Source organism: Haemaphysalis longicornis, unplaced genomic scaffold (genome assembly GCF_048455015.1).
Source record: "Haemaphysalis longicornis isolate Haplotype H1 unplaced genomic scaffold, Haemaphysalis longicornis Haplotype H1 scaffold_6, whole genome shotgun sequence".
Taxonomy (NCBI): domain Eukaryota; kingdom Metazoa; phylum Arthropoda; class Arachnida; order Ixodida; family Ixodidae; genus Haemaphysalis; species Haemaphysalis longicornis.
In genome coordinates this window covers 65,382,116-65,454,204 of record NW_027526407.1, presented here as the reverse complement: position 1 = coordinate 65,454,204, position 72,089 = coordinate 65,382,116, and the positions used below count along the sequence as shown (strand labels likewise).

The window sequence follows — 72,089 nt, the reverse complement described above, 5'->3', positions numbered from 1 at the left end:
AATTACCTCCGGGAAATTCTCACGGCAGTTTCCATAAAGTTGTCTGGCCTAAAATTTGCTGAATAATATTACGTCCCAACGTAACCTAACGTAACATAACCTCATCGAACCTAACGTAACCTAAACGAACGCGTCGTAACCTACACAAATCCAGCCAAACTGCAACAAACCTCTGCTAACTCAGCCCAACGACACAGAACACAACCTATATTAAACATAATTCAACCCATTCTTGAAGCCGTGTGCGTTGATCCCTTGATATCGTAAAAACGAGAGTAAAAAAGCATTAACAAGAAAAAATCACGATGACCGAAAAATTCCGAAAGCTAAAAAAAAAAAAAAAAAACACATCGCACTGTGCAGACTCGAACCTGAGCCGTCTCGTTTGAAACAAAGTACTATACCACAGCGCTACAGCGGCGCCTCCAAACATGGCTTTTTAGGCAATATTTATCCCATAGAATCTCCGGGTAGGGTTCTTAGCCAATGCGAGGCGACTGCCATTGGAAATTTCTGACGGTAATTCTCACGGTTGCTGCGATAATAGACACTACCTTAATTTGGGGTAGCAGTACCATCAATGTTATGACAGGATGTTTCTCTAAACAGCACGAGAAAACATTTCCGCTTCAAGGGTTGGTGCCAGGCGACAATAGGCCCCACACTCCTTCCCGCGGTTGCAAACCAAACCAGATTGCGGCTACTACATCGCTTGGCAGTAGCCCCAGTTAAAAGCCTAAGAAGCTTAGGAAGTATCGCCTACAGCTGTAGCCTAGCCGAGGCAATAGTGAAACAAGCGGCAACTTACACAGAACAAGAGGAACCCAGCCTTCAAGAAATGGCGCCGTCACAATTTTGGGTAGTGGAAATCGGCTGAGAAGACGTTGGAGGCTAGGCGATGCAGCGAATTTCGCAGCCCAGCCAGTCTGACCGTTCCAGAAATAACGAGCTGATCATGACGATGATGGCTACGAAGAAGGAGCCGGGTGTAAAATTTCCCATTAGCCTAAAAAGGAATCAGGCTCGAACGAAACCACGGGGCTACCTTGCGCAGCCGCTGACATTGACTTCAATTCGTACTAAATGTTTTGTCGTTTCTCGGAATAAAACAAGCCAATTTATCTATTTCTGGACTGTGGGACTCAACTGTGTACAAACCTAGAAAGCAGACAGTGTTTGTTGAAGCAGCTATAACTGCGGTTATTTCGGTACTCTGAATGTCCAGAATAGTTTCGTCGAGAATTCTCCAGCAATAAAAGCTGATGGAGTCAAAGCAGGCAAAAATAGAAAAAGGAAAAGACCCGTTATATGCAGGTTCTTTTACTCATTTGCTGTTTCACTGCCGAAATTTCAGTGTACAGAGCTGGTTAATGGTTATCAAAAGTTTTGGAATCAGACAGTCGTGTGGATGAAGTAGATCAGAAAGATGCCAACCAAAAATATATTCATTTTAGTTTCATGGGGATTGGCCAACAGGTTCAATTTCGCTGGTTTAAATCAAAAGGGGCCATTCTTGTGACACTAATACCTCACAGCACCGCAATTTTGTGGTCCCTGCAGTAGCGGTATCCAACGTCTTGTTATTTACCGACGAAAGTCAATGTTTATGTCACAATAGCAAAAAAAAGTGAAATGTCGTGTTTGCACGCGTGGAACGTCATCCGTGAGGGTATGTTTTCCTTGTGATTTTACGTTTGCTCAGCTTTACGACGGAGCGAAAACAATATTGCTCAGCAAGCGAGGGACACCGCAAGGATCAGTGGTGTCTCTGCCACTATTCAACCTAGCGACGCGAGAGTTGCCACCATTACTTAGAGCAATCCCCACGGTCAATCATGCTCTGTATGCTGACGACCTTACACTGTGGGTTGCACAGGGCTCCACCGCCCAGCAGCAGGATTCGCTCCAAGCTGCTATTGATGTCATTCAGGAATACATATACCCTATACTATCTTGTATGGGAATGCCAACAATCCCCGTCTTTATCTCCAATCCCCAACCCTACTTACGAGCAGTGGGTGGACCGGCTGACCAGCTCGGACCTTGCGGCACAAAAAGAAGTCATCGCTAGAGCCCGGGCAGCCAGCCAGGACCAGGGCATCCCGGACTAAGGATGCCCCCCCCAGGGCTGCTGCCCCTGCCATCTAGCACCAAATTTGCTCGTTTTATTAAACGTTTATTTCTCTCTGTCTCTCTCAGCAAGCGACCTAATAACTGTCGCCACATTTCTTATGCAGTATAAATTGGACTGGTTGGGCAGTTTACAAATCATACTCTCATCTACCTCGGTAATTTCCTTCTCACCCTCCACACGCATTCCCACTCTAGTTCTCCTCCTCCTCCCTTCCTTACACTCAGGTGTGGACACACGTCAACACTTTGGCGAGGTCCGCCGAACCACAACCGGTGAACTCTGAACTGCTTCACGGATAGCCTACGATTACCTTAATCCTGATGTAAGGAACTGTGACCGGCCATGCAAGCAAATAATTATATATGTGCGCAATGGCAAGGAGTAGGAGGTGACTGACGCCTAGTGGATGCGGATTGCGACGGTGAATGTTGGATAGCTTCTTGGCAAACGTGCAGAAATAACGTGTTGAGACTCGCTGTAAAAGAGATTCAGAGCGCTCTGTCAGTGTACCCCAGTCTGTCTTCCCGTGTTTCTCGGGCTTTTTTAGGCTGGGGTGTACTTGGAGTCATCAGGCTATTCTATCGGCCTAAACTATTTGAATATACATTTATTTGTGCATTTTTGCCCGCTCTACTAATAGGGTGTGTTTCGTTTTTCGGTTGTCGCTCTCGAACGCCCACGAAGAAAATTTTATTGCATTTTTTGTTCGTTTACGTCAGCTAATTCCCTACAAGAATAACAATAAGACCTTAGCAAAACTTCTGGGGAAGAACCCACAATGAGGAAACGAATTTCATCATCTGCACAGAAGTTGTTACCGGTGGAAGCTGTTGCTGAGGGAAATAAGTTGTAGTGAGTGACGTATTGATAACTGAGTTACGTGGATTTTTGAAACGTTGACTGCTAGAAATTAATTGACTGCAGTCATAAAAAGTTGAGTAGCCTTTGAATCATAATATTCCCGTGGTCTGCAGGATTATAAAAAAAGTGAGCCCCGATTTACAAAATTAAATATTAAAGCCGTTCCACTCAATGTGAAAGCTGTCGGAAGTGCAGAGCAGTGATTCGCCAAAGTGGGCTGTACCCACTTTGGCCCGGGCTGGCCTGGGCCGTCGTCTGTAAAGACCTGGAGGGCCGCACCCTGGCGTACTCGGATGGCTCTGTGCGGCAGCGGCAGGGCTCCGCTACAGCGGCCGCCGTGCTGGTGGAGGCCACCCGGCAGGCCCGGCTGCACTACGCCGCATCCTCGGCCACGGCAGAGCTTGTTGGGGTCCAGCTGGGCCTGGACCTGCTGCTGGAGCTGGAGCCCGCACCCGAGCGCTGCGCCCTGCTGTGCGACTCCCGGGTGGCTCTGCTGCGCATCCGGGAGGGCGACTCGCACTCCCCACTGGTTCGAGGAGTGCGCGAGAAGGCGGAGCGGCTGGCAGGCAGGGGTGCCCGGCTGCGGCTGCAGTGGGTGCCCCTCCACATCAGGCTCGAGGGCAACGAGCGGGCGGACGAGCTGGCCGCCGAGGCCCACGAGCTGACGCCCGCGGCCACGGATGCCCAGGCAGCGGCGGACGACTCACGCCTGCTTATACAGCGGCACGTGCGGGCACAGCACCCGGACCCACGGCTGGCTGCTGGAGAGGCCCCACCACCTGTGCGGGCTGCACGGCTGCCCCGACAGCAGCGTTCGGCAATCCTGCGCCTCCGCGTGGGGGCGGTGTGGACGGCGGAACGAAAACACCACCTGGGGCTGGCCGACAGCCCTGCCTGCCGGCACTGCCGCGCACCTGTCCAGTCCCTGCTGCACCTGCTCTTCGAGTGCCCTGAGTATGCGGCAGGGAGGCCGGAACTGCTGGCCGCCCTGGGAGGAAGGGCTCGGCCGCTAGACGAGCTACTATGGCCGCCGGGCAACACCAGGGAGAGGGACAGCGTCCACGAGGCACTGGGCGGCTACCTGGATGCCTCAGGGCTCCGCCTGGCACTTGACGCTCTGTCACAGTGACTGTGTGAACTTTTACGAGTTTTCTTTTTTTTTTTGTCCTTGCTCCAGACTTTGTGTGAGTGTGGGAGTGTTTGTTAACTTGTAAATATGCCCCTCTCTCCCCTGTGTTCTGTAAACATGTCACCTCTATCATCTGTCTCTCCTCTCTATGAATCTGTCATCCTCTGCCCCAACCCCCACACCAGCAGGCGTTCCGGTGGTCCACCCCTAGGTGTGACAATTTACGCCTGCTGGTTGTCTTTCCTTTCCTTTTTCTTGACAATAAATTCATTCATTCATTCATTGTACCGCCGTTATCCGCTTACTGCTACCACCCCATGCAATTCAAATTTCCCGCCTTAGCAGTGCTCGCCCCGCCCTCCCCCCCTCCTGCCTGAAACTGCACCAGCGTAAGTCCTGTTCTCTTTGTGCTTTTCTCCCCGCACCTGCCGCCATTGCACTGCCACATTTTGCGTTTAGTATCGTAAAAACCAACCCAACGGGCGTCCTTAACTAAAGGAACGCGGGCGCTGCCGGTTAATTCAGTATATTTTCCCTCAAATGTACCTATAGTTTTCTTCGCGCTAAACAACGGGAAGATGTATGAAAAGCGCCAGCGTTTCCCGAGTTTCGAACGCTTATGACAATATAGACCGCTTGGCCTTCGAAGGCTCTGGGGTACGCCGCGAACAACAGCGTTACCCCGGGACGCCGCCGTGGTGCTCTATATAGTTGGGTTGAACGAGCGAGCTAGGACGACAAGGCGAGCGCCTAAAGTGCTCTGCACTTAAAAAACTGGGGATGCTGAGAGCTTCTCAAGAATGTGAAGGCGAAAGCCAAGTTGTACCATCCGCTGTTAGCACTTTCTGTTGATCTTTCATATTATTCCTTCGGGCCGCTTCGGAGCTTCATCCATAGCCGCTTCAGCACGACGGCGGCTATGATGAACGGCATTGTAAAACCACGGGGAATCATTCATACGCTACATAGATTTTTAAAACAAAAAAGACCATCCTGAGGAAGCCTTTTTACAAATCAGTGGTCAAAATCCACCTTTTCTAAGTTTTCCGCATTACAATAATGCAATAATCGACATTTTCAGCGTCATTTATTTTCCAAAAGGTTAACTTTTAAGCGTTTTACACGCCCAAATCTTAAGTACTGTTATTTTGATGTGAACCCGATCGTTCACGTGAATAACGCGTTGGCGAAGCATGCAGGTGTGCAGGTAGAAGATATTCGGAGCGCTGAAAATGACAACCCAACACATAGCTAAGTGATAACTTATACAGCCATCTTTTCGCGTGTGCCGAATCTAAAGGCACACATTTATCGCATGTTCCGACGGCGATTAGTCGTGCGGGAACCAGTGAATTACAACAGGCGGATCATGAAGTTCCTTCGACACATGACAGCTTAATGTGTCTTGTGAATCCACTAAGGACGCCGCGAATCTTCGATATTGGTTCCATCGACATCTTCACACAATACGACAGCTACGACGCGTGTGGGTGTCTTGTTCCGTTGCAAACGGTTTGTTTACGCTTTCCCATTACCCTGTAATCTCCGATTGCAGTCATTATTGCTGTTGGTTCTGTTAGCTTAGTTTGTTTCAGCTTAGTTGGTTGGTGTTATTACCCCGGACGTTACATATTTTGGTTCATTTATTGAGTTTTTTTATTTTGATGAATACAAATGTTTAGTAGGATGGGGTTTGAGCTTCTCAGGAGAAAGCGACAGCGTAAAACCAATTAGCATGAAAGAGTTTGCTGCGTAAAAAAAAATTTGTGCACTTCACAGCAATTTCGTCACAAAGGCACTGTAAAGCGTTATGAGTTGTGCCTTGCGTTGCAAATATCTGTAAAGAGAGCATGATAAATTTTCTCTACATTCACAAACTCTCGATGCCGAATTACTGACTGTGTCAAAAAACCAGACAACGTCGCTGGCAGAGGTTTGAACTCGCACTGGGGAATCTTTCGACACACTTCAGCCCACTTATTCGTAGACTAAAGACTCCCGCGACTATGAAATGGCCCAAGCTATGGTGCCCCAGCTTGCCGCCGTGAAAAAAGAACTTGAAATGGTTCTAACTAATCGTTGCACACTACAAATGACCAGTCCTCAACTATATCTTGTGCAAGGCTTGCATGGTTAGCTAAGTTTACGCGGTAATATTTGTACGTGGCAGTTCATTTTCTAATCTAACACAGTCGCTTGATTGCATTCACTTTTGCGTACAAGCCCGGAACTTTTGAAGGACCCGAGCGTCATCTACTTGTTCGCTTTGACCAGTCCTTCAATTGTTTTGAATAACTGCCAAAAGAACCCCACACTTCTTTGGCTTTTGTATCCTAGGAAATAAAACTGCGTATTTTGGTGCGAACGACCTGGGTTCGATCCCCAGAAGAGCCTAACTGTTTGCAAAGACCCGTGATTTTCTTTGTGAATTGTTATTTTGAATCAATTATACGACATTATACTCAATTATATTATTTTGACTTAATTAATTAAATAAGGGTAGTTTGGTATCTTTAAGCTCGGTTTACGGGAAGAGCGCCGCATATCAACACGTTTAATTAACGTTGTGAATCGCACCGGAAGTACAGGGCTTGTACCTATCACGGAACAAAATATCGCTACATAGACAGTAAACTCTGCTTTCCTGCATACTAAACATTCACTGCTTAAAAATTGACCTTCGTTCACCCAGTACCCATGCGTTCACCCAACAGGATAGCCTGGTTGTTTCCATTCGCATTGCGTGAGCGATATATGAGTCGTGCGGGGAAACAATTTTCGCCTTTGATGCGTGGACATTGCGACGGAAGAAAGGAGAACGAGAGAGCGCGTGCGCAGAGGGGTGACGACAAGCCGGCAGCAGCCGTGGCTGTGGTCGCGTTGCGTTCGCTGCCCGACGTCACATCCGTCCGGCTTCCAGACGCATCCCGCCACCGCTTGCGCTGGTGTTAAAACGCAGTTTGAAGCGGATGCAGTGCCGAATAGGCGTAAGAAAAGATAGCATAGGGAATGAACGCCCCGAAATCCCAATACTAGGCAGCAACGGAAGGAGCAACCAGCAGCCAGTGCCACTGCTAAAGCGGGGAAACTTTATCACTCAGACTGATAAAGCGCAAGAGAGAGAGAGAGAGAGAGAAAGAGAGAGAGAGAACAGACTTTATTGTAATCCCTTTTAAAGACGAATGCAATGTGCGGGAATGTCCGGTGTCTTAGTCTCATCAGATGGCGGTCAGGAAGCCGTGGTCCCGGACGGCGTCCTCTGTCGATGACAGCAGCTTGTACCTCGTGAAGAGAGCTGAGCTGCGCAGTCTCCCGCTGCTCATGACTTCTTATATGTATGCCTTGTTCAAAGGCCAGTGGTTTATTGGGACATTGACAGGCCGTGTTTTGAAGTGTGGCTGATGCAATGTTGCATCACTTGCCTCTTTCCGTGTACCTATCGGCATGACTGCGGGTACGCAGGGCGGGGTTAGGGAATGTATTTGATTGCAACAGGCACCATGCAAATGTTTGCCATTGGGTTAGTGCAGTGTGGGCAACAGGAAATTTTAGCTGGCTCAGCCTATAGTACTGGGTAATCTCCTGGTAAGTTGCAAAGTTCGTGACAGAAACACCATGTTGAGGGCTTCTAATCCGGAGTGAGTCGCTTGCACCGCATTTTCCCCCAATGTGCGAGGGAAAGGGATAAGATGTTCACGTATTCTTAAAGATCTATCAAAGAATTTCTTGCTATATTTTCTGATCTAACGAAACGTGCGACACGCATACTTAAAATGGACGCAATTTCAGAGCGACTTTTAGGAGGGGTTCTATACTAGATTTTACAAATTGTCAATTTTTTTGCGGGGAGTCAACTCAAACATATCTAAGAAAATGCAACACAACTTATGCGCTCTGCAAGATTTCAAACCGCCCTTTCCACCCACAAAATTGCAGACACATACGCACTCCTAGTGTGTAGTCAGCGCTCAATCGTCGAACTTGTCCAATGATTACAATCCTCATCCTTTTTTTACGGCCTTTTCTTCTTCCCTCAGTTACTATGACTCGGCCTAAACTTGCCATGCCATCGCCAAGCAAAGATGACTTTTAGGATTAACATACTTTTTTACACCCATAATTTCTACTGCTGGATTTAGTATGCTCAAATTACACATGGAGGTCTCAGCACGCGTCTCTAGCGCACGTTTTGAAGTCTAAGACAACAACGCGTTTCTAATTTCTAATATCCACCTTCAATCAGCTATAGTTCCCTACATTTCAGGGTTTTGGGGGTGCGTGATCGTCTGGCACTCCGGAGACCCCTGGTTTGAGTGCCACCCAGACTCAAATTTAGCTAATTTTGTTTGCAACTAAAATGCTAACACTTGTCGACAAAAACTTCCCTGAAATACTTTTCGTCAATCTGAGCGTTTTTTAGCTGTTCTATATTCTTTAGGCCATCAGAAATTTTCATGAAACAACTGTGAGCCATTTTACGTGCGATCTGTATGCCAATATCGCCAGATGTTTTCATCTGATAAGCTAACTAACGTTTTCGCATTAAAAGACCTGCTGCAACAACTTATAAAAGTAAGATGAAAAATTGCAAACGTATTTGTGACTACATGGCTCAAATATTAAGCGAAACGACGGCAACATATTATATGCAGGGCTCTATAACTAATCTTAAACACGGCTCATTGAAAGGCAAGAAATACGCGGAAAGTGTATAGGATTCACGGGTTGCTTGTAAAGCGTTAACTTTCAAGCCTTGATAACTTTTATCACCAGTGGGGTTGCAACGCAAGCGCGTGAGCAAACTATACCCTTCTCTGTATCTTCATGGTTGTCTTCTATACCTTTCATTCTGTGTTCACGTGACAAATCATTCGTTTTGTCACAGCTCTTTGCTGGCAAACTGTGTGTGTCCAAATGGGCCAACCAAAAGAGGGAGCATTTCTTATCCGTAATGCACATGCACCGTTTTAAAGGAGTTAGGGCAGCAATGCTTGTAACTTCGATTCTGGAAACCTACTTTATTTTAGGCACATTCACGTGACAATACAAATACCGGTTTAGTCTTTTTACTGTTTAGTAGGCTATAAACTTAGGTCTACAAAACGAGTATCAGAACAAATGCTATTCCGTAACGCTGGGATCTTTTTTTGCTTTAAAATGTCCAAGCAAAGCTTGTATCTTCTCAGTGGTCATTGGGGTTTCTCTTTAGCTTATCATCATCATCATCATCATCATCATCATCATTGTAACCACCACAACCACCACCAGCCTACTCAGGTCCACTGCAGGATGAAGGCCTCTCCCATTGACCTCCAACCACTCCTCTCCTGCGCTGGTCGAGTCCACAGTTTACCCCTGAATTTCTTCATTTCATCCTCCATCCGGTTAATGGTCTTCCCCTTCTCATAGACCCATCTCTTGGTATCCACTCTGTTACCCTAATTGTCCACCGGTTGTCGGTTCGTCTCACCACGTGGCCAGCCCAAGTCCTTTTTTTTCTTGATTTGAACTATTATATCTTCTACTCTAGCTTGCCCTCTGATCCAGGTACCTTGTTTCCTATCTCTGAGTATTACTCCTAACATTATTCGTTTGATGGCTCGTTGAGCCAACCTGACGTTAGCTTATAGGTCTTGAATAAAAATCCCCGGCCATCTCCACTAACGGGAAACCTGGGGAGGCGCGAAGCATGCGGTGTATAAGTGTATTCTTGGCGCCTTGGCGTTTTTGCCAACGTAAATAAAACCATTTACGGGTAGAGGTATACAGCTTTGCTGTAAAAGTCTCTTGTCTTTGAAGCACAAAGCTCTCTAGCTTTCTAGCGAGACGCAAACGAGTGTTCCGGTGTTTTTTTTTTTTTTTTTGAGGACGCCTTACGAAGCGATCCAGCGTGACGCGTAAACATGTATCCTGGTGTTTTTTTAGTACGCTTTATGAAGCGCTCAAGCGCGAGGCGTAAACGGGTGTCCCGGTGATTTTTTTATAACGTGTTTCGTTCGAGAGCGAGGCGTAAACGAGTTTCCCGGCGTTGTAGTACTGTGACTACATGAGCCGATAATTATGACGACGAGAGAATACGTCAAAAGCCCCAGCCGGTAAGACGGCATGATCCTGATTTCGGTGCCAATCTGCTTTACTACTATAGCGAATGCAGCTTTTGTGAAGTTAATTTCAGCCTGAGACCTGCTCCACGAATTATGTGTTCAAAGGGTACTTCTACTGATAATAGAAATGAAGACCTTTGCTGGGAAAACACTCATCTGGTTTTCTCGCGCGTTTAGTGCGCGTCAGCAAGCTTATATTTTCGCAGCCTTAAAATAAGAAGGCTGAAAGTGCGAAAGTATGTTCATGCTATGACATACGAGAAGCTAGTGCATCGTCACAAAAGTTTTGACCAACGGTTTGTTTGTTGCGTTTTAAATCGCCGTAAGCAAATTGCCATAAATAGACGCAGTCAGCCAGCGAAACGTCCCTACGAAGGACCAAAAACAACATTGGTTACTCAAATAACTGAAGTTTTAGTTTCGTGCGTAGTCAGTTTAAGCCCATGCTCTGGCACAAAAACATGGTTATTGCAGGCTTTTGCCAAGTCAGAAACTTGCATTTTCCAGGCTGTGCTCTGTAAAGGCTTTTATAAGGCAGCTTTAGCATTTGGTGTTTTGCATCTAAATATCATTACATCGGCCTTTTTTTGTTGCTTGATGAAAATTTGAGGGTTATAACAAGTCGCCCTTTCAGGCAGGCGTCAACTGTAGGTGGTACAACTAGCTCGCACAGCATAAAAAACTTGTGCGATTTCACTAATACCGCAAGAAACCGAGCTCATACAACCTTTCGCCGTGGCGTTTCTCTAGCCTTCCACAACCATGACACACCGGTTGGTCTTCGCAGAATGACGGTGAAATGTCTGCAATTTTTGTATGCAAATAATAATTTCTGCAGTATACTGTTGAAACAGACACGTGTCACTTATCGATGCGCTGTCGACACCAGTCTTCTAACCATGGGCAGCAGATATAATAAAATATAACAATGATGCAATGCAAAATTACGGGAACGCTGAGAACTCCACAAGAACATGAAGGCGAAAGCCTAGTTGCAGCTTCAGTTGATCGACTGCCCAACTTTCTGTCGAACTGTGCGGCCTCCCCACCGCCACTTAACCAGCCCTCTGGATAGCTCCCACGAAGATCTTTCTGCTCTCTCGCCATCGCTAGGAGCCCGTTTGGGTCCATCGGTATTTCATCTTTCAAGGGGGATGGTATCGCGAGTGCAGCATGGCCCTCCCTCCTCCAGTGCTGGTGTTTCCGTTTCCCGCTGCGCGCTTCGTCGCACATTTTTCAAACCTTTCTCTGACCCTTTTCCGGCGTTGCTGTTTTCCTTTCCTGTGGCGTCATCTCCGGCTTACGCCCCGATTTTCTGTACTGTGCTGTGAATATGACAAAGATATTTTGCGCCTTATGCGTTTCATGAAACGTAAATGTCTAGGGTTTTTGCATTAATATTGTCACGAGGAGGAGACGAAGAAGTGGACAATTTCACGTGCCGCCATGTTTGCCTCCTTCGAAGAAGATGAAGCACATCAAGTGACATAGCCGTGCTCGCGCCAAGATGGCGGACGCGTAATAAAATCATCGCCTCGCCAATCATGGTTCGTCTCATCGTTATTCCGCCATGTAAAAATATTGCCCGCATAATAACATCGAGAGACCAAACGGCCCTCACGTTGAGTTAGTGATGCATCAAAGGCACTTCTTCTGAGCCCTAAATATTTGAGGCGGTCTGTGCAGATACGTAATAAGAGCGCAAGCACGGATGTGTCACGTTGTCGTTCGCCTTCAACGTTGCTGCTGAGCCCACGTGCCTAATATTGGTGCTCTGTTTCCGTTGACGATACCGGTTCGTCCATGCCGGTGCAGACCACTCCGTGAACAGCACGCTTCGTTACTGGCCTCGTTGCACAACGCGTCATGCCGCTTGCCCCAACGACCCAGCCGTCTTTTAAAGTGAAGGTTGCAGCATCTCACCGATGATGTCCGTGCGCGAACCCGAACTGCAGGAAACCCAACTTTCTATCACTATGGTTTTAATAATGGGTGAAATATAGCAAAATTGAAACGCTTCCCTGCGAAGCTTGACGACAGCTCCGTTAAGCCCCATACGCTGAAGTTTGGCGTGCTATGAGAGAGCAGTTGACGCAGGCGTGTGATGGCTCGACGTATCTGGGCGTAAAGTGATGTTTTGAGGGGAAAGTCAGTAGCCGTTACCGACAGCTAGATGTACGATGAGAATGGCGTTACTCTGCATGTCGTAAAGCTGTTAACCACAGCACGTTAGGTCTAACATCGCATTTTGAAGCTTAGGACGTTAGGCCTAACCTCACCATTCTAGATTTAATATGTTGAACCGGGACCCACTCGAAAAAGTGCTCACTGTACGCCAAGCACCTGGTACCACTTCACGCCACAGACTCCAAATCTAAACGTTGGCCGTACGGAGTGCTTGCTCCAGAGTTGCTGCGGTTATTCTAGATAAGCGATGCATTCCTCCAGAGTAGCAACTACTCCCAGTGTGGGATTGGACAACAAAAGAACTCATCACAAGAAAACTTCGAGTTCAATCATCGTCGTCGGAGGGGTGCATGGTTTTCCTTTTTCACACGGCGTGCTTCTGAGCCACGGTACCGGCACGAGGAATGCTTTGCGTCACGGAACATCCCACTTTCGCACACTTAACTCATCTGATCTTTGGTTCCCCAGCCTTAGCACCGGTGATCCACTGTTGATATCTTCCCTACATTGCAAGATGGTTCGGTAGGCTACCGCATCCCATCCAGGGGTAGCCCTTCAGGACCGAACGAGTTGGTTTGAACCTTTGTGCTTACGCATTCATTCATTCCTTCATTCATTCATTCATTCGTAAAGAACGAATACGAAGCCTGCTTAAGTAAAACGGCAGCATCATCTGACTTGGACTCTACCCCAGCAGTTGAACAAGCGTGCGGGTAATGTCGCAAATACAATTGAAATAAAAAATTTTGCGCCCGTGAGCAGAATCTGTATATCACATAATGTTATAACACAAATGTTTCTAATACATGAATATCCAGAAAATCTGTAGCAACAATACAGATATTCATGACGCTTCACACTATAAATTTAGACAAAACGATTTCAATTGGTTACGTGGGGCAACAGCAAAAACCGAAACGCTAAAGTAATAATAGTAATAGGATATACTTAACGTGAAAAATAATTTTAGTTCCTCCGTTTTTGCAGATAAAGAACTTCGACGGAAAGCTTTAAGGGCAGCCCTTTTTGTCGTTTTCTTTGCTACGTTCTAATTGAAGAAACTCGTAACATGCAACCCAGAAAGACGTGCGTATTGACCAGGAATTCATTTCACCTTAGCTCTGTAAGCGAACTCTTATATATAACTTTGTAGATTTTACTCCACACTGTCTGTGCGGGCTACGTACAGAGCGCAATAACGAAATATCTAAACGTGCTTTTGCTAGTGGACATAGCGCTCCTAGAGATTATTATGGATGGTTGACCTTTCAGTAAATTCGGGGACGCTTTCAAAAGAGTGGAATTTATAACAACAAATCCTTTAATGGCTGCCGTGTGGTGTTCTTCTTGCCTTGCTATCAAAGAGGATAGTTGATTGCCGGATAGCTAGTTCTTATAATGGAGGTACTATGCATGCCTGGCTCGCGGCCACTCAACAAGAAACTCGCAATTGCAACAAAATTGTTGCAGGTTTCCGCAACTTTCAAACAAATTTGCAGGGAATAATTGTGATACCATACATTCTTTAATTTAAAACGTATAAAGCACAGGTCTGATGCTAGCATTCTGACTTGATGCGTTTCGGCTACCGATAGGCTGCGTGTGCAAAAAAAGCCAATACAGTCATGTCTCTTTAATAATTACGCCTCCGTTCCCCACAAAATTGTCCGCAATTACAGTCGTCCGAAATGATAAATCAAGGCCAACAATAATAACGTTGAGGAATAATCGTTCTACTAAAGAACACGGTTTATTTCGCCGAATACAAGGAGTTGTTTGCTCGCACTGATGCCTTCGATCCTACTGTACTGTCCAGAAAGTGCACCGTATATACTATTTGAAGAGCGCGTTCTGCATGTCCCTCCTTCCTCAAGCTACGGCGAGCTTCACGTCGAGTAACGCTTGGTCTGTGTTCTTAATCTGCTGCTTCAGTCTGCTCAGAGATATCTTCGAGTTAACAGCAGCCTAACACCAGCCACTGCCTCTGCTCAACTGACGAGTGAAGCCTGCAGCCTTGCCTTATATGCTCAGCGAATATTAGCGCGAATGATTGTCGGCATGTTATCTTGTCCTGAGCCTCTGGACTTGCCCGGCGTATGCCGTGCCGGGCGATCTTGTTTAATGGAAAAGGGTTTCCTCTGTCTTCAATGCCCTAGAATGGGAGAGCTTTCCGAGATAAATGCTTGCTTCGGCTTTGTACGCTCTGACGAACCGGGAATGCCTGATGTGCGATGGGGCAGCTGGGTATCACCAGTCATTTTTTATATTTTTTTGCTTTGTGGTCCAGATTCCGTAATAACGAGACAAAAATGCCTGTATTTACCCGTTTCACCCCCGAAATGGCCGAGCATAATCCGGATTGCGGGTTTCTAAAATAACGGGGCAGAATTGCAGGGCCAGAGACCGGTCGTCGAAAATTTCGTCCATATTGCGAAGCGTCCATAATAACGGCATCCTTAGTAACGAGACTCACTCGCCAGAATATTAGACTCCCCGAAACGATTTCCCGATAACCGCGACAGTATTCTGAAAGGTGTTGAATGTGTTAGTTGTTTGCCGCACATCGGAGCATCTGGGTCCTTGCGATTGCCTTGTACTGATTCCTTACGAAAATTGTATTTCCTTTTAATTCCTTTCTCCCATGATTTCCCCACTGTACAACCCTGCCTTTGAATGCGTTATACTCTGTATAATACTTCATAGCCTCTACAGTTTGTATAATGCTGAAGTATGTGTAGTACTCATTATAGTTTCTTTGTATTTATTGTATAGGCACTTAGTTTAGTTAATTTTCTTTTGTTCTCCTATTAGATGCGACGCTGAGAGCATCTCTTGTCGGCCGCCCTGTCCTTCCTGCGTGCGTCCGTCGTCGTCGGCGTCCGCATTGTATTCCGCTCACCCCCTCTCCTGTCCGATAGCGAACACTCTCGCGAGGGGCATTGGATTGGATTCGATTGGCTTGGCTTGGCTTGGATTGAATTGGATTAAAGTGGATTGTGTTGGATTGTGTTGCGTCATAGCCGCGGCAGACGCACTGGCGCCGGCGCGTGCCCAGGTGAGAGCGAACACCCTCTCTCAACATTTGCGGGTGCGCGGCCCAGCGCGCTCTCACTCCGCCAGTGGGCGGCGCTGCGCGCGGTGCTGCGCATGTGCAGTACTGTCTCTCTCCGCGGTCTCCTCTCCTTCGGGCGCGCTGCGCATATAACCGGTGTGCCGCTCTCCGGCGACCTTTCGGTAGACGGTTGCTCTCCGCTTGCGCTTGAACCCCCTCAGCGTCGCATCATACCAGGGTTCCCGCGAGGGGAGATGGGCGTAATTTTTTTCAAAATGCAAGTTGTATTTGATGTTGCTTTAATGCTGTCCAGTGTTTGGGGGCTTACAGCTCTGTGAAGCAATCGATTTTTGTCAGCTTTTACTGCTCGCCCCCAGCGTCACGTGCTTTGTGCAAAATGCGAATAAAGACAAACAAACAAACAAATAAACAAACATGGCTGTAATGTGCCCAAAACATTTTCTATTTTCTCTTCTATATTTGTTCTGCAGATATGTATTCGCTTTTATGGCTTGTGTTTACTGCTGCTTTGAAAGCACAACCAGTTCCTCATACAAGCATTTTGAAAGTGTAAATGTCATTGTGCTGTATTTCGGTTCGGCTATTCCATGAGTCAGGGTAGATACTGCGTCATAGGATTCCTTTGTCTAAAGAATGTTTCTTGCTCATTGTTGCAGCTACCACTGTAGGAACTGAGCGTTGAGAAGCTCCTTGAAGCAGCGGGTTTTAAGAGTAACATCAAGTTAGTCTGACTCGGTTAAATAATCTCCGAATTTAGATATATCAATGCATGATAATAAGAGAGCTTCTTTAATGAGAGACTCCAAGAAATGGCGGCAGTAAAATGAACATTATTTTTTCTCGCGAAATCCGGCAACAGCTTCTTGAATTGCAAATGCATTTCGCAGAACATGGTGGTTGTCACGATTCTTTCCAAACAACACGTGTTTGTCTAGATGTCTTATAATAAGTAAGAACTATATAATGGCAGGGTAATCTGTGCCCGTGTGTAAGGTTTAAACTGCAGGTGGCTTTTGGTTGGTTAACGCGCCGACGCGACGCAGGCGAGAGAGGCGCGCCGTAGTGTAGGGCTCCGGATGAATTTTGACCGCCTGGGGATCTTTAACATGCACCGAAATCTCGTTAACACGGCCGTTTTTCTTTTCGCCTCCATCCAGCGTTGGGCCGTCCAAAGGGCCGAAGACGACGCTAGGAGCCAAGACATCCTGGCTGTCGTCTGAAGCACACCGGCGATAACTAGGCCTTTCCTCTGGACACAATAATGTTACTTCCTCCTCCTCCATCAGAAAAGCAGCCGCCGCGGCCGGGAATCGAAGCCGCGAACTCGCTGCAAGATTTCGGCGTTTGAAATGGGTATTGGGAAACAAAATAAAAATAAATGTTTTCAGAAGGGTGCTAAAGGGTGTTATTTGCTAAAGGCGTATTTGCTAAGGGTGCTAAAGGCGTATTTGCTAATGTAATAAAATGAAAGCAGAATGTCTTGTTTTACTAGAGTTCTGAAAAGCTTAATAAAATTCATGAGCCATAAGTCAGCCAGTATTCGTAATGCATGGGACTGGTCTCTAGTTGGTACAGTTTAAAACAACAAAAATCAACCTCCATTCGGTCTTCCTAAAAAGTTTATTTCAGCGTAGAATTATTAAAACACAATGCACGCCAAATTTAACCTTTATTAGAATGGCGACGGATTTTTGTAAATTATTGGCAGTTTATAAATACGGGGACGCTTAATATTTACATCAGGTTAACGGTGTGAAAGTGACTATATAGTCTACGAGTACAAAATGAATGGGTTGAAAAACAAAGAAAACGAACGAGACGCGTTTTAATCATCGTTGTCGTTTTGCTCCTAGAGAGCCGTTCAAGCCGAACGTTTTAGTCATGCTCCTTTAAATGAGGCTGCTTCAGCTGCTCCAAACAGTATAATATTTTACGCAGACAATGCGAATACGCGTCTCGTGGTACTGTTTCTGCAACGAGTAATATGACTGCCTTAAAAGACTGTTTATTCGAAATTCCTTAAAAACTGATTCCCCGAAAGTGAGCTACCCGTTAATTAGGAAGGTGCATTTTATTATGGTCTTCACTATTTTAGTTTGCACTTAGCAAATTTTCTTTGCAGAGAAATGTATATCACTAATTTTCATAGACATTTAGCTTGTCCGTTTCTCCAGGCTCTCAGAAGCAGTGTCTTTTTTTTTTGGAGTGACAAGAATCATGCGAATAGCGCACTGGTCGACCAGAACGCCCTGCCATTGCAGTGTCTACGGTTTGTCATTGGGGCGCTTTCAGAAAATAAATAATTGGTTTTGTGGCTTAATTCTTGTTCTGCTTTGTTATTTCGTCTGAAAATTTGCATATTAAAAAATGGAAACAATGGTGTGCTCACAGAAGAAAGCAGGTGAGCACTACGACCAGCAGCATACCATAGACGACCCTGCAACCAAACATCACGGTAGCCACCATACTCACTACTGATACAACCACGGCGGGGGAGGTGGCCATATTGCCCTTGCGCTTGCCCAGCACCCCACCTTTGAATTCGACTCTCAGCAGGCGATTCGCAACTTTATTGGCGGTGATATCAATGCCATGACCTGAAAATTTCTCCAAAAATCCTCCATTCGACATCGTGACCTGGTTGTGGACACTATCCCACACAGGCGTAGGCGCTGTTGAGCTAGTGCACGTCCGGTCTCGTGAACTTATTGACCGAGCCGCCATTTGAACTACCCCTACACCCGATGCCCATGAAGTGACAGACCAAACTCAGACGACCGCAAACGAATCCTCCAATAAAGCTGAGCGCCTCTCCACCCATCGTCTTCTATAAAGGTAAAGCGTTCAAATTCGCTTTAAAATCTAAGCTATTCCGACCGTGTAGGAACGTAGAAACCGGATAGACGTCGGCTACATAACGCGAGGGCCCCAGGTGCGATTACTACCACGGGAAGCGTTTTTTTAACAGCGAAGCTATTGAGCAAATTTTGTGTATGGTGTTCGCAATTAAAGGAGACATGAGAGAAAATACAACTTCGTTTAATTTGAAAGAACTAGGATTCAGTACCTCACTCAGCTCCATTACAGCCACAAGGGATGATTGTTAACAAAAAAGCAAGAAGTATTTAAAAACTTTGAAATTTTGCGCCACAGTGACGTGTTATGAGCAAGAATGACGTCACACGTGCCAACAATAAAACATAATTTTGAGTGCGTCAACTGCACGTTAGCATTCAAGTGATGCGGTCAAATGGAACTAGAGGCCCCATTACAGACGTCCAGTCATGTGTGGTCACGGCAGGTCAGTTAGGAGGCCCCCCATCGCACAAACAAGGTTCCGTGACGTCATAGAAAAGTTGCGGGAAATTGGCTAGGGGGTCGCGACTGCTTTACACGTTTTCTTTAATATCTCCGTTATTTCTTCGAAGATTGCGATGATATTGGTGTCATTGATATCGGGACTAAGCAGTATTTCTAATAAACCCAACTTGTATTTTGTCTTCATGTCTCCTTTAAACATGTTAGAGAAGTGCCGAGGGCTCGTGCACGCGTGCCTCTAGCGCACGTTCATCAAGCTAAGCATACGCACTTAGGGAAATTGGAGTACATTGGCCGCAAAAAAACTCCACCATTAACCGTATCATGCAAAAGGCTGAAACTTCGAAGACCAAGACGGCACAGAGTCAGACTCCAATAACGGCAAGGGCGTCAGAATCGGTTTGGCAGAGTCAGTCGTCTTACCCAATCGGCCATGACTGTAAGTTAATAGACGAGTGTCAAACGGCTTACTCACTCGGCTGCGACTGTGGGGAGAGGAATCATGTCACCTGCTGGAGCCAGAACACGGGATAGTGTACACGTTGCGCCTGCGGCGCCTTGTTTAAGTGTGCATGCTCCGTACATTCGTTCGTGAAAGAAAACTCCTCCTCGCGTCGTCCACAGTTGCAGCCGATTTGCTTTTTGTTCGCCGTTATAGCAACTGAGACGGAGTAAAGGTCGTTGCGGTAGCGAAGAAGCAAATCGGCTGCAATCGTTGACTAAACCGTCGTGATGGTCGGGAAGTTTGCTTACAGCTTCGCTACCTTCACATCTTAGGCGTTAGTGGGAGCTTCTAGCATTTTCCGTTTCTTATGCCACCATTATCATCATCCCGTGCTCTCCTATTGCGTGGAGTTGGATTTCCTGCAGTGCGTGTGAGATAATGCCACGGACATCAGCGAGGTCAAGAAAGCTTCGCTTCAAAAATCAAAACAAGGCAAAACAAAACAAAATAGAAAGTCATTCAATCTGGCTATTCTCAGAACATCTGGCTATTATTGCCTGTGGCGGGGAAATGAAAAACCAAAGAAGACAAACAAAAAAGCGAAAATGAACAGCCTCACAAAAGTCAGCATAATGTACTGTCCTGTCGCGATTGACTTAAATAATAAAAACACAACAAAAATTATAAGCCGAGCAAGCAAAATTACAAAGGTCTATCCAATGCACCGCAGTGCCGCAACTATCTATAAAGAAGAAAGAACAAAGAAAAATACGCTGTCTGTCTTTCCGTGTTTTGAAAACGCGACAGAAGAAATGTAAAGGAGGTGAAACGGAAAAACGGGTGAGAATGCTTACGCATTAGTGAACATTTCTCAAATTTTAGTATATCTTCGCTTTGAAATTCCACGAAACCTTTATTCAAGCAAAACGTCAGAAGACAATTATCTGGGTTAAAATAAATCAACAAAACAGATACTAAATTCTCAAGAAAGCAGGTGACATCTACGCTTGTGTGGCTTGAGATGTGGCCACGGGAGCATGCAGCTGATAGCCGTTGATGAGTTCGTGCAAGAATGCAACGATTTTGGTGTTTCAAAGGGTGTATTATGTAAAAGTAAATTTTTGCCACCCTTGGTCGTCAGGGGAGCAATGTTGGCGCCGGCCTCAGTTCCGGCCGGAGAGGCGCTGTGGTGCGATGGCGTCAGTTGGTGTCATGGGTGGGGACCGCATCACCAGAGCACCGTGCGACCACAGAAGGGGAGAGAACAAACAACTGCTCAGGGGAGGGAGGAATAACAGTATACCTGTAACCAGCCAAGGACATTTTCGTGTCTGCGTCAGCAGAAATCTCCCAGGCAACTACTGGCTACAGAAACATCCCAGGATACTAGTGGCTACAACCAGGCTACACAAACAAACTACTGGTACCACCAGGGATCGAACATGGGCACGAAGAAAAGCGAAGCGCGAGCCTGTCGTCTTGCCGACTAGGCTACGCTCACACGTCGAGATGGACAATGGTTTGGATTCAGCGTTTGGGGAGGGGGTGGGCGCTTTTGGACGCGACACATGAATCAATAGCGAAGGGGGAGGCAGTGAGAGAGATGACGCCATAGCCGCGCGCGCGGCCCTCATCCTCACCCTTCGAAAGACTGTCCTGTCCGTTTTCTTTGTTCCGACGCTGCTGCATTTGGGACGCCGCCCCCGCGAATCCGAGGGAACGGCTGGCAGAGTCTCTGGTTTCAGGCTTTTTAGATCCACTTGTGTGAATTGAAATGATGCCGCATGGGCAATCGTTGTGGGTGTCATTTACAGCTTCGCAGTCCAACCACCTTCCCAGCGTGGATTGGAGCCATTTTTTGCAGTATGCAGTTTAAGGGCGGCTGGTGACCACAGGGCGCAGCCCAGCAGGGAGTGCAGGTTTAATCACGCGTCCTTTCTTTTGACTTTCTTTCTTTTTGTTACCCCTTATCCACACTAAAGTTGCCACTGCTCCTAATTCCGGCTTTAAACGGTCATATCTTTTTTTAATGGCAGTGTCTACCTTCCGGTTCGGGACGCTGACGTGATACTGTGGACACTTGTTGAGGACAGCTGATAACGGACAACAAGCACTAAAAAAAAACTCCCTCAAAAAAACCAACAAATCTCTTGCGTTAAAAAATGCCCTACTGGCAATCTGAGCGAGTGTAGTGGGAGGGCGCTACAGTCGACTGGTGTGTTGTTCTGCCGATGATTTTATTTCGTGTCACGACACACCGTTGGTTAGGAAAGCTATACCGGACGGCTGACGTGCTGTATTTATACGAGCCATAAAATAAAACGACGGCGTTTGCTTACGTGGTAACACAAAATCCAGGCAACTTTATCAAAATTTTCTCGTAAAGATGTCCTGAACCTGTTGGAGTGAAACAGAACTTGAAGGGCCGATGTTCACGTCTAAGTCATCTGCACACTGAGAATTCCACGCTAATGCTCTTTTGGTTTTCTCGGGACCTCCGCCACCAGAAAGAACTTAGGCTATAAAAATACGGGAAAGCCTAACGCCTATTTTGAATCCAGAGAGAAGTTTGGGGCTAGATTCATTGAACATGCACCGACCTATTTTTCTGCGAGTAATACTTTAAATATTTTTAACGTATACACAGCGGAGGTACAGTGGTATCAAAAGAAATAGGAACAACAGAGCAGACAGCTTCCGGTGCATGCTGCACAGTCTGGCTAAAGTCAGCAAACTACGCACACGCGTATTTTTTTTAGAGTGTTTAAGAGTGTGCCGTACTAGCACGGGAAACGCTTGATAAAGAAGCGACGCCGGCCATTTTTATGCTCTGTCGCCACTGAGCAGAATGGCAGTGCTTGTTACTTACTATATTCGGGAGCAAAGCGCGCAAGAGGTTGATTGTAGCTAGCATGATGCCCCTGAACGATCACCCTGTGCAATGGCGATGCAGCGTGAAAAGGTGCCCCAAAATAAATGGCCGGCGTCGCTTCTTGATCACCCATTTCCCATAAACGTAGGGTGCACATTCCTATGCTCTCGAAGAAGTGCGCATACGCACAGTTTGCTGACTTTGCAGCCAGGTGGTGCAGCATGCATTGAAAACCATTCGCTCCATTGCTCATGTTTCTTTTAATCCTCGGAGGCGACAGTCACAGGCGACAGTCTTCCTGTGTACATCCTTCGCAGTGGCAGGTCAGACAGAGTTCGTGTGGGGTGAGCGAGATCACACTCACCGCTCGGTGCATTTCATTAAGATTAGACTGATCCTCAAAGGTTTGTCGTAAAGATATATATTCTAATTTTCAATGATTGATCCCGCACATTATATCAAAGTTACGCTGTGGACAACGTCATCTGCGTACAGTTTGCACCAAAGCGTGTCCTTTATTTATTTCGAAATCACGTCATCAAATGGTATAATTTGGCTCACCTCTGCAGATAGATCGATTCATGAATAAATAAGGGTTGGAATAGAAATCTTGTGCCTGGATTATTCATTCGTTTCAGGTTACGGTTGAACGATGGATTTTCTCTATCTTCGTTATGCTGAAGGATATTTGCCGGTAGTTACTGTTGCTGTTTTTTATCAACTGCAATTTGTTATTCGCACAGGCCCTGTACACCCTTCAAACGCTACACTGCTACTTATGGCACGACCACAATACGTCAAGAGTATCTAAAATTGTTTTTCCCATTCTCATTGGCCCAGATTTGTTCTTCCAGATTTGGCTGTTGGACGGCTTTTTTTTTAGTCTATGTGGATATATGTCTAACACGTCAGCGTTTTTTTAAAAGCCAGTTGTCTAGTCGAAGGTTGTCAGCGCATTGAAGTATACATGAATGCACTATACATAATCAATCAGCGGCACCTGTGTAGAGCCCATCTTGGAATCTGGCCGTGTGACAGGAACATTGGGTAGCGCCGTGCACTTGTCTCTGGGCATTGAAGGCAGGCATTTTGAACAACTTATTCAAGAGGACTCATTTACAGTTCAGGTGAGCTGTGAAACCGACTGTCTCTTCAATGGGGCGTGTAGAGAGCCGTACAACGCTGGGCATTTTGCTGCTTCACGTTTTTGCGTGGTACCCTTAGTCGCACCCCAGCTTATGCGTCACTGCTTTACGCGTAACAACATCTGTCTTCACGTGCCTCAGGAGCAAGCTTTCGCTAATGAATTAACACCTAAACTTGGATAATCGTTCTTCGGTGAGATTTGAGTTCTGAGCTTAGGACGTTTGAATATTTTTGGTTCATAACAACACTTAATGCTTAAAGAAATGACGTGCATGCCCAAAACTGTTGAATTACTGTGCTGTTTTGCTGGTTTTAAACGCTACCCATTGCTTTCACAGGGAGTGTTAGAAATGAGCTTCCATACCTAAGTGAAGCCACTACATAACCAAACGATTCCCGCTCACAAAAAAGACTCGTTATGACAAATTAAAAAAAATTCAAAGTCAAAAAGTTTAATGTTGCCGAATTATAAGAGCCAAGCTCAAACCGTGGCTTTTGTTTATCATAAAAATTTGATAAGCCGGGAATGTTTGCCGTAGAAAAATTTGAATGATGTATATAACATAACTATCCAACATAAGAACTATCCAAGTTACGTTTCTCAGAGTTTCTCTGAATTAAGGGACGTGTATGTCGGGCGCGCGTCAACAGCTTGTTGGTCTTGGATGAGTTTTTTAGGCCGTGACATACAAAACGGGAACGCAACGCAAAAGCGGATGCTGCAGCAAATTCGGTTTTCTCGTTGTTTAAAATTACAGCTTCGGCAATTCTGATGTTTACACATGACATTGTCTGAACTACACAGCTGTTGTCACACGGCCGTGTTCGCAGCGGTTTTTCTAATCGTGGTTTAGAAAATCTGTGTACGAACTGCTACATGGCAAAGAAACCTCGGTTACTACCCTGACCATTGGTAAACCTTACCCTGGTTTACCAACCTGGCCTTGTTCACGCCAAAGGCTCCACAATTCTGCAAAATGGCGGCGACCGCTTAAAGTAAGCCCGGGCAGTGCCGCGCAAATGGCTATTCAAGAAGAGTCTGTGTAAATTAGTCCCTAAAAGCTGCAATGGCCTAAATACACATTTGGAAAGATATCACACAAATTTACGCTGCAGTTACAAACTAGTTGAATGCGTTCCTTGCGGACCGGTAGTGATGTAACCCTTCAGGCACTATATGCAGTACTGGGCAAGTTACGCAGCCTTGTGGTAGTATACAGAGTGGGACGCGAAATGCGGCCTTGTTATGCGCAGAACTATCATGGCTGGTGCTGGAAGACAAATTCTAGGTTAAGGTAGGCTTTTAGTGATTAGAAGGAATAATGGGTTGGGAGAGCAAGTGCATGCACCTGCAGTTACAAGTTGTAAGCATTTTATCGCTTATCATTCGAGTTTAGCTATACTTAGCGCACAGACGCATGGTGGTACCTGCAAAAAAAAAACGCCTTACTACAATTTCAGCGAGAAATAAGCTGGGTAGTTCGCGTGTGACACTATGGCAGCGCACTTTCCGTGATTGCGTTTACCATGTGGTAACCAAGATTTTTTAACCGGAATAACGCTGCCGTGCGAAAAGGGTAATAATGCACAATTTCTTACACCGAAATTGGCATGCTTAAGAAAACCTACAAATAAATTTGTACTTTCCGTCTTTGTTATTTGTTCGCACATTTTATTTTGATTTCGAAAACTAGACGTTTCCCATAATGAACTTTACCTTTTCGCAGAAATTGCCTGAATTGCAGGACTGATTAAATTTTAATGAAGCTACATATTCGTGAAAGAGGCTTTTCTGGACCTAGCAAACACAGTAGAAATAAAACATGCATGTAAGGCTGAAAAGTGCAACTTGTTTACAATGACAATCTTGTTCTGTGATATGTGTAAACAGACTAAGCTGACATGATGTTCTAAAAAAGTCTAGGCTGGGTAAACACAAAAGGGTAATCGACAAGTTGTTTTTCTTAACATACCTAAAATATTTATGACAAGCATTTCTCCAAAGAACACTGCAATTTCGCAAGCGTAGTAGAAGTTATTTGCGGTTCCCTCATGAGGAGGCGACTTGACTGTTTGCCCTAAAACTACTGCTACCACTGCAGCAATAAGTAACTGACTCAAGCTATAGAATGGCTAAAGATGAATCAGAACGATGCAAATAAGATCCGTTAGGTTTTTATTTCTCTCCTTTAGTGATTGCTGATCGTTCGAATGTGTTGCTGATTGAATGTGTTTTTGTTTCATTGCAGTTTCTTATTCTCGTACCTTGGTTTGTAATAAGGTCAGCATGGGTAGTGCAAAGCGTGGCCTATTGTCAAAATAGCTTGACAGACATGAATGTTTACATCTTTGTAAAAAGAAAAGGGAGAGCGTTCATAAACGTAAGCATGCTCGAATTCGGACTGCTTTGCTGCCGCAGTGCTTTTAGGGAATTGAATAAACCACGAACCTTAACCTGTGCTTCTCTTTTGCTTGCGTAAACTACCTTCATAGGCTCCGATGAAGCGACTTTATTTAAGCGTGCTCTTGGGATTGCTCACGCTTTTTTAACGCACTATGGTTACAACAATGTTACACCCGGCGCTAGATATTCAGTAAAATATTTTTTTCTTGCAGGGTTGATATTTTGCAATTATCGACTTCTTTGCTTTCGCAGAAGGTATAGTGTTTTGAGGATATTCCTTCGTGTGAAATTGTCTTCTCTGCTACGACACTGCTACCAGACGTACTATATATTATCGGGGAAGTGGGAATAACAATATTTATAACTTTCAAGTTAAGAAGGATATATATTAAGTGGATAAGTACATGGAAAGATATTTCATAGTCACAGACCGCATGGAGGCCTCATGGCCAGAAATGTACAAAATTCTCGGCAAATAAAATCAGACATAAGGAAACTATTATGACAATCACAAGAATGAAAAATCCAGCGAAGGGAGCCCAAGATTAGGAATAACTTCAATTAGTGTGAAGCTCACAATTACAGTAAAAATGCATATTATCTATATAAGGGAAGGTGGAAAGCACACGATTAAACAAATACAAAAGGGTAGTGACGAGACCTGAAAGAAATTTTGAGCTTTTTAAGGTCGAAATTTCCTATTTTTAAATAACGGCGGGTAGAAAGAGTGTTAAAATGGTACTACGGATAGCAAATAATATACGCTTATCGCTTATTTAGCGCGTACGTAGATAGAATGTAATCTTAGGAAAACTCAAGCTTGGCTCAGCTATAACGGTTCTCTGCAGTTGACACTGATGGTTGCTACAGGCGCCGAAAATGAGATAGAAAAGTTGTTTTCATTTGTTTAAATTAAATGCACCCCCTTTTGGGCAGAAGCACACTTTGCGGTTGAAACATCTGTTTCTTTTCTTCACGGTGACTCCGTCAGCGTAGTACGATGCAAGAGTGTCCTTTGCCAGAGTGCACCATGCTTGGATAAAGTCGCAGGGTTTTAAAGTCGGAAGAAAAACGCGGGCAATAGAGGAGAAAACAAGCAAGACAAACGAAGCGCCATTTCCAACTAAACTTTATTAAAGAAACATCCAGCATTTATATGTTATCCAAACATAACGTCACCACTGTGTTCGCTTATTAGGAATTCAGTCTCTGTTGTTGAAAGGGCAACAGATGGCTTGCTGATGCGCTCTTCACCCGCTTTTTCGATTAAAAACGCTTCGATAATTTCCCTTTCAACCTTATCACTAGCACTGTGCATAAATCTTGTCTGCTCTAGCCTTGGTACACACTTGTATTGCATACAGTGGTCAACTATGTGCCCATCATCTTTGTATTTCACAGCCAAATTGTGCTCACGCGCTCGTTCATTGAAACAGCGACCGGTCTGCCCGATGTAAACTTTCGAGCAACTCATTGGGACTTCGTACACAACATTCTTTGTGCACTCAGTGTACTGCATCTCGTGCTTCTTTGTGCAGAGCGGGGCCTTCTTCTTTGACATCATGGGGCAAATCTGAGAGCTTGCCAGGCACGTTAAAAACAACATTAACACCGTATCTCTGCGCCATCTTCTTTATGCCGTGTGACACACGATGCCAGTAAGGATGGACGTGCACCTTCTTCTTGTCGATTTTTTGCTGCTCGCCCTCCTTTTTTCCTCGCTGCTTCACTTCCTGAAAAAGTGACTCGCAAACACCAGAAAAAACAAAAGAGGGTAATTCTGCTTCGTTTAGCCATTTAATCTGACATTCAAAGCTAGATTGTACCCCGTGGTAACAGGATTTGTTAAAGGCGGCTCTTGGACAAGTCATGGCTACAGCTCTTTTTAGCAGTTTTGAGGGAATGAGTTGCTTGTTGGCACACGGGTGATACTGCCAGCACACGTGGGAGTCCTCGAACGCAAGTTGCAAATGGAGAAAACGCATTTTGTTTTCGACAGGTACCTCCCACGTAAACTTCAGCTTATCAAACGATCCCCTAAACAAGTCAACGACTTTCCTCACAGTGCCTTCTGCACCTTCTATATACCGCAACACCATTCACAATAACAAGAAAATCATCCACATATCTCATAATTGTGTAGTCCCTTTCATCACCCAGCCTGCCGCTTACACGCTGATCGAAGGCACTCAGATACATGTCCTCTAGTGTCCGCGTTTTTCTTGCGCCTTTAAAACCCTGTGACCATGTCGAACCAACTGGCCCACATCAAGGTATTGCTTGGATGAAGATCGAGATTTAGAAATTTCGGCGCACGTTAAAGATACCCAGGTGGTCAAAATTAATCCGGAGCCCTCCACTACGGCGCGCCTCATCGCCTGCGTTGCGTCGGCGCGTTAAACCCTACAATCAATGAATTGGATAAAGATCAGTAGAAAATGCTGGTTTTGCTTCGGTGGATTTTGAAAAGAAAATTTGCACAGCAACCGCTCTCGTGGTGTCCGCGTTGACATCTAACACCACTTAAATGAAGATCTCTGGAGTACGGGTGTTTTAAATTCATTATTCGATTTTTGAAAAGTAAATTTTCACTGTAGTTTATTTTGCGGTGTTGACGTTATTATTCAACATTTTCGTAATGTGTTTTCATGAACAACTGCGAAGTTAACAATTACTGTAACTCAAATGCTTTTCTTAACTTTAAAATACCTTTCAAGGTCTCTGTAGCGTCTCAAATATTCCTTTTTTGCAGGCAGAAAATAAAGCCGCTTTTGCTAAAAGCCCAGCTGAAGTTAGTAGGGCACTCAATATCTCTCTCGCTATCTGTCTTTCTGTTTCAAATACAAACACATCATTCCCATACACACGCTAGCACGTACGCACACACACAGAGCGCCACATGTGTTGACAATGGCCAATTCAACGAATAAACAGATGAGCCCCGCAACTACATGTTTGCTTGGTCCATGAATGCGTCATATATCAGAACTGTTTGTTAGCGGGAAATCTCTACTTTTTAAATTCTAGTAATATATGTTGCCTTTAGCCTGCTTTCTAGGAGGCAAGACAAAAAGGTCGGCGTGTTTGAGAGTTTGATGGGTAATAAATCCAAATCATCTAAATTAATATCTAGCCATACTCTACGACATTCATAATAGCGCAGGTAGACCGTCAATTCAGAGAATTCGAATGCGGAATACTTTGAACTGGCTACTGTTTCCTTCAGGTGGAATATCAGCAACCGAACGCAATTAGAAGAAACGAACATGCAAGGACGTCGAACGGACAGTCAATTTTGAGAATGTGATTAGCCCAATTTGTTCTTGTGGCAGTCGTCTTAAGATGTGGTTCCGGTTCTTTGATTGATTGATTGTAGGGTTTAACGCGCCGACGCAACGCAGGCGATGAGGCGCGCCGTAGTGGAGGGCTCCGGATTAATTTTTACCACCTGGGGATCTTTAACGTGCGCCGAAATCTCGTACACACGGGCGTTTTTGCTTTTCGCCTCCATCAGAAAAGCGGCCGCCGCGGCCGGGAGTCGAACCCGCGACCTCGTGCTCAGCAGCGCAACGCCTTAGCCACTAAGCAACCGCGGCGGGTGTGGTTCCGGTTCTTTCGGTTTTGGGCTATGTAAGGCTGCGAACTGCTTCAGTAGATAGCGTGGGTTAGTATGAAATGGTCCGCATTAAAAGTACTTCTTCAAGCATTGGTAGACATGGTATCCTAACTGCACATCCGTCCTTATTTAGGTCTGCGCTGTTATCCCGCAACAGTCTGGGAGTTTTCCAACTATTAATGGGCAGCACTGCACCTGTCAAAGTTTGCAGATGTGCTGGAGGTGAGAAAAAGTAGGCTTGTACTCTGAAAGATCAAGCGGCCTCAGAACCGATGCTCTCACCGTTTACCTCAAAATCCTAAAATCGTCACAATACGTTTTCGTCAAAAGCTTAACAAGCAACACTTACGTACTGAACGGAGGTTTTGCGTGTAGTTTCGCTTTCTGAAATAAACAAAACATAAGATTCCGACTTGTGGGTCGGCAAACACTGAATTATGAATTATAGGAAGATTTCGAAAGGCAATTAAAGTCCGAGTGCGGTCTACGTAGACGTAATTCTGTTATAAAAAGCGCAGGCCCATCTCGCTTCCATGTTGCTGTGTCTCTGAATTCAAATACTTTGCAGGATGCAATTGGCGTATACCCTCTTCTTCATCACATTGCTCTGTGGCGTGGGTAAGTACACCCGCTGCATTCGTACTCTCATTCCTTAACCAGCAACAACAAAAAAACTAACCAGTTAGCACCATCCCATGTCTGGTGGTTACGTGCTGTTAAAGTGTACCAAATAACGGTCATCACGATTATTTAGACAACTTGATACTGTTTTCGTCCGCCCCAAATTTCATGCAGGCTCGATAAATTTGTTGTTCAAACCATCGATGACACTGACGCCGCTGTCCGGCACTATGACCAAGCACACATGCACTTCATAAATTGTCTTTCTGTATTAGCCGTGGCAAGCGTTTAAGCCGAGATGAAGTGATATGGTGCCTGAAGTGTTACACTGCCTTACTTTGCATGTACAAAGAAAATGCGATACAACTACAGGAGCTGCTGTAGAGAGATGATTTTGTGGACGAAAAGGATTCCCAATCTATCCCGGAAAGTATGACGTGAAATGTAACCGCTTCAAGTGCTAATATTGCTTGTCCTCAACTAATCATATTATAGTCCTCTGCGCTCCCTGTGGTCCTAAAGTAACAGCACACCTCACTTAGTCCTGTGGACTGCAAGGATCCGAGTAGGAGATGAGACACCTCTCTTCGCACAATACAGTGGTCTCTAGGAAAAATAATGTTCTTCGATGTAGCATGGGGCCCTCCTAACTCCTGTAGATCATGAAAAAAGTTCTTCCGCTCCGGGTTGGTGAGGTATGATGACATTGAGAGTCTCTGATATGGTATTGGGGATGATTAGGCGGAGCAATTGCCGGCAGCTATGCAAGGCTAAGTCCGCCTGATTCAACAATACTTACGCACTGTGGTCACTCAACCAATGCCACGGTGTGTGTGCAGTTGCTAGTCCAGCACTTGGTGCGTGTAACTAGGCAAAATTGATCCAGGTGTCAGGCTTTGTTCTCTGGTACAGCATGGGAGCAAGCAAGACCGTGACCTCTGTGTAGAAATCACAGGTATGCTGCGCTTTCCAGGAGACCATTAGACAGGGGAGAGAGAACATGACTACTAGCAGAGCATTTCCGCCTGCAGATACAATTGCGAATCGACCAAAAAGGGAATATGTACCAAGCAGACAATGCTTTTTCAAGGAGCAGGCCCTTGCTTGCTACCCTGAGCTACTCTAAATAGTTTTATGCCGTTCCCACAAAAATGCGATGTCACACTGTTAGTTCGGTCATCTAGACCCTATTGCTATTTGTCGCGGGAATCTATCAGTAATAATTGTAGTGTATTCTTTTTACACGCTCGTATATTATGGTAGTAATGACCGCGCTATGCAGTCATTACGCAGCTAACTTTTTTTCAGCAAGGAGAAACTGACCTTTGGCTAATCAACCATCAGGAGCGATAAGGCCTAATCCTGCAGAGCAACTCCTCGGTATACTAAACAGTACTGCACCGATTCAATCTCTCGCGATTCTCCTTGCCGAATCGGCTATTTGTGACACGTGATCCTTGCTGCCCCCACCACGTGAGCTGACCTCAAAATATTTTCCCACCCGCGGTCAATGAATAGAAGGAATAGGGAGCGCAGGGCTGCTCAGACACAGAGATTAAGAGGAAGAGTCAACTTTATTATGAAAAGTACCCAAATACAGGTCCTATCGTAGTTGTGGTATAAAGTCCCAGCGGGATCGCGTAGTGTTAAAATATGGTGGCGCGGATCCAGCGTACGCGTAACATAGCGCTTCTTGGGCAGTCTCGACGTTCACTGTCGGTAGGGCAGACATTTAGTGCTCTCTGAATATGAGAAATCGGGCAGCAGACTCGCGCTGGTAATATCACCACCGGTCTGACCACCCCAATTTCGTAAACTCACTTGGGACGCAATAAAAGGATCTCTTTCTCTTGGTATCCGGGTGTCTACAAACATTTAAATAATACCTTAAATCTGGCTCAGGCTTTTATTACAGTCCCGATTTTAGTCCGGACAAATGTTTAGGATCTGTCTGTCTCTCTACATGCCTCTTTCTGAAAATGTGGGTAGCTTGTAACATTTAGCGCTAGTGTGCCTTATGGTGTCATTACTCGCCAGGTGAAATTGCTATCCTATATTTTTCAATATTTAAGGTGAGTGCTTAGAGACATCAGCACTTTTCGCGACATAATATGCTTTTGTACCCCCTCAGTTTAGTCATCGTACAGGTTTCGAGAGGTTAACGTACAATAATAGTATGACTTCATCACAACACATACAAATGTAATATATAGAAATGATCACACGCAGTTCATGTGACCCTGACGTCAAACGTATTTCGTAGCATTAAAATGTTTACTTAATAACAGATCTTACTGCTCCCAGTTTAGGACCTAACTCGCACCAGTTTCTCCATCAGTCAGACATTGTTGTATAAGTAGCATGCTGTTATAGCGGCACGAACCACCTAATACTGAGTTTTCTGTAATAAATGTTGAATCCTTTCAGGGCGAAGTAATAATTTCAAGTTTCGTTAGCTGTGTCATTGCATGCGTGACTGATTAGCGTTTAATAATAAAAAGTACGCCTCCTTCAAGCTAATGTGGTTACGGTGTAGGACAGGCGCTCTTTTCTTTTTTTTTTGGGGGGGGGGGGTTCTCGTGCTTGTAGAAAAAGTTTTAACAACTTTTGTGTTTAAGTTTTTATTATATTTTACAGTGCTGCGTTTTCGTATCCGTCTTTGTTTTTCTTTTCACCCTTCAATGAATGTGCATAAACATTTGCCACAGCGTCTATATTAGTACGAACTAAGTACTGTGGGTATGAATACAGTTTATAGCTCTTTCATATAACCCTATATAACACCAGTTTGCGGCGTACAATAATAAATGAGTAATAAACGGACACAAAGCTAAGACTTTCCTCCCTGAGTACATCCAGCCCTAATGCATACCCATCTCTCCGGTCAAACCTTTCAAACGAACGTTTGCTACTATCGAAGCCGAATGGTTGCCGTTACGTGAAAACAAGCCAAACGGGCCCCAAGGGGCAAAAGAGCAATTAAGGAGGCGTATGATGTACAGCGAAGAACAAAAGCACGAGGCGATCGACAGAGCTTATCCCTGTATAATTTCTCATTAAAGCAGCGCCATTTGAGATAAAGTTTCTACGTTAACAACGCTGCAAAGGAGGCCAGTTAGTATTTCATCTTTGACAAAAAATGAAGCGCTATTGAACCCCAATCAAGCCGGGTCGAAACACAACGACGCGTGTACTTGACAATTTGTAACCACTTTGTGTTCAGTAGCGCTCGCTTTTCTGTCTAAAAAGGTGGTTTATTTCAGTTTTAGATGCCCCGGGTACGTTCGTACACATCCGGGGTCTTGTACAAACGGAGCACGACCTATGTGGAAGAAGCGGTTTTGATGTAGCATTAGAATAAATCTGAAACGAGCGCAGTTGTTCGCGAGGTACTCCCTGAAGAAATTATTTGAGGACTGCGTTTTGCAGCGCTTTCTGTGAAATCGTGTCAACTGCAGGTATTGGACAGCATTATGTTTACAGCCCAGTGTAATTTCCTGGGATGGGCCACGAATTACGTTTTAGCTACTACACACTTCATGCCCTTGACCGACAGCTCAATACTTCTAAATTTCACGAAATGTCTTTTTGCTGCAAACATTATTTGGGTTCGGCTTTACCTAATAAATACGTGCTTCACTGTTTTCTCTGCAGTGCCCTTTGCCGACGCCGTGTTAAAAAAATTTCTTTGCCCAGACAAATGCCCGGACCGCCATGTAAGTGCAAAATCAGAAGACCATACTTCACTCCCACTGAATGCGGGTTAAGTTGCCTGGCACCATCGTTATGATATCACGTCCATCTATGCAGCCTGTCCTCGATGTTGCTGTTCTCATGTGTCTCACAATTGAATCTTTCAATGCTGCTTTCAGCACTCTTCATATCACAAAAAATGGAACTTCATATTTCATCTATGTGTTCCCAAATACTCTGATCATTCATAAACACCAAAGAAATGCAGCCGTGATCCCAAAAATAATTTAATTTTGTTCGATGAAATGCTAGAGCAACAATACGTTTCTTTCACGCTGACGGACCAGGTAGTTTATGGGTATTTTGCTTGCCGGTGAATATTTTCTGTCGTAAGAAACCGAAAATTGCAACTATCATATGTATCTGCTGTATACGATTCCCTTTTTTGGGAAGCAAAGGGAAACGTCAGAAAAAAATGAAGGCATGCCGAAGGTGTAGGTGCACACAACTGTTTAGCATGGCGTGTGCTACTTCAAAAACTCACGAAGTCACCTGCTGCAATGACCCTGCTGTTTATTCCTGGTGGTCGTGGATATCGCTGACAGTAAGAAGTACTTACAGGTGGAACGTTCCCACTTATATTTTAAAAGGGGAAGTGCACGCGAAAGCTTCAATTTATGATAAGAATCCGGTCAAAATATATACCATCGGCCGGCACTGGAACTAGTGGGAGCACGTGTGCTTCAGCAACTCGTTGTTTTTTAGTTTGCGAGCTTTCCCACTCTTTTCAAAATTAACAAAGGTTACCATACAACTTTATTTAAAACCCACGCGGAGATCATATATTCTTAAAATTTAAACAGTTTTTAAACATCACCAACACTTTTTATGAATTGTTACGCAGAACAAATTAAAAACATAACATCCCGGTGGGACTCACGATTTTGCGTGGTTTTCACTTCAGAAGTTCCTTTGAAATCAACAGTTGGGCTTGAAAATAATGTAAATGTACTCTTCAGAATGCAGGATATCAGAAAGACAAACTTTTTTTTCTAATTTATGTGCCTGGTGAGATTTTTGGAGCACCCACTTGAAAGATGCGCGCAAGACCTGAGTGATTTGCCCGTGGGATGCTTAAAATAACAAATATATAATTTATCATTGCGCAGATGACTGGCATATTTTAACTTTCTGAATTCTAGATATCTCCTCGTCGGCTCCCCCTGTTGTTGAAGTCCAAAAAAAGGAACATTATCTACGTGCACGCTTATTATGATGTAATAACAGCACAGCTACTGCGTGTTTATATGTTTTGTAGTGGTGGCTTGACATGGAGTGCCCAGCTCATCTAATATGCACCGTGTAATACGCCACGAAGGTTGCACAGTATACTATAACGCTGCGTCCGGAGTAACTCGACGTTTTAGCCGAAAGATACTTCAGCCGCAAACTGGAGTACATGGTGCGTCGTGTACTTGCAAATTGTGCACCATTTCTAAGATTACATAAATTCTCAAAAAAGTAGCCCTACATATTTTAGATTTTTGTTCGACCTAACTGGCCTTGCTGGTTTTGTATTCTCGTCCCAATCTCCATGAATGTGAATGCGGATAATCTGCTCAATTACGGCTTCTTTTTCTGACAAAGTAAATATTAGTTCTGTAAGCCACATTTCCTTTTGAGGCGATGTTGTAGCATCTCATCTGAGAATCATCAGCATTTTTGTTTTAATTGCCAAAACGTATTCGAAGTGAAACAGCAATCTATGGCTGATGCATGCACCATTACGAGATGCAACCAGCCGGCAGGTGGCTCTTATCGATTTGGTGGCATATACTAGTCGTGTTAGGCCTGTGCTGGGAACTTTTTGTCGCCCTGACTACGTCAATATTTCGCAGGAATATTCTGCCGGTTGTTTCATGGGCAGAAATTGAATACGTTACATTCTCTTCTGTAAACGTATGGAGCACTGACCGTGTATCTTAAGATTTGTTGAAAACCCTTCACTGCTGCCAAGTCTGACGTAGTATAAGACATAGTGTTATGTTTGCTAGAGTTAACAGCGATTTCATGAATACCCATAAATATCGGCCAGAAGCACAAATTATTGTTTTTGACTTTCACATGGGAGGTAATTCTGTTTAAGAATGCCCTCCCCGCTTGGATCCATGTTTTTATGAGTACTAAGCTTTTTTTTTTAAATTTTTGTGTGGCAGAACCCTATCGTGAACCAATGCGTCTATTTGTGCCAGAAACCACCATTTTACGGACACTACTACGACGGAACTCCCTGCTACGTAACGTACTTTTTTACTGTATTCTTTTACACTCGATTGCCCTTAAAATCGCACGTATCACAGGATGGCCAACGCTACTCACAAGAATGATATAATAACGAATTTTACATTTTTGGAAAAATCATTGATTACGTGCGTACGATCTGGCTTGTCCGTACCTTCACCTACCTCTCAATGTGTCTTATGCCCGTAAAGTTGCCAAGTTCACTTCCCAGTTTGAGGATTAATCGTTTTAGCCGTAATCCTCAACCAAACAACCAACCAGGCCATTTGTGGTTGTTTGAAATGTTAGAAGCTTTTAGAAGGAATATAAAGGCAGGAGCACAGTTTGAAAACGTTTATGGATTGACAACACGATAATTGTACCGGTAGGTGTGGCATAAAAAACTATGTGCAACTACGGTTTCTGGGTGCAGTTTATTAAAGGTGTCAGGCAGACAGGGTTGGTTCATTCGGAAGATTGCCTCATTAGAATTATATTTAAACACTTCAACGTAAACTTCGTTCAAATAAAGTACATAATTAGGAAAAATGATTTGTAGTACGTAGGAGTAGACAATGTAAGTTACGAAAGTACACGTAAACATACAAGTACCAATGTGTACTATTGTTGGTTCTGCGCGCACTATGATTGTTAAAGCTGCACAGCAGTCTGGCGCTTTGGGTTTTCTCGCACGACACTGGCCGATTGGCGTAAGCGTTATTGTCGTATGCAACCCTGTTTGTCTAGCATACCCAATCTTTCGCGAAACGATTATTACGAGCCTTAACAAAATCAAGCCAGAAACAAATATGCTCAAAAACAAAGCGCGCGGACAGCACTCCTGAGTGGCATGGTGGTGCCTTCTAGAGGGACGGAACGTAACTAAGGCATTCCGCAGTCCGCCGCAGAATTTACGGCGCACTAACTTTCTCTTGAAGACCGGTCCTGGTTACATCATCGCAGCCGTCATAGAACACACGATAGGGCGAGAGAATCGATATTTCAACTGATATTGATTAATTTCTCAGCGAATGAAGCGTCGTTTGATGCCAGACAAGCGCTCTGGGAACAACAAACCAACAAATCTTTCGAGTGAAGCAAACTTTTATTTTGCCTGCGTGGTCCCATTAAGATAACCTTTTTCTCTTATTGTGATGAAGGTGTGACAACACTTTGTTTTCACTTCGTTATCATCTTTCGTTTTCAGTATTTGTCGCTTGTGGGCAAGACGTTGAAATGGACGGGGCAGTGTCTGCACGGCTTATGTTTGAAATATTTGAGGAAGCCTTCGCCCTACGAACAACATTGCCTCAACGATACAACAACAACGTCTGCAGTGAAGGGGTAACAAGATGTGCTTTTGGTGAGAGCCATAAATGTAAGAAAACGTAGGTATCCTGCCCACAGCTTGGACTCCTACAAGCGCTAAACAAAAATTTTCCAGGCATAAAATGCTTTGCGTCAGAATTGCGGGTGGGGACGTCCTGTTGCATAGATGCCATGACTTGTGTAGCACTTGCAATTAAATACTTTATGGCATGCTTTTTTTCCCGACGGTTTTTTTTTGCCTGATCTAAACAGTTTAAACCGTTGGAAAGCTGGCGCATGTTTTGTTTTTGTTGTTTTCAGCACCTCTGCGGCATCACGAGGCAGAATATTTTATTAGCTTTTGTGTTCACCCTACTGTTATCTTGTGTCTCTTCGATGCATTTTCTACGCAGGCAACGTTGATTCTGTATGTTTGCTTTGCCTGAGCTCAGCGTCGCTCGATACAGCGCACGGCAGAATCTCTGTATCTTTTGTTTTTGTCGTATGTTTATATGGGCTGTAGTCCACGTCGTCGTTACAAAGGCTGCTTATTTGTTTTCGTAGAAACACAGCTGATGAAAATTTTAAATTCCTCTTGGGCACTTGCGTTTTTTCTTGGACGTGCTTAGGGTGAACTGTGCGCCATGCAATGTTCATATGAACCGTGGCACCAATGGTAGTAGTTTGGAATGGTATTGCCTGTGGATACTTAACTACCCGTGCTAGTATAAAGGACACATAAAGAGCCCCAACTATTTCGGACACCTAAAATCGCGGAGCGAAACTTTGTGAGTTGTTATATGCCCAGGAATGCTAAGCGTAATACGTTTGCGTGCGTAAATGCGCGAGTGGACGCTTTTATTCAGCACACACAAAATGCGCCCGTGCACTCCGTACAGATGGTTAGTCAGTGAAGCTGTAATGCGTGGCGGTTTTTTACCCGTGGGCTACTCCATACGGTTCAATAGGGTATTTTAGGTGCGGAGCACCTTAGGACGGCACAATGTCCGTCCGCGTCTGTGCGCATAGCACTTGCAATCGCGAAAAATCATATCAGGCACCGGCAGGATTCGAGCCTGTGTCTGGTAGACCGGACAGGGCTAGTGTCAGTCGTCTTACCCATTGGGCTACGACCGTGAGATAGTACCCGAGAGTCAAACGGCTTACTCCCTCACCTGTAACGGTGCAAGAGTACCTTAGAACCTCCCAATTTCCGTCCGAGTCCATCCGTGCGCACAACACCATCTCGCGAAAATCCAACAAAATTCGATTTGAGCCGTGAGTTGCAGTTTTATTTATGGAATTATCAAGGTGCAACTCACGGCTCAAATCGAATGACGGTCGGGGCACAAATCGGATGTCACGCTGGCCGCAACTTGGATGTCATTTCGAGTCCGCATACTCCGCACCCTCGCCATGATCCGCAGAGTGGAGATGCTGCAATTTGTTTCTGTATACGTTGCGCCGCTGTGGTATCGCGTTATCGTTCCTGCTATCAGCGTAACTAACCCTAAGCCGCCTGCTCCTCGGAAGTATATATGCCGCGTGGCTTTCCCATTTCGAAGTAACATGCAACCGGCGTTGTCACATTAACACTTCTCCGCCCATCGTTATCAATTTATGTTGTTGACACATTATGTCACTGTACGCCACTCTGCAGCCACAGATAAAGCCAGCCAATCTCTCCCCTTCCTTCGAACTCCCCTCCGATCTGTATTTTTTCAGGGCAGCTTAGCGGGCACGCCGGAGGGGTTTTCTGCCTACACAGGACCAGCTAGCGGATTTTTCTTGCACCTAGCCACAGAAAACTTCGCTTTAAAATATATTACACATATTACCAGAGATGAAATCTACGCCAGACGGGTTCCTCAGTGAGAATCAGAGCAACTGGATCACAATTGTTCTGCCGATAAGAACAAACCGTCGGGGTTTATACACAGGAATACGCTTGTGAAGTACTGCAGCAGGAAGCATAATGTTTTGCTATTCATATACTGCTCCTATATAGAGCTAGAAACAGCAAAATTGCAGCCATTTGTAGAGAAATGGGCTATGTAAACAGTTCCAAAACAAGAAAAGATAACTCATAGGGGGCACCAATGGCACGGATTGACTTATGGCACGTGCGCATGTAGGGTATTGGCGACAATATTTGCAAATGCCATTCAATTACTACACAGATTTGGAGTGTCATCAGGTGTAGGTAGCATAGCGCGATTTGGCTTACATTATGGAAGGCATAATCCGGAGCATAATTTGGCTAGCCACCTGGGGTTTTGATGGCTTGTCCCAAATTTTTATGCAAGATAGTTTGTGCGGAGAAAAACCACTGGGGCCCTGTTTATACTTTCAACAAAAAAACAGCCTGAAGGCGAAGCACGGATAACGTTTTCCAAACCTCTACCCCTTGCTGCACGGTTAATACATGTCGACATTGCGGAACGCATGGTAGCCGCAAAATACAAGTGAGTAATCGAGCATCACAGTGTCCCTTTTTATCAAAATTTACATTTAATCGGCTGTTATGAAAGTAGGTCCGACAGCGATGGAAGTAGGAGATAAGCTAACTAAAAAATGAAAGTAAAACACGTTAGTGCAGTGACTTTAGGAGCCCCATCACAAAAAAAGAGAAACAGAACACACTAACACCCCCACGTCTAAAGGAGTCGTTTAAGTACCACTTCTCATTCGTAGAAAATATTTAGTGGATATTTTCGTGTTCTGTGTTCTGCTGGAGCTGTCCAGAGGAGCAGCAAAATCCTGCGAAAAAAAAAAAACACGGCGAAAATGGTGCAGCATTCAATGCTACTCACTGCATGGCAATCCCCAAATAGGAAGTTAGGCCCCAATTTTTCGCAGTATCCTCGTAGCGTACCCAAGGCGCGAAATTCAGTGGAAGCTCACACATCAGGGAGAGCCTAGATGACTATTCTGCACCCCCACAAGATTAAATGAAGAGGGAGAGAAAGAGAGATGAGTCCTATACGCCTCGAGATTCGCAATCGCTGGGCCGCCTGCTTCCGCTTTTCCGCGGCGTTTACGGGATGAGCGCTCCGTGGCTGATAGGGCCTCATGCAGTTTTTTGGTTCTCTTTTGCTTCCCTTTGCCTTTCCGCTCCCTAAAAAGCTTGTTATGGTGACGTTTGTAAGCAAAGAGTACGCCTAAGGCACTTCAAAAAACAACTTCGTCTTGGTAGAGGGCTCGAAGGCCAACAAGAGCTATCCGGGGACGCGGATCTGTGCACTTCTTGGCGGCTCTTACGGGCGTCGGCGACGGCAGCAACATATCACCACTGTCATCTCCGAATACGCCTGCACAAGGGAATTCTTTTTGCCGCTCTGTTTAGACCTGATAATGGTACAGTGAGGGGTTCGATTCGTTTTGCAGCGCGGGCAACGAGTGCGGCTTTGTTTCGAGTATATACGTGGTAAAAAATACGATTCAGGGATGTAATTGCCCAATGCCTGACAAGAACTTCTGCTTTTTATGGTAATATAAGCCACGCGAAAATGTTAAGTATACTTTAATGCTGCGCGTCGTCAAATATGTGCCCACTCACGCCTTAGAGCAAGGACCGATGAAAGTTAATGAAACCACGGGAAAATAAACGGTTTCGAACTGCATAAGAAAGACAATAGCTCGTACGGGAATGAAAAAAGCCGATGCAGCTTTTGAAATGCTAAAGATGTTCGTCTGGTAGGGCTAAGTAGACCGACTATATGCGAAATGCACTGGTTTTTCGCAAGAAATGGGGGAGGGGGGAGGACGCCTAACTGTCGTTGTGCACAAATGCGGATCGAAATCGAGGAATGAACGTTTTAGTAATCACACCTACGCAAGTTGCGCATTCACTTTCCTTTAGTTTTTTGAATTCAACGAACAGTTAATCCCACGGGGAGCGCATTGTCAAAGTATACAGGTTAGGCAGTTCACAAGCTATTAAAGGGGTCTTTGGAAGAGAGTGGTATCAGATAAGGCCCTCTGATTTCAGTATGTGCTAGATTCTGCAGGCTCCCTGTATGGTATGATGATGTTTCGGAGAAGCGTTTAGTCGCGGCCGCGGATTACTCTGTAAACCCGTCTCCGCACTGCTCGCGGATGATATACGAATTCTTGCGAGCGCTCACCTCGCGACAAGACGACCTAGCAATGAATTTTTTTTCTTGTGCTGATTCCAGAGTAAAATTTTGCATTATTCGCTGTACTTCTTTCTTAAAATTTCGTAAAATTTATGACCGATTGGCTTATTCAGAATAGTGATCAATATTTGACGCATGATATCGGCAAGCATAGCCGGTGTGCTGCCAGTTATGAGTGCTCCGCTGGATTATGTACGCACACAAAACCGATTTAAACCGTAGTGTATAGGTGTAGCGTGACCATCTGAGGAAACGCTGCTTACGGAGACAGTAGATTTCAGAGCAGCTGAATGAGAATAAGTTTTTTGCATAAACCAGTTTCGCGACGTTGGCCTGTGACACACACCTGGCGCTTATAGAGACCGAATGTACCCCAATAAGCTCGCGCCAGATAGATACATTTACAGTCTCGTAAATACGCCACATTTGCGAACAGAGTGCCTGCTCCACATAAATATGAATTTACAACACATAAAAACGGTAAGTCCCAGTCGTGAACGTGCAGAAAAAGCAGCGGCGACAGCGACAAGTGGGCGGGTCAGTGTCTCCCGCGGCTGCTTTCGAAACGGGACGCTGAGGTGATTTTAGTGAGGAGGCGCTTGAGGCGTATATTTCGAAGTAACTTTTATATGCAGTCTCCTTGGTTTTCGGCTTCCAAAGAGAATTAAAACGCATGTAAAATCTTTCAGAGGCTGTTCAGTGTGAAGTCTGCACTTAAAGCATCATTTGTGGAAAGAAGATGAGTTCGATAAGAGTGAAAATATTGAAGTGAGGGTAGTTACAAATTTAACACATGAAAGAAAAACCCGTGCTCCGCTCGGTGAGGCAATGCCTGAAGATTTGAGCTGAGTTGCAGAAATGTTGTGCAAAAAAGCAAGGTACGGAAGAAACGTTTACAGCTCAGAACCAGAAATAATAATAAAAAAAGAAGGTGCAGCACTCGTGTTGTTAATCCTTGTTCTGCGCTGTAAATTTTGTCACGTATAACAAGGCCAACTGGGTCTTAGCATCAAGGTACTTGTTAGTGATATAAAGTTTATTTTATTTCTCTCTCCCTCTCCCCCTCCCTCTCTCAGATATCTTGCTTTCACGAGGATAATGTGCTACAAAAGAGTTCTTTGTTAATCTTAGCTTGAAATAGGGGCAGTTGGTTTTTGAATTGAAACATTGCTGGCGCTAAGCGGGACAAGGAGAAAGAATTACACAAACGATAGAAGCGCACCTTTAATGCTTGCCGTTAAATACAAGCAGGAAGGAGAGTTAATTAGAAACTGAAAGTGTTCAAGGAAACCCATCTGGGAGAACGCAAGGGATAACAGAGGGTAGGCTGCGAGGTCGAGTGGAAGTCGTTCAGAAAGGGTAGGCTTAGCTGCATCTTAACCACAAAAAAACAAACGTCGCTGGGCCCAATACATAAAGAATGTAGCTCAGCAAAGCAAGTTGTAAGGCTAGTTGGTTCATATTCATACTTCAACCTGCGCATTCGGACGGGACAAGGAAAAGAAGACACACGACGGGCGCAGACTCACAACTAGTTTATTGAAAAATGGAGCATGCTAATATACCCACACCAGCACATGCGCACACATGTCACCACCTTTATCACATGAAATAACGATTTAGAAAGTCATATGCATATTCAAATTCATATCTTTGTATGGAAATGAATATGAATTTCTAAACCGTTATATCATATGATAAAGGTGGTGACATATGTGCGCATGTGCTGGTGTGGGTATATTAGCATGCTCCATTTTTCAATAAACTAGTTGTGAGTCTGCGCCCGTCGTGTGTCTTCTTTTCCTTGTTCCGTCCGAATGCACAGTTTTAAGTATAAAGAATGTAGCATTTTAGCTACAAAAATGTGTTCAGAGACGAGTACTTGCGTATTCCCTTGCAACTGCCAACCATCCACTGGCTCAAAGCGAACTAATGAATAATTTGAGGGGCGCGATCGCTTTGTGAGATGTTTGTACGTGCTAACATAATCAATTTCTCAAAAGTGTGGGTAACTATTTTGGTAGGGTGCTTACTGGTACATGAAATGCATGGTCATTTACTGAAGATGGGTGCCGCACTGGACATTCGCAAATAACGTTGTATCGCGACGAAATTGAAATAAATACTAATGGTAGCAATTATGTTTAAAGGTTACAGAATAGTAGTTTGTTTGCTCTGGATACATTCTGTCGACAAAAAAAAAAAAGAAAATCGGCACTTGGCGGCTTCTTTAAAAGTTGAGATGGGGGTTTGTTGGGAGCGTTTCACGTCGATTGGATTCTGACTATTTACACGAGACAAATAAAATACACACGTGTCATTCACAAAACAAGCGCTAGTGTTGTCTTGGGAATGTCTCCTGTCTATTTTATTCGTCTTGTGTAAGCAGTCTGAATCGTAGTGCGGGCGGCTGGAACCTCTGCCTCAAATTTCATGCGTAAATATTTTTGAATCTTTCGTAATAGATTATGAATTTTACGAGTGCGTATGGACAACCATGTTGTCCTCGACTGGCATATGCCATGTCTTATCTGATTTCAATGAGACATTGTTGGCAGCTATAGTACGTGAGTGCTATCTACAGCTCGGCCTATTCGCACAAATATGATGGCTTTAAAGCCTTCCCACGACGAATCTCATGTTGTACTCTTGGCGACTTTTGTTGTAGAATTTGTGGTTTAGTACTCCAGAGCTCTTTGCTTCCCTATCACAGGGAAAACGACGGCGTTTGCCTTCTGTACTTATTTACTACCGTCCCTTTAAAGGAGCCATGAAGACAAAATACAAGTTGGGTTTATTAGAAAGACTGCTTAGTCCCGATAACAATCATACCAATATCATCGCAATCTTCGAACAAATAACGGAGATATTAAAGAAAACGTGTGAGGCCGTGGCGACCCCCTAGCCAATTTCCCGCAACTTTTCTATGACGTCACGGAACCTTGTTTGTGCGATTGGCGGCCGCCTAACTGACCTGTCGCGACGACACATGACTGGACGTATGTAATGGGGCCTCTAGTTCCATTTGACCGCATCACTTGAATGCTAACATGCAGTTAACGCACTGAAAATTATGTTTTATTGTTGGTCCGTATGACGTCATTCTTGCTCATAACACGTCACTTGGGCGCAAAATTTGAAAGTTTTTAAATACTTCTTGCTTTTTTTTCGTTAAAAAAACATCTTTTGTGGCTCTAATGGAGCTGGGTGAGATGCTGAATTCTAGTTCTTTCAAATTAAACAAAGTTGTATTTTCTCTTCATGGCTCCTTTAACGACCTCATGCCACTGTCCGTGGAAACCAACTTTGGAAAACGTTTTATACTTTCAGTTTCGACAACGCAATTGATTTCTCGCACAATATACAGGAAAGTTACCTGCTCCGTAGCCATGCGGCTCGCGTCACGTCCAGTAACAAGGCTAGTTGACAGTTTCTGCTGCCAGAACTAGCAGCTATCGATTGATTTCTGATAAGCGGTTTCCAAATTGCACATTTCGATAGTATAAACAATATGCAAGGCTTTCCTTGATTTCTACTGGATACATTCTTATATATGCCGTTGTTACATCGTTAGGCTCGACATTAATAATGACTTTTACAATTTAGACTAATTTTTTCTCTAATGTTACAATACTACAAAATTGATATGAGTTACAAAATAAATACTAGGGGCAAGTACCGAATAGCAATAAATATAAAATTTGAGTACTTCGTGAAAAAAACTCCCTTCGTGTCAAATAGCTAGCAGTGATTATTTTCCTCGCTTCAGTGCAAATGCCTACGTTCATGTTGACTATTTCTTGCTGTTATGTCTAGACATCTGGCTACCTACTGTTTTTGTGTACGCACACCTTGTGCTAATGCTCAACGTTCACAAAGTTCTATTGCAATCTCCTAGGACGGAACGCAACACAAAAGAGGATTTCCCAATATCTATACCTGACAAGTGAGCCAAGCCTTTCCAAGAAATAAAACGAAGCCTGCAAACATTGCGCCTGCAAACAAAATCACACTAGCTGAACACTAGAAAAGAAATATCAAAAGAGTACTTAAACCTTGAAGCCTACAATTCTTAGACATTAAACATCCTTCTAGCCTGTGCTCAATAAAATCTTGTGTTCAACTTGTAGTGCAAAAAGGATGCCTGTTTTTTTATGTACAACACACTTTTGAGTGCATTACTACAGTTAGTCTACTGGTTATCCCAAAGGCCAGAAGGTGAACCGAGAAACTCTGGGCCATAAAAAAAGACGACCAGCTCATAGATTTTAAATGAAATATTTTCCAAATAGTAACAATGTCCTTTTGCGCACCGCAATAACGAGTAGCTGTAGTGAATTTCCCCAAATTCTACTTTCCAGTTTTATCGCCAATATTTTGTTGATAAGTGGCCTTTCTGTCATGGGGACCTGGAATGCTTTGGTGGTGATATCAATAAAACTAAGCTTGCATTTTTTAATTTTTGATACAGACTTCACGCAAACTGGCAATGTTTAAAAGTGGTGCACGAGACGAGGAACTAAAACATAAATTAGAAATACAGTGCGCTAATTTCCAACATTGTTATCCCGAAACCCGACCACCAAATCTGTACCATACTAATTAAGCAACAAACTAATTTCGACCAACAAGGAACTAGTCATTATATAGCGAACGACATCGATAAAACCACATTTAAGCTCAGCAAAATAACAATTTGAAGGATAGCAACAAGATAGTCTATATCCTCGTGAGACCCGACGAACAACATGCCGCGTGTAGTAGAAGAAAACGTGTACTTAAGGCCATTGGACACAGGAAATTAAAGTAACAAAAGTTTTATTGATGTAAAATGTGACGTTGGCCTACCATGGTATGTGCAATATATTGCACACCGGGATTCAGTGCACGAAAAAAAAACAATTTTACATATTGCGCCTAATAAAAGAAAAGAGTTCTCCAGCTGGAAATTCTAGCTATGAAACTGCTTCAAGCAGTTTCTTGAGGAAGTTAAACAAAAAAATTGCGTCTCAGCGAGTGCACCGAAAATTCGAGCGTTGTGATCATCCGGGGTTACGGCACCTTGATGGTGACTTTGGTTCAGAAAGCTCAGGCATGTGTCTGGCGGCCGCTGTCCTGAAAGAGACAGGAGGCAATGGTGCTATCGTGGTCGAAGAGGAAGCATCTGGGAGGGGTGTTTGTTGTTATTGTTGTTCCTTAACATTATTGGCGCATACCCAATCAGGGGATCGGCCAAACAACAGTCGTGAAACACAAAGGGATAACTGCCTAGGTGGATGATTCCAGGAAAATTTTAAAAATTTGGAAGCTTTTTTCTTCTTGTGTCTGAGGAATCGGGTTTGGAAATTAGTCAATATTAAAATAAACAACAAAAGGAATGAAATAAACAAATAAATACACAAGGAGAAGAATAAGAAGAAGAAGAAGAAGGAGGAGGAGGAGGAGGAGGAGAAGATGGAGGGGCAGGAGAGGGAGGACGACGAGGATGAGAACGAGCCGGAGTAGGAAAGGGAGAAGAATAATAAAAAATATTCAGTAGAACAGTCGTGTCCTCTTCGTCCTCTGACAAGTCGAGATCCGATGTGTTCTGAGAAGCAATGGCTTCCAAAATCGGCACGGCAGTTTTTAGCCGCAGACCTAGCACAATCCAGAAAATCCGAAATTGATAACATTGTATTATAAACTAAAAAAAGCTTATTTGGTAGAGATAAATATCAATTTACTGCCTGGTCATCGTAACAGTACATACAGCGCACACGTACACTCGAAAATACCTAATACAATGTGCCTCGATCCCAGTGTGCAATACATTGTACACAAAATATTTCAGCTCGACAACAAACAAAATACACGTTTGCGCGAAATAAAATTTAGTTCTAGATGATCCCTACACATTCAAGAATCCATCCAACACAAATTTCAAACCATTTCGTAAAGCGGTAAGCAAATATGAGCATCTTACTGGGCCGGGCCGAGTAGAACGATTCCACGGGAACGAAGGCCATCTTCAAAATGGCGCGCAAAAAGAACCGCGCAGTAGACTTCTCCCACTCTGCGCTAGGTGGCAGCACATGTCTGTGCAATTCTTTGTACAGGTGGTCTTAGCTTCTACGGCTGTTGGAAAACCGCTACAGCGCTGAGAACGAGTGTGCTATATATTGTACACTGGGTATCACGAGGATATAGTCCGATTAACGTTTCTACACCGTATGAATGAAACTGTTGTTGAAAAGGAGATGAAATCCCCGGGCTAGCGTGAATAGCCATCTTGTAAATAGAGGCCACGGCTGTCACCGAGACGTCGCTTCTCTTCGTCTCTCCCCCCATTTGGCATGTTCATGCCAGGAACCCAGGACGGAAGCCTTCCTATGTATCAGGGTCGGCCGACCTTCGGCGTCTTAGGGGGAGGGTTTCTACGACGCTTACGGCGGACCGTTGCGCCGTAAGCGTCCCAGAATCGCCCGTACGCAATGGAGAGACGAGATTGCGACGACGATGCATCATTACATCCGAAGGGTGCTCCCGATGAGTAGAGGTGATACCGTACCGCTAGGGTTGCCACCTGCCCGGTTTTTGACCGGCCCGACCGGTTTTTTAGACAGCGGGCCGGTTGCCGGTCCATACTTAAAACCGGTCGTCACTAGCCGGTATTTCGCCATCGTGCCACGATTGTTTATTTTTTGGCATTTTATAAGTGTTAATTCAGCAACTACGACGATAAATAGGTGTCAGCAAGCTGCGCAAAGACACGCGAGCAGAGGAAATATGCGGGCGAGCGCGGGCGAAATGCAAAGGAGAGCTTTTAATGGACGAAGTATGTGTGGTTACTTTCCAGTGCAGCACATTCAGAGCAATAACCAAAATTTCAGTAACTTTCAGTACAAACGTTATGTTGATTCCCCTCTAGGAAAACGCTGCAATGCATATGGCATTGCCTGTCATAAAACATGGATTTCTTTCACCACAAATTCAACCTTCTAACCCCCCCCCCCCCCCCCCACTTATCTGAAGGGCCGGTCGGTTTTTTTTTTCGGGGCAAGGTGGCAATCCTATTACGTAAATTTAATGCCTCATCTCATCGTGCAATAGAAGCCGCACTACTTGTGCAGCAAATAGCTTTACTCTGCCTAGGGGGCGCCTTTATGAACCAGAGATGTTTCGTCTTCTCTTTAGCTGTGTCCCTGTCTTAATGTTCGCTAGTATGATGAATTCCTTAGTATACAGAGATCAGGAGTGCAAAAAAAAAAAAAAAGCAGATAACTGCTCGATGACTGTGCAGCGGCGTGAAAGCAGCCCTAGGCTTTACCAGTGAACAGTGATGTATGCGATGTGCTGAAAAGTCATCCGCACCTGTTACGAAACACCGAAGTTGATTTGCCGTTAATAAACTAGGAAATTGAACACTTTACAGACACCAGTAATTTAGAAAAGAAATTTTCTGACAACGTGGAACATGTAAAAGAAATTTTTAAAGTTAAGATCCGATTGCCCTTATCACATCATATACAAATACAGGGTGTTGCGACGATAATTGGAACAATTTGAAAAAATTTCCTGAGCGAACCGCCACTCTTTTCGCGCTCAAACGTGCCACGAAGGTCGCATTTTGTGGTCTATTTTGTTTGATACCGGGAACAACGATGGTACGTACCTGTTTATCCTGAAAATAAATAAAAACAATTTCCGCCTATGGGAAAATGGCGGCTGATTTGGACGTGCAGCAAGGCTCAAAATTCCCCAACCTCCCCGGTTGATCTAATTTGGACCTCGGCTCATGCCGGCCTCGGTGGAAATGTGGCAGCCCACGTCGTCGCTCGAGGACTTACAATCTGAGCGGGCCCCAGCCTCGTTCCCTACCATGGGGCCAGATCCGTCAGGGACAGACTGAAAACTTACCACGGCGTTGTCAGTCATTACAGCCACAGCCTCGCCCACCGCAAATGCCCCCCTGCCCATTCTCAGCTCACCCACGCGCAGGAATGCACATGGCGACTCCTCCAGATTCACGCTCTCCCTTGCCGAGCGGTACTTCACCACATCCACCCCTCCCTTTACCCCTCCCCCAATTGTCCTGCCAATGACACACGCTCCACTGTACCCCACTCCATGTAGGGCTGTCCTGATGAACCTTTCCCTCTAATTTACTCCGACGAGCAGTTTGAGGGGGCGCTGGGTAGCTCTGACCTATGGACACAACTCTCCCTCGTGGACAGGGCTACGATAGTCGCCGCGAGGCTGGAGCCTGCGGCCACCCCGACCCATTATCATCATCATCACCAGCTTATCTACGCCCACTGCAGGGCAAAGGCCTCTCCCATTATTCTCCAATTGCCTCGGTCCTGTGCCAACTGTGACCAATTTATCCCCGCAAACTTCTTTATCTCATCTGCCCATCTAACTTTCTGCCGCCCCCTGCAACGCTTGCCTTCTCTAGGGATCCACTCTGTTACCCTTAATGACGAGCGGTTATCTTGCCTTCGCATTACATGTCCTGCCCACGTCCATTTCTTCTTCTTGATTTCTAGTAATATGTCTTTAACACCAGTTTGCTCCCTGACCCACTGCCGACCCATTAAACCTACTGCAAATAATAAAGTTTTTTTTACACACTCTCTCTCTCTCTCTCTCTCTCTCTCTCTCTCTCCAGCTTAGTGCATTGAGCGTCGTCAGCTATTTGTAATTACTGAGTATGGGCAAAAATCATACATATGACATACCTCGTAAAGGTCACCTTTCTTTCAAGACTTACCGATCTGAAAAAAAAGTCCTTGTGGGTATTTACGCTTTGGAAACAGCACCGCAGCAGAACGTACCGCCACCGGCATTCCACTGACAAGCGGTTCGCCACAGGGCGGCGCTGTTGGCTGAAGCGACGGTCGTGCCATACAACGGCCGCACGGTCCCAATACTAGGTAAACACCGACCTTCGAATTGCCAGTGTAAAGTCAAATTTTCTGTTAATGTTATCGTACAGAGCATGTCACTTGTGGCTAAAAAATCAGCGTGTTTTAAGAACTTTAATATGGCTTTGTCACAAACTCGAGCGTACGACGTCTAAAAGTATCGTATAAATTTTTCATTTTATTGTACAGCGCCTAACTCTTCTTCAGTCGTCCGATTCATCCAGTTGGGTTCTATTCGGCCCGAGAAAGGGCTGGAACTTTCTCGAACGAAGCGACAGTAACGCGATCACCCGCCGGCTCGCCGGCGAGAAAACAACAAAAATAAAACCTCCGTCGCTCCAGTTTCCTCGAAGCTTCCAGTACTTTCGAGGAGGTGCGCGTGGCCTTGCCAGCTCTAAAGAGCGTCGAAGATTCTAGAAGGGAGAAGAGTGAAGTTATTCGCTGACGGCGGCGGGCGCGTGGTGTGTTGTGCTCTCCCTCTCCGCGCCGGCGCGCCTATAAAAAGAGAAGCCGCACCTAAACCCACCAGCTACGTTTGGACGTCGTGATTGACAACTGCACCTGCCAGTTTGTACATCACACCATCGGCGACCCGCGCCCTGGAGGACTCCAACGTGCTCCCGGGCCTCGAATGACCGTGATCGTCTCGGACGGCCTGGCCTACAGCGAAGCCACGCTTCCCAGGTAGCCGACTCGCCTCCGACAGCGGTGCATCATCCGGCCCGGTCGGTGAATATGCTGGGACTCTGTCTCTCATATGCATCGAACTGTTCGTTTCTTTTTTAGTTAACTGCTCCGATTCGTAATATTCATTTGTTAACGCTCCTGTTTGTATCATCTTGTCTAATTGGACTGTTTCTTGTATTTGAATTCCATCTAAGTTGCCTGTAATTATTGATCTGCTACCTCGTGCTTGTATTTGTAACTTGCCTGTCTCAATATAAGTATTTGTGCTGTTTTTCGTTCAAGGCTCTTGTTCATTCTTGCCGCTCTAGTCGGCGAAAGCCGCACATCAGACGGCCACCCCCTTTGTCACCTGTGCCCTGTAGATTGGGTGGGGTTTGTTGGCTCTCTTGAGTCGACTCCCCATATCTTCTGGCAGTGACAATTTCGGGTGACAAACGGGTGACAATTTCTGGCGTCCGCGACAGGACGTCTGATGTGAGCGGTGAGGAGGAGAAAGAGCATGGAACCTTTTTTTTTTGGCATAGGTTGCTACTACCTTTATAAGCGGGTGCTCTTGTTCACTTGCTCTGTGTAGATATACCTAGCTAGAGGCTAGAGTATTGTGGCTAGATTGCGATCCATTTGCAATCATGGATTTAGAGAAAATCGTAGCGTTGGGCTGTCAGCTGGGCCTGTCAGGGGCCGAACTACGAAAGTGGGTTGCGCAGAAAGAAAAAGAGGAAAACGAGAAAGCTGAGAGAGCAAGACAGGCAGCACGAGAAGAGGCTGAGAGGGCAAGACAGGCAGCACAAGAAGAGGCTGAGAGAGCAAGACAGGCAGCACGAGAAGAGGCTGAGAGGGCTGAAAGAGAAAGAGAGAAAGAATTGCGGAGACAACTTCGGTTGGAACTAGAGGAGAAAGCAAGCAAAGAGGAGCTAACAGGAGCAAATGTTGATGCTCAACGTTTGAACTCGACTGCTCATCAGTGGATCGGAGCATGAGAGGAGAGAATAGGCGCCTGTGTCTCAGTACCAACCTTGAAAAGGTTAAGGTAAATTTCGGAAACGCGCTAGCGGACCGAAGTAGGACCAGCCAAAAACCCCCGCTGAAATGTTACTCTTGTAACAAGTTTGGGCACATTGCCAAGGACTGCTGGAGCAGCTTTAAGAGAAGTAGTGCTTCCAGATGTTTTAAGTGCGGGCGGGCTGGACATCAGGCTGCGACATGCAGGAGCAGCAACGATGAAAGGCGCCAAGATTTGCGCAAATGCGCACCTCCCAAGGCATCCAGACAGTACGATGTTACTGATGGCTCTGAGGAGCGTAAAAGGGGCACGAAAATTCACGTCGTCGGTGCCATTACGGCATTCGGGTCGAAGACAGTGCCGGTGGCTGAGGGAAAATTGTCAGGCAAAACCATTACCGTTTTGCGCTCCACCGGCACCAGCACAGTTATTGTGCGAACGGACTTAGTCCGAGAGCAGGAGTTCACTGGGGAAACAAACCCAGTGTTCTTTATGGATGGCTCAATGCGAGAGTTGCCGGTAGCTCAGATCGAGGTGGAGACTCCCTACTACACGGGAAGCGTAACCGCCCTTTGCATGGAGAGGTCCATGTACGACCTCATCCTCGGCAACATCGACGGAGCCAGAGATCCCGAAGACCCGATAACTTTACCTGCCCCAGAAGAACCGCCACCCGTGGAGGTGGAAGAGTCACTTATTGAGGAGCCACACCCCGATAAGTCGGCTAGAGAGGCAGCTGTGGCTGCCGTGTCTCAAGACATGAATAAGAGCACAGAGATTGTGCGAAATGAGTTCCATCGAAAAGATGAACTCAATGATGAAAATTCGAGAGATGAGAATAGTGGCCAAAGTACTAACCGTGAGAAGGCAAAGGAATGCCAGGATAGCTCTAGAAGCAAAGAGGCGGATTCATCCGCGATCCGCAAGGAGGAAATACCTCCAGATATGTGCGAAAGCGCACCACTTCAGACCTGGAAGGACGATGATCCTAAAGGTGATGCGGAGCTTGAGGATGGAGATAACATCCCGGTTGTGGATGCCATCACGACGTCGGGGCCGAACCCTCTAGACGAAGGGGTACCCGATATTGCGGGGAGAGTGCCCGAGGGAACCGTCGTCTTTCCAAAAGACACGGATGGAAGCACACTTATTGTGCAGGAAGACCCAGTTCGAGAAAGCGAACTCTCTGGGCAGACTAGGGCCGCGTGCGTAACTGACAGCTCGAGGAGTAACGAGACTGACTCTAAGGTCAAGTTTGAAACCCCCGTGCGAAGCGGAGCCGCACTCCGCGGAGGGAACTCGCCGTACATAAGCGTCGGCGATGATCCTATGACTTCAGCGGTGGGAGAGAAACCACCCGCTGTTTCGAAAGAAGAACCCCGATTCGATGCCTCGGATCGAGTTGAAGCCGTGCCCGTCGCAACTCGAGCACCGGCAAAAGCGGAGCCAGCACGGTTCCGGCTCTCAAAATCTGCGGCCGCTGCGACTGTGCCGCTTAGAAGAGAAAGGAGTGCCGAAGGGCCTGTAATAAGCAAGTCAATAAAAACCGGCCTCCCAAAATTGTGCAAGCAGCTGAGCTGCCGAAACAAAGAGTGCAGGTTTGGGCTCAAGAGTAAGAGAAAACATCTCTACTGCCATTTGTCCCGACGGACAGGTGGGAAGAAGCGCCAATCCGTTATTAGCCACTCGGTCGTTCACCAGGTGAAGGCCCAGGCAGTGAAACATTTTCGCGAGACCGCTATCACGGCGGTCACGAAAGAGTTTGTCGCTTCGCGCGACATTTGGCAAGGATCTTCTCTGAAGAGAAGAATTCAGCAGGCGCAGTTATGCAAGCGCCCGATAGACACGGGCTAAACATGAAGAATGCAAATTTAGGTATGCACGTGGGATATCAGTGGAATTGTGAAAGACAGAGTTGTATTTTCACGTCGAGTACTGTATACTCGAACTTTGTATTCATTGTTTCTGTGTCGTACTGTACGCGAAACTTGTACTTATTTTGTCACTCTGGCTGTACAGTGTGTATTCACGTACTAGTTGCGTTCTGCGTAAATTTTATTTTCACTGTTCTACAGTACACATGCCGTGTATTGTTGGCGTTACTAGTAGTGACATTTGTGAACGTTGCGGTAGCATGTTATTGTTTGTGAACAACATATTAGTTATGTTTCTTATCAGTTTCATGGTACCAGTGCGTTGTATGTATTTCTGAGTACTGACGTACGCTGATTGTATTTGAGCCTACGAGACCTTCGCACTGGAGCGCACGCTGTATTTTCATGAGTTTCGCACTTGTGATGGCTACTGGCCAGACATTTATTATGGGCACTGGTTTAATTCGAATGCTAGAACTTTATTGTTCGTCAACTTATGAATTGTCCCTAGGATGTGTATTTGTTGAGAAATCTGCGCCAAACCGCTGTTCTGTACGCGAATCCTGTACCTGTCATTATTCTTATGAAGCACATTGGGCTGTACTCGATTTTGTGTTAGAAGGCACAGCCTCTTTGGTTCACTAAGTGTGAACGACGCGTACGCACGACTTTGTGAGTTTTGGGAATATTATTGCATAATATTCTGAAACTGGGGGGCTGTGTCACAAACTCGAGCGTACGACGTCTAAAAGTATCGTATAAATTTTTCATTTTATTGTACAGCGCCTAACTCTTCTTCAGTCGTCCGATTCATCCAGTTGGGTTCTATTCGGCCCTAGAAAGGGCTGGAACTTTCTCGAACGAAGCGACAGTAACGCGATCACCCGCCGGCTCGCCGGCGAGAAAACAACAAAAATAAAACCTCCGTCGCTCCAGTTTCGTCGAAGCTTCCAGTACTTTCGAGGAGGTGCGCGTGGCCTTGCCAGCTCTAAAGAGCGTCGAAGATTCTAGAAGGGAGAAGAGTGAAGTTATTCGCTGACGGCGGCGGGCGCGTGGTGTGTTGTGCTCTCCCTCTCCGCGCCGGCGCGCCTATAAAAAGAGAAGCCGCACCTAAACCCACCAGCTACGTTTGGACGTCGTGATTGACAACTGCACCTGCCAGTTTGTACATCACACCATCGGCGACCCGCGCCCTGGAGGACTCCAACGTGCTCCCGGGCCTCGAATGACCGTGATCGTCTCGGACGGCCTGGCCTACAGCGAAGCCACGCTTCCCAGGTAGCCGACTCGCCTCCGACAGCGGTGCATCATCCGGCCCGGTCGGTGAATATGCTGGGACTCTGTCTCTCATATGCATCGAACTGTTCGTTTCTTTTTTAGTTAACTGCTCCGATTCGTAATATTCATTTGTTAACGCTCCTGTTTGTATCATCTTGTCTAATTGGACTGTTTCTTGTATTTGAATTCCATCTAAGTTGCCTGTAATTATTGATCTGCTACCTCGTGCTTGTATTTGTAACTTGCCTGTCTCAATATAAGTCTTTGTGCTGTTTTTCGTTCAAGGCTCTTGTTCATTCTTGCCGCTCTAGTCGGCGAAAGCCGCACATCAGACGGCCACCCCCTTTGTCACCTGTGCCCTGTAGATTCGGTGGGGTTTGTTGGCTCTCTTGAGTCGACTCCCCATATCTTCTGGCAGTGCACCCTAATTTAAGGAAACGGGTGACAGGCTTCTACATATTTTGTAACATACTGCATGACTGGCGCATAGTTGGGGCAAATAATTCTTACCACATGTGTGGGAGCGTCATCATTTTCTTACTCTTCGTCGCCGTAATGAAAAAAGAAGAAAATAATTTCCCTACTCGTAAGCCATTCTCGTGAAATTATTTTGTAAACCTGTTCCGGATTTATGCGGATGCCTCGCAGGTGTCGCTTGTCTTTTTTTTTCAGTTGTGACTGAATATAAGTTTATTTTTGCACACACACATAACACATTTTTGAAACTTACATTGAGCAGCTATTACGCATACTTTACACATTACACACTTGTGAAACTACCATTACGTATGCATAATATATGATAGCTCCATGTCATCTACATTCAGCCCTAAAAAGCTCTTTCCTCGATCTGAACAATAATTTTGTAAATTCGGAACCAGTAGCTAAGCGCTGTAAAAAATTACAAGTACACTAAAAGTTTTCACTGTTTCAAAACGTTGCCCCTCTACGAGGTCAGTGTAAAGAGGTGGAGTTTAAAGGGCAGCTCGGTACAGTTGCGGTGTCTTCGCACTCGTATGCGGCAGTATGTGAGGCCCACGCAGTTTTAACGTCAGATGTACTGAAACTGTCGTACTGTGTACTTTCTCGGGAATTGTTGACGCAAAGTTCACATTAGCGTGTACACAGACAAGGAAAAAAGCATTGTTACTAACGAACCTAAAGGCGTCATCGCTGAAATGAAAACGCAAGATGTGGCAGATCTGTGTGTTGACCGTGATGGGCAAGTTTTTGACGGCAGCACCAAGGGCAGAGCAAATGTCAACACAATGCAGTTGCAAATTGAATTCACTTATATAAAGACCCCGCGATTGTCCGATGATCTTTCGGCTGTGAGTGGACTGCGGCGGCGAAAGGCTTTCCAAGATGCGGTTGGCCTACATTTGCTTGTTCGTAGCGGTGATATGTGTTGGTGAGTATTTGTGTTGCTTCACCACCTAAATGACTAAGTAGAAGGTCCAGTATTTCTCAAAATTTTCTAGGCCAAGCCGAAAGTGCACAGGCCGGAAAAAATTTAACGTACAAACTTACGTTCGGAGCGAGGCCTAAACGCTTTATGCCTGAAAGCTAGAAAAAACTCCTTTCTGTCTTATTGTCATGAAATATTTTGCGCATATAAAGGTAAAGCTTATTCTTTGAATTCGTCGTGGTCCAGAAAGCTCAGGATTGGCCTAGAAAATTTTGAAAAAGCGTGTACACTGAAATCGCTTATCGATGTTGTTTAATCAGTTTACCAGGTTGAAGTCAACGGTGTGTAGGCCATGCTCTGAGCTTTTGAACCGATGTATAGGTACCGATGTATAGCGAAAGCTGCTGTAAGAACAGCCGTTCTGACCGCCTTTACCGATGTGCTGGTATCGGGTAAGGCTACATACTGGAAAGTCTGCAGGGCTAAATTTAGCGGATTGCTGCCGTGTTTCATCTGCGAAACCCGCACTCCAACGATCCCAATGTCGACGTAACCACAAAAGGGCTGACCCACCATGGTGGCTCAGTGGCTAAGGCGTTGTGCTGCTGAGCACGAGGACGCGGGTTCGATTCCCGACCCCGGCGGCCGCTTTTCTGATGGAGGCGGAAAGCAAAAAACGCCCGTGTGTACGAGATTTCGGCGCACGTTGAAGATCGCTAGGTAGTCAAAGTCAGTCCGGAGCCCTCAACTACGGCGCGCATCATCGCCTGCGTTGCGTCGGCGCTTTAAACCCTACAATCAAACTCAAAATCATCACAAAAGGGCTGAACTGGCTGATTTCACGAGAGATCGAACATGCGTGTACACGCGCACTTTTGGTTTTTTTCTAATATTTTTATAAGTTCTGCGCAGAATAGGGAATAGCCCAAAAGCGCTATTCGTTTTCCTCTTTAAAGCGTCCTTCGCGAGATGAAAATTGCATAGGCGGCACGGGTGACGCACTATTCCCGGCGACTGCAGTTTTTCCAAAATTTGGCGCTTTGCGCACACAAGGTGCAATTGTTGTGACTAAAATTCGGTTGAAAAGGAACAGTACACCAAAAATACGAACAGTTCAAGGCAAACTTTGCGTCCTGCCGTCAACGAAAAATCTAGAAAAACATGGTGAAATCTTAGAATACGCTAGATTGTCGTTTACTGTGGTACCCCTGTCTCTGCATCTACATTTGTGACCGCTTATAAGTTATAGGTAATCTTGGCCACATATTTTCTAAACTTAGCTTTAAAATATCGCTCCTCTATAAAATTATAAATATACGCAAAAAAGATTGACTGCTGTGCTTTTTCCTAAAATTACGCAAATTTAAATATAAAAAAATCCCGTCAAAATAGAGGAAACGAGACTCCACAAAAGGGTCAACAACACTGATGAAAACATGTTTCATTATTCTGTTTGTACCGAAGTTATAAGCGGCTGAAATCACGCATTCGAGACGCGTATCCGTGCCGTGTGCTCCGCTACTGCCGCTGTTTTTCTGGCTTTGCACTTTGATAAAAATTGTTTATGGGCATTCTACGGCCACACCGGGGACTTTTAAAGGAGCCATGAAGACAAAACACAAGTTTGTGTTATTCGAAAGATTTCTTGTTTTATAGTGGCCCCAGCACCTGACCAAATGCAAATGATGCTTTATTCACTGAGAAATTAATAATTCAAAGTCACAATTTTGATTTTCCCGCTAAATAGTGCGTTTTTGTTGTCTGCAATCACATTAGAGAGCCTTGTTTACCGTTAGTGAACCTAGATGGCGCCAGCAAACCACGGCAAGCCGTTTTCTGCCTTTGGTTTGCTTGTGAACGTATTTGTACCTGGCTTGTTTCGTTCATGGAGACAATCGTTTCGCGAAACATGGGGCTCGCTCGACAATTACGGCCCCTAAGACATCGTCGCCTGCGTCAATCAGCCAGTGTCGTCTGAAACGGCAACCAAAGCCCCGCAGTCGTGCGCAGCTAAACCAAGCATAGCGTGCGCAGTACCAACAGCAGCATACGCATCGGTACTTCTATGTTTACGTGCGCTTTCGTAACTTCCACTGTTTTCCCCACCATTCTTAGGGCTTTAAAAAGAATATGCCCTAAATTTAAGCGCAAATAGCTTGTTCGACAAATTTATGAGCTCTGCCGAATTTGCATTTGCTTTTGTCAGCCTCCGCCAATCACAGAGCTGGCTGGTATGACATCATAGGTTCTGTTGCGGGAAATGAGCTACTGGATCGCATGGCCATTCTCTTTTTTCCTAATTATGTCGCTTATTTGAGCGAAGTTTACGTTAAAAGTGGTGTCAGTATGATTCTAACAAGGCAATCTTTTGAATGAACCAAACTTGTGTTTTCTCTTCATGGCTCCTTTAAGCCTTTTACGTCCTCTTGAAAGAGAAAACCGCGTTTTTAATCTTTTTATTTTCAATGCATCACTGACTAAGCGTTAGCACAGCTACGGCTGCGGAGAGGCCCACCAAAAAGCACACCTTTGGGGACATAAAGTATATCTTACGAAAAACAAAGAGGACGGTAACAAAACAAGAGGTTTCTTTGTATGTTGAGTGCCATAACTGAGCCCGTGCCGCCCATTTGTTTAAAAAAGAGCACATGTTTCAAAATGGGGCGCATGTTGAAAGAATAAAAAAATAACTGCAACAGGTATCGATGTCGGAAAAACACCGTCCTCTACAAGGACAGGTCTTCAGCGTGAAAAAAATCCTATCATGGTTTCCAACCTATGCTCTGCGTTGAATAAACTGGAGGAAAAAATTATGCGCCCCCTCACGAAACAACCAGGATGGCTGAACGCGAAGCTCTCCCGTGACGGATTCTTTGGTTGTCATCTGAGTTTTCCGAACCGCTGCGACCGTGCCGAAATGGAACAGTCGGATAGTCGCCGGCTTCATAACGCCAGGGAACCAGGTTGAGTTCTGGACACGGGAAGCGTTTCTTGCTTTCACTTCGCCCCGTGCTTTTGCGTTACAGACGGCTTCAGGGAGAATACTTACCCGTGGTACCTGGCCACTCCCAGGGTGCGAGTGACTAGAGTCACCTGGTTTTCCAGCCAGGAGCTTGTCAGTGCACCCTCCCACTGCTGAGTGGTGGGTGGGAAGGGTTATAGGGGAAAATGTGGTGTTTGTGCATTCTGATATTATGTGGTACAATGTGGCTAGAGTGGGGCAGTAGGCGCATGTTTAGTAATAATAGCTCAGAACACGGCTTGAGAGGTGGTAAACCTGTGTTAATGTCATATTGTGAAGGCACAGGTTGTAGCTAGTACCTGGTCCGGGTCGACGTCCCGGTCCGGGCCGACGCGCTCATACCCCGGGCATTCGATTATCAGAAAATTCCCGGGGTATGAGCGCGCGGGAAGCGGTGTGAGCTGCGTAATTAACTTGTGGCCAGGGAATCCAGACGATGCTAATATCTAGGAGTGCATTAATAGAACTGCAGATTAGGAGGGTGGATTGAGGTATGCGAACTTTAAGGATATGGCGGCAGGTGTTTTGGAAGTCGGTTATCATTATCAGATATTTCGAGCCTGTAGTTAATGCTATGGTTATAGCTGTTTATTCGCCTGTTGTGACAACCGAGTTGGGGCTTACGCCCCGTAAGTTATCGAAGCGGAAGAGCAGGCTTTGTTGTAGGGGTGACAGGTGGCATGGGTTTAGTGCGTTCCGGGTCTTGTGTCATATTTGGTGTGGATGGCATAGACAAGGAAAAGTGCGCTGAGGTCGAGGACAAAAGAAGGCGTCTAGACACACAGGACGCCTAGGCGCTTTATTTTTTCCTCGTCATCCATGCAGTTTTTCTTGTTGGGGGGTTGCGATTGAGTCCAGCGAAAAGCTCTTGCTTAACTCCCCGCATCAAAGAGCGCACCTTCTTCTCCTCTGCCATTGCGGGGTCAGCTCGTCGGGACAGCATTTTCAGCGCCTCAACGAACACTACGACGCTTTCGCTGGGGTGTTGGATTCGCGTCTGCAGAAGTAGCTCAGCGCGTTCTTTACGCACGACAGTTGTGAACATTTTCAAAAATTCCGTTTTGAACATGCTCCATAATGTTTGGGAGGTCTCGTGATTTTCGAACCAGACTAGAGCGGTGTCTTCGAGGTAGAAAAACACTTGCCTCAGGATTTCTTCGTCATCCCACCGGTTGGAAATTCGAACGCGCTACAGCTTGTCTGGCCACTCTTACGGGTCTTCACCAGATGATCATCGGAATGATGGGGGCTCTCGAGATTGCAGGAGAATGACGGGAGGATTGGCTTCTTGTATACTTCTTAAGGGCACAGTCTCTTGCAATGCGCGGGCCTTTGTTGTAGTTTGTATGCGTATATTGAAGTATCGGAAAGATAGTCAATTGCCCCATTCCAGGTGGGATCAGTTGTAAGCTTTGCGTTGGGGGGGGGGGGGGGGGGGGCAGATAGCTTAGTATGCATAGAAGGTGTCGGCCGGTGGCGTTTTCTTCCAGTCGTTGCCCCATGAGCTTCGACGAGTTCATTCCTCATGTTGTGGACGCCTTGCTGAAGGAGGATGTGTGTGGAGGTGCAAGTTGGGAGTCCTAGGGTTAGATTTGTGACTTGTCTCATTAATTGAGTCTATTTTTGACCTTCAGGTGGTCGAATTGAGAGATTGGGGGGGGGGGGGGGTCAGTATGTCATTAGGCTGTCCAGAGGGCTTGCACCATTCGTAGGGTGTCCCTTTTCTCAAGGCTTCTGCATTTGGTTTGTATTTTTGCGAATAACGTGAGTCAATTTTAAAACAGTAGGGGTGTAATAGATACTGGAATTCAAAACTGCGCAAAAAGACGGGACAAGGAAACGACGGCACAAGGCGATGAGGGGGGTGTGCTGGTGTATGGTGTGTGTTCGAGCCTGTGTAGTTACAGTAGCAGGTCGAGGACACGCAAGGAGATTACTTTAGTTGCATAGGATTCATTGATTGTTAGTGCAGATTGGGCGTGGGAACAGGTCGTCGCCCGCAGCTGTTGGTGCGTCAGAGGAGTAAGGCGGACTTATCTACTGCGCAGGTGTGGCCCCGCTAGTGTACATACGTTAGCCTTGAGCCTTGTGTCGTCCGCTTGTCGATGTGCATTTCATTGGTTTCCTGCAAGGCATGGAGGAAAACAATGTTACGTAGTCGCGGTACAGCACATGATATAATATATGGAGTGGTGCACAGTTGAGCATAGCGATTTCTTAGGTTTTATCTTATCTAATTGCATGTTCCCTGCCCTAATTCTCGTTTTTTTACGAATGTAAAATAATATATTACTCTGCAGTGCCACCGGCGGACGCAATCTTCCATCGCCTTCGTTGCCCAGACAAGTGTCCGAAAAATGTTGTAAGTGTACATTTACTGCAAAAATATACAATTTCGGTTTCGTGACCGGGTGTGGGTTCACCTGTCTTTTTAGTCCAGGGATTTTTAAAAACCATTCTTTTTCACACCTATTTTCCACCGCGGTGTCATTTGTGCAGCCGCGTTTTTTACCTCCGTGGGTGATCCCGTTGTAAATATTTCGCGTTACGGTGAAATGGTATATAAAACGAGGGGCAGTGAATTTTTAGTAGGTTAATAATCACACAACATGAATTTTCTTTTCCTTAGACGAATATGTGTCTCTCTAATATGGGGGATATTTATAGCCACTAGCAATAGTTGTCTTTTGGGCGTATGAATTGTTTAAAAGAAACCTTGCTTTTCAGGCTTTAATGGGCCGCAATATTTGTTCCAGCCTAATAACAGCGGAGCTGTTGTTAGTGGCCGTAAGTTCGGGGTTCGTGCGCGCCGAAAACTCCCCGCGGGGAACTCTATTTTGCGGGAGTCGTGCTGGTGTCGCATTACACACTTGACAACGGAAAGAACTTTATCGCGGCCGCCGCAACACTCGAGAGGAGCGTGCGCATGCGCTCTGTATCGTACAAGAGACCTCACGCGCAACGTTTTCGCAGTTCTCGGCATGGACCGGCCGCGGTTAGTTGGCATGGCCGGGGAGGAGGCCGCGATCCGAAAGGCAAGGCATGGTACTGAAACTATGTGTCCGTCAATGCTCACTTAAAGCAGCTTCGCGATTTAAGTCTTCCGCATGACTGCAAATTTTTTTCGATCATAAATCGTTTTTAACTACAGTCTGCGGAGTAAAAGGAGGGGGAAAGTTTAAAATTACATGCAACTTCTGCCAAACGAATTAACAGCTTGAAGCACCTTCCGCCAGTTCAGCGCAACATATATGGTGCATCAAAGGCCAGTTCGCTGAACTGACTTTCTTGAAAGTTATGCTATTGTGATCAGCATCAACAAAGTCCTCGTATATCAAACGAGCACCTGTTCGTTCCCTTCCTTACCACATCATTTCTGACATCCCTGTGGAAGGCACAGTCGTGGTTTCTCGAGGCCATTCCCCACTTGAAACTGCGCACGCGTATACGAAAGCGTAGTATTAGTTCTGATCTACATTGTGGTGCATGTGTTGCGGTAGGAATACCATCAGTGGGCGGAAAACTACTAGTGCGGTATAGTACATGCTATTCCCTTGAAATACCAAGGTGTTGCTGGTGGCGACATTGCTTGCAGCATATCAGTTCCGCCGATTCGGGCAGAACTGTTTAACGTAACGTAACTACACAAAAACTGTAGCTTGCGTATGGGCAAATTTTCGACGGTTATGGAAGGCGCTTCAGTGCCGTAGGATATGGCTGCAGGTGACAGATGTTAACATCTGCGAAGTAAATGCCTCAAGATCTCAAATGTATTGCCGGCCAACGCAGTAGGAACAAAAACATTTACCAGCAGCAGTAGTAGTTTTAAGTGTTTCTTTGCGTAATTCGGCATTTTTGCACTAATCGTGATGAACAATTAAAAGAAGACGTAAGGTGGTTACACTAAAGCTTTCGGCAGATCGATTGGATAAGATGATTGGTCGTGCGCACAGGAACCGTGAATTACCTGCGGACCCGTGTAGACTAATTTGTTTTCCACAGGGTTCGTGCATGCTTTGGGAAAGATGTATGATGCAATACATTAAAACAAGGAAAAACGTATATAAACGTGGTAGTGCGAAAGAGTAGGTGTGTCAGCGTTGAGGGGGGAGACGATGGGCTGACATTGCTTATGTTCACTGAGAAAACTGACTAATAGCAGAGCTTTTTACTTCGAGGCATGCAAAGGCCATGTCACCGTATAAAACGACACGAGGATGATAGTAACAATAAATATGCGTACGACAATGAGCTTCTTGCTGCTCGTGAAACACTCGGCTCAGATGTCATTGCTGTTAGGCGACTCTATTGACCCCGGCGAAAAGCTTGTTTTAGGACGTGTTTATATGTGTAATTGTGGCGAAATTTCCGTGGGTTCTTGCATTTATTCTCGCATCGGTGATTTTCTAACGTCGCTGGCCTAAGGGGGCATGAATAAAAATACCCTTGCTGTTCGTTAAAAACAGGTAGGAAATGCGAACGAATTTTCATCGCTATTTTAACGGGCAGTCCAAGGCCAATTTTTTATGTTCTGGTCGAAGATCACGGAAAATAGGTTCGCAACATAAATGAACTGTCAATTTGCAGTTTTTCACAGCTACATCATTTATTTCAAGCTAATTTTATGAGGAGTTTATTGGGGCAAAACAATGTTGGCCCGCTGCTGCTAAATCATCTACATGAAGATTGGAGGACCTCCTACATCGATGGCGGTGTCTTTCCCTTTCCTATGCGGCACTATTTCAATGATTCCTTCCCAGGGCAATCTAAAGGGTTTCATGAACATTAGTACACCTTTCACTTACCGGTTTGAACAATTGCCTTAAATAAAGAAGCAACTGCCTTTCCTACATAATCAACCACTTAACCAGGCTAAAGTGACATGTGCAAGCATGTTAGGTTAACGAAGACAAATCACATGTTCTCGTTCTGGTTTCTAATACGTGGATCGATCAATATGTAGCGATATACACTTTATACCTTAATGGGTATAATACCTTTATACCCATATAATAATATACCATAATGAGTAATAATGAAACAGGAAGGGGTACCACAAATTAACAACAAAATGTTCCAGGTTCGAAAATCCTCCATCATAGACGAGGTCGCTGATGTAAAGTTTTGAACAGGCCCCGCAGAGCAGCAGGGCCTCTTGGAACGCAGCAGTGCATTGATTAGAAACTAGTGGCTGTAGCCATCGGAAAGGGAATAAGCGTGCGGATGAGGTATCTGGACGCCTCGCTTTCAGCGCTAATGAAACACCATCTTCAAAGATCATTCACGCCTGGTGCACAAGAAACACCAAATTTTTCGTTATAATCCGTGGTTTTTTTCTTGTTGTAACTAAATAAGGTAAGCACCTAAGTGTGTTGCAATACAGTTATCGCTCTATATCTTAGAAGTGACTGCTGCATTATTCGTGCGAGATCGCTCGATTTGCCTTGAGCGAAATCGTCGTGTTGTTTCTGAAGCCTCCTGAGTGAAGCGATGCCGAGCCAGCAAGAGAAAGAAGTGCCCGTACTTCTTTCTGGTATAAAAGTTCCTGGCACTGCGCGGCGTTGTCTTGTTGAGCTATGCCTGCTCACGGCTGTTCTTTTGTCAAGTGACGTCTGTTAGGACCATTAGTTATTGTTCTGGTGGTACGCAGTGCGAAAAAAATGTGTGCAATGTTATTTCAACTACTCGTTCCTACATAATCAACCACTTAAAATACTAAACGCTGCTAAATCAAGCATAAGTAGTAATCCCCAAAAAGGCGGCACCCCGCCTCGCGCTAATCTCCCATTTCCCTGTGTGAAATCATGCTATTGTTTATGTGGGGTCCGATTACCACTATTATGCTCGCTTTGTGATCCCTGCTGAGAAAACGCTTTGTTTGTTTCCCTGCAGACAACTCCCGTGAAACGCTGTGTCTATATGTGCGTCAAGCTAATACCTTTTGGAAAATATTTCTCCGGGACCCCGTGCTACGTAAGTTTCCCTGTGTTGTGTTCTCTGCTGGCCGCAAGGGAGGGGGGAGGCGACGGGCCTGCCGATTTCTCAAATGCAATGAACCTTTGCTCAGAAGTTGATTGCGAGGGAGGTGAGGGTGGGAAAATGTAGGGCCTGTTTACCGCTGATAAGAATGTTTTGCCAACGCTCCTCAGAGTTTAGGTCTATGGGTTTGCCTCTATCTCTGCTGTTCCAATGAAGCCGTAGACAGAAGTAGCATTAATTGTTTGGAGGCGTTGTCACAAAAGAGGGAAATACAAGGAAGGGCTCGTGTTGCCCCTGCGTGGTGGCCTCACAAATAGTGAAGGCATAATTCCCATGAGGATATGATTAAATAAATGGAAAACCGCTACGAACCCACTTGAGCACTAATGTGGTGAGGCACTAGTGTCAAACTGCCGAAGGGGTACGCAGGAATTGTAGGCGCCGTCAGATTCCTGGAGGCTGAGAGAAGAAGCGGCTGCAGGGTGGTAGTGGGCGCGTCGGTGGGCCACGCAGAGCGCACTGAATCGCTGGTGCCTGCAGCACCACTGATGAGGAAGCGGCGTGGCGCGTGCAGAAGTAATACTTCCTTACATCAACTTTATCATCATTTGTACTCTGCGCCTTTTTCTTTTTCTCTGTTACTACCAACACGGAGACACTGAGGCCGAAGAAAAGAACGTTCTGGAAAGAAGAAGATGCCCTGCTTTGGCGAACACATCAAGCCTTGCCTATCGAGAGCCATACTGAATACAAAACATTGCTTTAGTGGAGACATCTCACGGTGGCTTAAAAAACGACCAATTTTTATTGAATTCTAATCTTCGAGACGAAAGTGAAAGCTAATGAGAACAGGTGGTGAGGGGGTGGCAATGAGCGACGGAAATTGAAAGTGGGTCCCCCGCGTGCCCTGGGCTAGTTCTGATCTGCACTTTTTTTGGATTGGAAAACGTTTATTGAGCGTAACAATGGGTGGCTTTCTTAGTCTAGATATCGGCGAGCCAGCGCAGCAGCCTGGGTGTGCAAGTGATGAGGCGTTCCTGGTCCTCGCACCGTGAGCTGGCCATCTAGCGATCCCACTGCTCAGGGGATGGGAAGGGAAAGGGTTTGGCGCGTAGGGGCATTCCCAGACCAGGTGGTAGGTAGTGTTCGGGACGGAGCAAGAGGGGCAGTTGTAGGGGTAAGTGGAGGGGAGATGCAGTGGAGTGTCTTGTAGTGTGTGTTGGTATGTAGTCGACGCCAAATGCAAACTGCCTGTTTGCTGAGAGATGGGTGAGAAGGAGAGTATTGGAGCCGTAGTTGGCAATAATAGAGAGTTTTAGCTGACCGTTTTTGACGCTCCGCTATGCTCCCGACGGCCCGCTAAGCACAACCGGAGCGTCAGCGGCAGAAAGGCTTTTAGCTAAGCGATAACCGTATCTCCCTCGACGGGAATGATTCGAGTCACTGATCGTGCCCTGTGCGTGGACAAACCAAAACATCATCGCAAGATATGAATTGGAATTTGGTCGCTCAAGTAAAGTGCCGTTTGGTGCCCACCGTTTTAAAACGGTGTAGTCGCTTACATCATGGTTCGAAATTATTTTAAAGAAGCCGATAAACTTTGGAACAGCCAAGACAAGGCTGTCTTTCTCGGCGTTTCATAGAAGCAGCAACGCGCTTCGGTCGACTTTCGCTTCCGTACTAATGCTTGTTGAGGAGTGTAGCACCTTTGCCTATTCGGAAGAGCTTTCTCGATTTCATCGCTCGCGTTTCAAATAAAGAAACGGAGTTTGCGGGAGCGCGCTCCCATCGCGGGGCAGCCATGCTGATATTCCGCACGGTAACGTAAGCTGCCGCGACGGTCCGCTAAGAGGCCCCGGTTAGCGGAGCGGGCCCCGCACCGGTATCGCCGCTAGCGCCTCCGCGCGCCACGCATGCGCAATGGCGCTCTCGCTAGCTATCGGAGCGGAGCGGACCGTCAGAAACGGTCAGATAAAACTCTGTAATGAATCAAGATTTTGGTGTTTTAGGAAGGGACTGGGCATAGGTTAAAGGTTCGGAAAGGTCCCCTTCCGTCGGCGAGAACTCCCGGAGCGTCAGAGTGCGGCCAGTGGCATGTGCCGTTTCGTTTCCCTTGAGGGAATAATAGCCTGGTGTCTGCACAATCTGGATGGGGTGGATCCTTGATTGATGATAGAATCTTGAGCGCTGAGGGTGAGATGCGGCCCGTACTTTAATGCCATAAAATAATGTCAGGAAAGCGGAACTTAAATTATTTACCAGAAAACAAAGCATCGTCGATTGTGGAAGAAAAGCCGGGACAGCTACGAAATGTACGATTTTTCTGCGAAGACCCCAATGTTAAGTTCGGGCTCCGCATGTAATTAATGAAGGCCGCCGGTGGCCCATGTATTGGCGTCGCCTCCGCTGGTGGCTTCTTTCCCGTGTCCCTTTCATGTAGCCGCGCGGACGCCAAGTTCGGAGCCGCGGAGAGCTGTTGTGCCCGTCCTTTTGTGTGTCAAAGGATGGGGGCGATTAGCCTGAGTGCCTCTGTCGCGTCGAGGGTGGCAGGGTCATTCGGCATAACAAGCTGACGGGCGGCCAGATGATCGTATCTCTTAGTGTTGAAAGCGCGCGCGGTGTAAGTTTGGAAAATCTTCGACTCCGGCGGCGGGCGCTCTTCGTCGACGGGTCGTTCGCCTTGACGATGGTCGCCTCGGCTGGCAGCGTCTCTCCCCGTGGTCTGTTCAGGTGGCCGGCGGCGCCCCTTCGTCTGGGAGGGAATTAGCAACCCTCATTGTCCCGCGACGCGGGTGTCGCGGGAGGCGCCGCGCGGAGGGAGGTCAGCCGCGCGAGGACCGCTCCGGGCCCTCGGCTTGGCTGTTGTTTGTGCAGATGCCGCCCGCTGAACGTAATGGATGGTTCACTTTAGGCCGCAGATGCCGCAGATGTCCTGTATTTGCTGGTCGGGTGCAACAGCGTGCGTGGGAAACGCACTACGAGTGCATAAGAGAGAGGGTTGGGTCACGTGACCGCAGGTGGGGACATGTGTGTGATTGGCTGGTTCCTGTGGCCAATCAATGGTTTCTATTAATTGTTTGAAAGGTTTTTTCTCTCTTTCTTGTACGCCCCCTTCTTGGAGGCGGGGTTTTTCGTATCAAAACCGGAGTGTTGGGTTTTGTCGAGGGTCGGTCGAGAGGGGATCTAGTTCAGTATAGATCTCGGCCGAACAGGCTGCTGCTGTCAGAGTGACAATGTAACCGTCACTCTGACCTGATGTAAAGTTGGAGTCTTTGTAAATAATGTAAATAAACCTAATATCCAGCAAGGAAGGCAGTCCTCATCCCTCACCCGCTCCAAGCATCGGTCGTCGGTCATCGGAGCGAGTCGAGATCGTCCTCTCGGCTCGCCCATCAAAAGAACATCACTATTTCGCCTCCATCGGTTCGCCAAGAAGATGGAGAGGCGAAATTTAACTGGCGCAGTCGACAGGATGACCACGACCATGGGCTGGAGCTGGTGGGGCCTTCCGGAGAGACTCCTTCAACGGAAGGTTCGGCTCCGACCAACGACGAGCCAGACTCCAAGCATCGACGGGGCGACACCTCAGCGGGAGGCCTCGTGAGTTCCGGCTCAGTGCGGCAGCAGCCGCGATTCAACGGCAACGGGGCGGCACCTCAGTGGGAGGCCTCGCGGGCTCCGGCCCAGGGCGGCGTAAGCCGCGGTTCAACGGGGCGACACCTCAGCGGGAGGCCTCGTAGGCTCCGGCCCAGGGCGGCGTAAGCCGCGGTTCAACGGGGCGACACCTCAGTGGGAGGCCTCGCGGGCTCCGGCCCAGGGCGGCGTAAGCCGCGGTTCAACGGGGCGACACCTCAGCGGGAGGCCTCGTGGGCTCTGGCCCAGGGCGGCGTAAGCCGCGGTTGAACGGGGCGACACCTCAGCGGGAGGCCTCGTGGGCTCTGGCCCAGGGAGCGCGGCCTCATCCCAGCGGCGAGAGCGGCGCATCGGGTCCACGAGCTGCTGCACCAGCGACACTGCGACCCGACCGAACCCGGAGCGAGCAAAGGTGGGCCCTGATTTGTTTTCTCCGGGTTCACCATGGCCACTATGCTAACGGGATGTCGCGGCACCGACCGGAAGGTTAGTGCCATTGTGCTCGAGATCGAGGAGTTGAGAGCTGAATTAGCTCTCAAAAATGCCCAGCACGCTTTGGAAAAAGCTAGGCTAGCGGGTAGCCGGGGCGCGGATAGCCCGTCCGTATGGACGGCTGAGGAGCTCAGTGCTCAACTAGCCCAAGGGAGGGCGGAGATCGCTTACGAGAAAGCGAAGCTCCGCAGGATCGGCGAACTCGAAGAGGACGCCAATCTTTTCACGGTGTTTGTTCCCTCGTGGGCGCTTCGTGCGCCACGGGAGAAGGAGAGTGGGAATGTCGTGGAGGTGGCCGAAGCCACCCCAGTTGTTGGGCAACACGTTGGCGTTCCCACTGTTGCAGATGAGATCTTGGAATCGCGTGAGACAAATGTCTTAGCTGCAGCGATTCTTTCGGTGGCGGCGGGCAATGTTGCCGTGGCCGCGCAGGGAGGTGTCGAGAGTAGCACCGCCCCATGCGCTGACATAGATTCCGCGGCCGACCGCGAGGAGCCCCGCGTGGATGAGCCAGTGCACAGATCGGGAGAAGCTGCAGAAAGCATGCTCATCTCAGAGGAGTCAGAGGAAGTGCAGGGGCCATGCAAGGCGCGCCTAATTGTTGAGCTTCCGTGCGCTAAGCATGAAAGTGCAAGCGGCCCGCGGCGTCTTGCGCGTAGGGCAATTCAGACGGGCCCAAGAACGCGGAACGCGGGGGCAGGTGTGGCGGCGCAGGTGCGACATCGTCGTACGCGTTACCACCGGGTAGGGTGTTCCTTCTCTCCCGGGAGCAGAGGACACCGCGAGCCAAACCAGGGTTCGTGTAGAATCAGCTGGTGGCGCACGAAACGAAATCAGTTTCCGTGCGACGGTCGGTGTGTGCCGCCGTGGAAGGGGGGTTGCGCTGAGTAGTGTGCAGTGCTAGACAGAACTGTTGTTTGCCGCACACGTAGTTGTTAGCGTTTTTTTTTTTTTCTAGGTGTGTAGGGTTCACCCAGATACGGATTACTGTTAACTTTACCTGTACTGTCGTTTTTCCCCTTGTTATTATTCTTTTGTATATGCGTATGTTGGTTGCGTTCAACTGTCGTAAGACGTGTGCTTTGCGAGTAGCGCAGCTGGGTGGTTTTAACGCTTTATTCTTGAGGAGTAGAGCCGCTGTTACAGCGCGGTAGAGAGTTTACCTCTGGGTACAATGGCGAGTGCATTCCTTTATTTGCGCTCGTTGGCATGTGGTCATGGTGGGCCATGGAATGTGCGGGTAGGGCCCCCTTGTGGCGCTTGCGTGCGAACTAGTGTCTGAAGTGCTGAAAAGTGAACTTTCAGAACATCGCATGTGGACAGCAAATGAACCGCAACCGGGATGAACAATCTGGTGCATTCTGAAAGAACAGGCGTCTGCGAGTGCGTGAAGAGGCGCTGAACTTCCTTAAACGTTTTTTTTTATTTGTACAGGAGTAGCCTCTTTTGGTACGTTTGGGTTTTGTTCGGGTGTTGTTTTTTTTCTTTCATTAGAGTGAAAGAATGTTCCTACATGCGCTGAACGGTTAAGGATGGATGGTGTCATTCATCCAGTTGTCAAGTTGTAACATTTATACCCTTCGTGGGGTTGGTTGCCTTTAATGGTAGAGGGTGCCACGAGTTTGTTCTCACGGGCCCTGTAGTTGAGCGCCTTCGTTTATTGTTTGATGTTGCGCAAGCCATGGCTAGGCAAAGGCACTGAGTATGCCGTGTTGTATCCGTTTTTGGTGCAGTTGGCCGGCGCGTTGTGCTGTTTGGGTTGGTGTGTAGCGGGTTAATTTTTTTTTTGATGTACTGTATTGTACCCGCGTTGTATTGTACTTGCGTAACGGCTTGAGTGTGTTTTTTTTAGTTCTGACTCTGCCGTAAGACATAACCTGCAGGAGAGTTAATGTTGTACGTACAGCTAGTGTACGGACAACATTCTTAGTGCGGAGGTGTTAAGTTCGGGCTCCGCATGTAATTAATGAAGGCCGCCGGTGGCCCATGTATTGGCGTCGCCTCCGCTGGTGGCTTCTTTCCCGTGTCCCTTTCATGTAGCCGCGCGGACGCCAAGTTCGGAGCCGCGGAGAGCTGTTGTGCCCGTCCTTTTGTGTGTCAAAGGATGGGGGCGATTAGCCTGAGTGCCTCTGTCGCGTCGAGGGTGGCAGGGTCATTCGGCATAACAAGCTGACGGGCGGCCAGATGATCGTATCTCTTAGTGTTGAAAGCGCGCGCGGTGTAAGTTTGGAAAATCTTCGACTCCGGCGGCGGGCGCTCTTCGTCGACGGGTCGTTCGCCTTGACGATGGTCGCCTCGGCTGGCAGCGTCTCTCCCCGTGGTCTGTTCAGGTGGCCGGCGGCGCCCCTTCGTCTGGGAGGGAATTAGCAACCCTCATTGTCCCGCGACGCGGGCGTCGCGGGAGGCGCCGCGCGGAGGGAGGTCAGCAGCGCGAGGACCGCTCCGGGCCCTCGGCTTGGCTGTTGTTTGTGCAGATGCCG

General features: G+C 46.2%; 2 long non-coding RNA genes across 4 annotated transcripts in view; both read left to right on the top strand.

Moving 5' to 3' along the window:
- The first annotated feature begins 23,100 nt into the window (after positions 1 to 23,100).
- Positions 23,101 to 45,453, top strand: LOC144142851 (uncharacterized). Of its 3 annotated transcripts, none has more exons than XR_013317058.1 (6): positions 23,101 to 23,250; positions 29,858 to 29,907; positions 33,565 to 33,626; positions 35,820 to 35,900; positions 37,091 to 37,246; positions 45,229 to 45,453. It is a non-coding gene; the product is annotated as an uncharacterized LOC144142851 (long non-coding RNA). The 3 variants fall into 3 exon arrangements; XR_013317057.1 differs by having other exon boundaries at positions 37,091 to 37,261; positions 45,229 to 45,452; XR_013317056.1 differs by having other exon boundaries at positions 37,091 to 37,271; positions 45,229 to 45,451.
- A 10,903-nt stretch (positions 45,454 to 56,356) lies between these two features.
- LOC144141613 (uncharacterized) overlaps positions 56,357 to 72,089 on the top strand; it is a 19,611-nt gene continuing 3,878 nt past the window's right edge. Inside the window, exons 1-3 of the long non-coding RNA XR_013316652.1 lie at positions 56,357 to 56,486; positions 61,806 to 61,867; positions 65,398 to 65,478. This is a non-coding gene — a long non-coding RNA (uncharacterized LOC144141613). The remainder of the gene's footprint in view (positions 56,487 to 61,805; positions 61,868 to 65,397; positions 65,479 to 72,089) is intronic.